Here is a 72,089-nt window from a genome sequence, read left to right as displayed (position 1 = left end):
GTAGCAAGCAAAGGAGCCATTGAGCATTCAATTGAAGCAATAAAGAAAACAAAAAGCTAAAAATTCTAAAATTGCTAAACTAAGTTTTAAAATTTGGAGTTGAAGTGTTAAAGGACCTTTGTGAGAATTTCTTTACTCAATCCCTTAGTTAAATCGTCGGCCCACGTGAAGGCTTATTTTTAATTGTCTTGCATCATTGTTGTTAAAGCATGGGAGTATGAATTAAGTGTTTGTGGAAGAAGTCTAATTGCATTGTTGTGAAGGCATAGTGTTTGTCATTCTTTGTGTTTGTTGTGTTTTGCATTGTGCATGCATGGACGTCGTTCATTGAGACTAACTCTTGTCCCTCTTGATTTGCATCTTGAATCTATCGTTAGAAATCATAGGGGAAGAGGAAGTTCAAATAGAGCCAATCTTTCAATGGATGACCATAATGATAATCATGTTGATGACATTGGTCACATAGACCAACAACGTATTCTTCATCCCAATGCGCACAATGAGAACATACAAGTACCATTAGGCATGCCTAGGCCATTCATTCACCAACCACCACAACAACAAGGCCAAGTTCCATATGGAATGCCAAGGACAATGTAGGCTCCACAACCTCCCATCAACAATCAAGGAATTCAAAACTAAGTTTTTTTTTAAAAATAATAATAATAATTCAAAAATATTCTATTTTAATTAATTTTTAATTATTAGTGTTTATTCAATTTAATTTAAAAATAAAAAAATAAAAAATAAATAAATAACTTTGAAGAGAGTTCATCAAAGTTCGATCGATCACAGTTAAGTTCGATCTATTAAACTCTGTTGGGAATGTTTTTAAAAATAGAACTGAGGGTTTGCAAAATCGATTACAAAGATCGATCTAACTCACCCTCATCCTCAAAACCTTAACCTCTCTTCGTCGCCGTCACTGTCCAACCACTTCACCATCTCCAGCGAAGCTTTCCGGCGAGCATCTAAGCATCAATCTTTCTCTCCCTTCTCGGATACATCTCCACTCTTCCACATCTCCACTTCTCTCATTGTTTGAGGTAAGATTCGAGAATGTCCCTCATGATTTAAGCTTCAATCTTGTGCATACATGCTTTATATGTTGAATACATGCTATATACATGACAAAATCCTCTATTGTTGAAGCTTGAAGCATTTGTATATATATGTATATATATGTGTATATATTTTTGATGATTTGATTTGATTTGGGAGTATGAGCCTCGATTTGTGATGGGATTGGATGATTTGTTGTGTTGATAGGCCCACGAACACGTTCGTGTGGGCCCCATGCTTCCAAGGTCACAGATCTATGACCTTTGAGTTTTCCTTGTCTCACAGTTTGATCGATAGAACTAGTATCTCCGATCGATCTTAAGAGATCGATCGAACTCATGTCTCCGATCGATCGAAGTAGTGAGATCGATCTCACTTACTTTCGATCGATCCAACTTTTGTGATCGATCTCACTTCTTTTTATGATCGATCGAACTTCACAGATCTCACACACACACTTTATTCATCATATCTTATGTAAATGCTATCTCATATATGCCCAATGCCTGTGATATTCCACATTGGATGCATTTCATACTTACATTGTTTAGCATGTTTCATATTCTACCACTTGTATAGATTTATGTCATATTTGTTTTATCTATCTTATTTGACATACATGATTCTATTTTGTGCTTTAAAATTTCTTCTTCTGGCACTAACTCCCATTGTAAGTTTTTCTTTTTCTTTTTGAAGGCCATGGTAAAGAGGAAGACCGTTGCCAACAGGCAACACGAGCTTAACCGACACACTAGGCCAGGAAATAGAGGAGCCAGCAGAGCCCTTTTATGCACAGCGGGAGCTAGCACAAGCTACCCCACCTCAGTCACCATCTCATGAGCCTGAGGATGACCACATACCATCCACTTCTACGGCTCATCCTGCTTTCACTTTATCACCATCTCCACCGCAGGCTGGAGTTGAGCATTCACATATACCACCTCAGCCAGCTCAGCCAGCTCATCTGGGGCGTGATAGGCCCACGCCTCGATATGCGCACATGACACTCGGCCATGAGTCCGAGTTTAACACGACCTTCTTCTCTCGATCGATGCTGACCCGATCCGCCTACCAGGATATTATTCAGAGGGGCCTAGCCGCTATTCTTGCCCCCGTTACAAAGCTAGTCTACCCTCGGCTGGTTTGGTTATTCTACCAGAACCTCCGACCATCGCCGCGTACCACAGCCGAGATGGTCACTTCTATCGATGGCCATCCGATCACTATTACAGTGGACACTTTAGCCCGCTCTTGCCGCTGTCCACACAGATGTCCTCCAGAGCTTCAGGACACATATCCGAGGTTATTCAGGCGGATATGCCGACATGGCAGTTTTCCTCACAGGTCACCATGCCAGTGGCGAGACCTTCGCCACCCGGACATTCCTTCCTGATGACCTATGGTTTACTGATTCCGTTCTTTACCGGGACATATTCATGGCGGGGCACAAGATTCAGAGAAGGGGCGATTATCTGACAGCCCTCTACTCTTTCTACACCGGGCACTGGGTGTCCATTCCCTCGCTCATCTAGAGCGTGATGAGGAAGCTATATGACGAGTATATCAGCAAGGAGACACCCGGACGGGCTAAGTCTCTTCCTTTCAGCCACCTCATCACCCAGATCCTCATCGACCAGTGCTACCCCATCCATCCTCGGGAGCACCCCGAGAGAGGTTCCTGCCACTACCTCAAGAAGAACTGGAACAAGACCTACCGCTCCCTTATTACCAGGCTTCAGGACCACGCGGTACTGGCTGCAGTGGAGTTGGAGTTGGAGGAGGCACAGGCCCAGGCCCAGGCACAGGCAGAGGCAACAGCAGCACATCCCGCAGCGGACGACGTACCAGTCGATCAAGCAGCCGAGCACTTAGACATAGACTTAGAGCGCCCTGCAGACGATGCAGAGCAGGACTCTCCAGCCCGGTCGCCCATTCATGAGCAAGAGCAGACTCAGGAGCTTTCTTCTGATTCATCTATGCCTGAGACTCCATATATGACCCCCGGCTTCGGAGTACGTCTGCAGACGCTTGAGGATGCTGTTGTTTCCATCTGAGCTGACCTCACAGCCCACAGAGCTGATTTTACTGCCTTCCGCACGGATGTCGCTACCATGTTCAGAGATTTATCCAGAGACATCCGTGGAACCAGACCTGCCCGTCCTACCTCATCCTCCTGAGCTCCCAGTATTTTCTATCTTATGATCCCCCTCTCCTTTTGATACTTTACTATTATCACTGTATTATTTTTACAGCCGGTCTGTCGGCTTTAATAGTTTTGTTGTACCTGCACTTTATCCGTTTTATAGATATCTATTTTTGTTATGGATGTCATATGATTGTATTCTCATATCTGTATGTTTGACTTCATCATGTGCATCACAATGACTTCAGTGAGAGAGTGCTACCCAATTTCCAGGACCACCCTTATACCTCTCTCTTTCCTTTATCTGTTTATCCCATTTACATTTGCATGTCCACTGTGCACTGATTATCCCATTTTGTTATCTGATAAGTTTATCCAAGTGCCAATTTGCAGGACTACAGTTCATCCCAAGTTTGGGGGGGCAATGCCACCCACTTCAGATACTTCAGTCCCGATCATTCTTGCTTAGTTGCACTGGTATACTCTTTCTTTTATTCTCTTTGCACATTGAGGACATTGTGCCATTTAAGTTTGGGGGGACTGGTACTTTACAGTGTTAATTTTAAATTCAAAATTTTGAGCATGACTTGTGTATTTGAGGGATATTTCTATGATTGGTCCATATCTAGCTATGATTTTGATCTTTTGAGGACTATATTGCTTAAAATTTAAAAATTGCTTGAATTGAGAGTCTAATGCTCCTTGTATGCCTTATGAATGCCATTTAGGAGTAAATTTTTCAAAAAATTGATATCATGCTTGCACTTATGGTCCACATCGTCTTGATTTTGTGATTGTTTTGAGATTCACTCTAGTCTTCTACACTAGCACCGGTGTACACTAGCATTCATTTGTGGGGTACATGCTTTATTAATTATTGAATTGGTTATATCCCAATTGAGCTAGTAGTGCATTGAAAGCTTTCATTCTTGATAAAGGTGGATAATAACCCCTTTTCACTAAGTAGGCGGGATTCTAACCTTATCAAGCACTGAACTTCTCGCGCTAAAAGGTGGAGGGCCCAAACTCTAGGTTAATAATTGAACTTGCTTCCACAAAAAAAAAAAAAAAAAAAAAAAAAAAAAAAAAGAAAAAAAAAGAAGAAGAGCAAAAGCAATAAAAAAGTGAGGACTTCTCCCAAAAGGTGAGAAGTGGGAAATGATTAGATGATTGTTGTCTTAATTTGTAGCCTAGTTGATTTGAGCTTGTAAGTCCGTAGGGGTATTTGAATGCCTAATAGCCTAAAGGCGTCTGGTTTGGGAGTCATTGACCTAACGCACGACCTGATGAATCGCTAGAAAGCTTAATATATCAACACATTGCACTATACTTCTATCTTTGATCCTCAATAAAATAAAAAAAAATAATAAAATAAAAAAATCGAGTGCAAAGAATAAGCGCACCTAGATGAATAAAGTTTTAATAAAAGGTCCACTTTTTATCTTGATGATCGGTACTAGATTTGTGTGCTAGTTTGAGGGTAAGGATGTGATTAATTCTTTAGTTGGCTTAGATAACAACACATTTGATGCCGGTTCACTCAAAAGGAATCTAGAGTTGTTTTGATTTGCATGATCATTTTTTTGATGTGCAGAAGACCATACTTGCTTGCTTGATGTTGAGATTTTGGAAGATTGCTTAGAAAGGGTTGAAAAATTGCATACTTGAGGTAGTTTTCTCCCAATGCTTGTTTGCAATATTGGTGCCTCTTTTAAAAGAATGAGCTTAATGTTTGTGGGTACCATTTCTGGAAACCCTCACGAGACTTCACTCGTCCACTAAGGGCAACCTAGGGGTTTAAAAGGATTGTTGCATGTGCTAAGTGTAATCGTGTTCCCTACGAAAGTGGCGTTATCCATTTATTGTTTTCTAGTTTATACTTGTATAGTTGTTTATTTCATTCATTTACTTTCTAGTTCATTGCTAGGGACTAGCAATATTTAAGTTTGGGGGTGTGATGAGCACTGAAAGTGCATATTTAAACCCCATAAGCTTAGGCATTCTGGTACCTTAATCTATCTTACTTTACCGTTTTAGATTGATTTTGTATTATTACTTTTTTCAGGCACTTATCTCAAAAATAAGCTAACTTAGCTAAATAAGAGCTTAATTGAAGCAATTCTGGGATTAAACAAAGAAATGAGCGAAGTAAAGAAAGAAGGAAGCAAATAAAGCCAAAGGTGACAAGCAGCAAAGTTCGATCGATCCAAGTTCAATGTTCGATCGATCGAACAATGATCGATCTCAGCACTTCAAGATAGATCCAAGCCTTGACACAAAAGCATAAAGTTTCCAAAAGTTCGATCGATCCAACACCATCCTTCGATCGATCGAACACTTTTGTCCTTATTCAATGATTGATCCTATCCACAGCTGTACCACCCACTAACCACTTTTGTCCTTTTCCCATAAATATCTCCCATAAATATCTCGGATTTGTCTTTTTCCAAAAAGGTCAGCCAGTTGGATCGATCCAGCCAAAGTTCGATCAATCTTACTTACTTTCGATGGATCCAAGTTCAAGGTTCGATCGATCGAACTTCCTCCAATGCGAAAAAGTTAAAATTCTATCTCATTGAAAGTTGTCCTTTATCCAATCATTAGGGAATATTGTGTGCAAGACCCCAGCTCATTTTAGGTGTCATTTTGACCTACCTATATAAGGATAAGGATTGTTTTTTACCAGGAGAGCCAACATTATTTCATATCATCTCTTGAAGAGCAAGCTTGGAGGAGGAGGAGGCTAGAGATACCATTGGAGTTCTTCATCAACAAGGAGCTGATTTCAATCACGGAATTAGCCCTTGAAGGTTGGAGCATCATCACCATGAGTGGCTAGACATCCTCTTGGGGCTAGAGTTAGCCCCAAGCATGCTTTCTATATCTTAATCTTATGTATTATTGAGGGATTAGTGTTGTAATTGATGTTTTGACACTTTAATATATATAGATCTTGTTTATTCAATGATTTATGTTGTTTAATGCTTCCAATTGATCATTTCATTCTATCCATATGTCTATGTATGCTAGAATAGATGTTCATGTGCTTGTCTCTAGATTTTGTGTTATTGATGCATGTCTATGTGTATTGATGCTATAGATTTGGAGATTGTCAAAACATAGTGCTTAAAAGAGTGCTTTTATGATTCTCTTGATGGTTCATGCTTATCTCTTGATGGATTGTGCCTCTCCTCTAGTTTATTTTTATGCTAGTAGAGTAGATGTAGTGTAGTTGTAGTGTAGTGTTAAATGGGAGGACAATCTATGCTTGTTGTTTGATGATCCAAGCTTTTGAATGCAATTAGCATATATCTCTATCCTTGTGTTATATTTGGATTGTGAGTTTAATGAAAGGATTAATGACTTGTTTTGGTTTATTGTGCCTTTCACATATTGTTTAGACAATATATGCTTCATTGCTTAAATATATTGTGCCTTTCACATGATGTTTAGACAATACATGCTTAACTAGTCATCCTTGCTTGTTGAATCAACCAAACACACATACGCCAATATTGCAACACACCATTTGCCCTTATTAATCACTTGTAAATGACATAGAAATGCATTGCTTGGTGGTGATCACTAAACCCCAAGATCTCTCTCTCTTAGTCTTAATTGTATTCTTTTGCTATCACTTAGTTTAATTTAGTTGCTCTTTAATCAACCAACCAACCAATTATTTGATCACTCGACCTACTAACCCTAATAACAATTCCACGACATTACTCGATCCTCACAGTCCCTTGGGACGATCCCTACTCACTCTTGCTACTTTAGTAGTAGTGTTGGTAGTGGTTTTATAAATTTAAACTTGACCCAAAAGGCTTTTCTTGAACCGCACATTCACTACATCAATTTGGCGTATAGGAACGGCCATATTAGCGCGTCAGTAGGCGGATCGGGTCAGCATTAATCTAGAGAAGAAGGCCGTGTCGAATACTGACTCATAGTTGATCGTCATATGCGCATATCGAGGCATGGGCCTATCACGCTCCAGATGAGCTGGCTGAGCAAGCTAAGCTGGTATAGGTGAATGCTTAGCTCCAGTCTGCGGTAGGGATGGTGATACAGTGAATGCAGGATGAACCACAGAGGTGGATGGTATATGGTCATCCTCAGCCTCATGAGATGGTGACTGAGGTAGGGTAGCCTGTGTTGGCTCCTCCCGTGCATAAGAAGGCTCTGCTGGCTCCTCTGTCCGTGGTCTAATGTGTCGGTGGGGCCTGTGTTGCCTGTTAGCAACGGTCTTCCTCTTAACCATGGCCTGCAAAAAGAAAAAGAAAAACTTGCAATGGGAGTTAGTACCAGAATAAGAAATTTTAAGCACGATATAGAAACATGAATGTCAAGTAAAATAGACAAAACAAATATGACATGAATCTATGCAAGTGGCAGGATATGAAACATCCTAAATAATGTAAGTATGAAATGCATCTAATGTGGAGTATCATAAGCATTGGGCATATATGAGATAGCATGAACATAAGATATGATGAATGAAGTGTGTGAGAGATCTGTGAAGTTCGATCGATCATAAAAAGGAGTGAGATCAATCACAAAAGTTGGATCGATCGAAAATAAGTAAGATCGATCTCACAACTTCGATTGATTGGAGACAGGAGTTCGATCGATCTCTCAAGATCGATCTGAGATACAAGTTCGATCGATCGAACTGTGCGACAATGAAAACTCAAAGGTCACATATCTGTGACTTTGGAAGCACGGGGCCCACACAAACGTGTTCGTGGGCCCATCAACAAATCAAATCATCCAATCCCATCACCCAATCATGGCCCATACTCCCAAATTGAATAAAAAATATATACACATATATACACATATATATATAGACATAGATGCTTCAAGCTTCAACAATGGAGGATTTTGTCATGTATATAGCATGTATTCAATATATAAAGCATGTATGCACAAAAGTGAAGCTTAAATCATGAGGGACATTCTTGGATCTTACTTCAAACGATGAGAGAAGTGGAGATGTGGAAGAGTGAAGATGAATCCGAGAAGGGAGAGTGAGATTGATGCTTAGATGCTCGCCGGAAAGTTCACCGGAGGTGGGAGAGGTGATGGTAATGATGCACAGTGACGGCGACGAGAGAAGGGGGTTAGGGTTTGCAGAGAGCGTGAGATTAATCTAAGGTATCGATCTAGAAAACCCTCGATTCTATTTTTAAAAACATTCCCGACAGAGTTTGATCAATCGAACTTTAACTGAGATCGATCGAACTTTGATGAACTCTCTTCAAAGTATTTTTGGATTTTTGAAATTTTTGAAAAATACAAAACTAAAATTAAAAATTGGAATTAAAATTAAAAAAATTGCAAAATAAAATAAAATAGAATAAAATATTTTTTTTTGGTTTTTTTTTTTAATTGAATAAACGATAATAATTAAAAACTAATTAAAATATTTTTGAAATTTTGAAAACTTTTTGAAAAATAATATAAAATAAAATGAAATGAAAATAAAATAAAAGTGAAAATATTTTTGGATTTTTAAAATTTGAAAAGTCAAAACAAAATCAAAATAATGAAATAGAGAACTGAGATCGATCGAAACAAGAGTTTGATCGATTAGATAGAGAGAAAAAATATGCAGGTTTTTGGCTCAAAAAATTGGCTAAGTGTTGGAACTTGAAGATCGATTGAACTTGGAAGTTGGATCGATCGAAGGACTTCTTGATCGATCTTGGAATGTTGTGATCAATGAGACAAAGAGGTGAAGTATGCAGGTTTATGCAGGCTCAAAATTTTTCTAAGTGTTGAATCATGAGATCGATCGAACTTGGAAGTTGGATCGATCGAAGGTCTCTTGATCGATCTAAGAGTTAGTTCAAACGATGTGACAGAGAGGTGATTTGGATACAGGTTTCTGCAGGTCTAAAAATTTTCTAAATGTTGGATGCAGAGTGGAGTTCGATCGATTGAACTTAGGTTTGAGATCGATCGAACTATGCAAAATGCTCAATAATGACATGAAAGCTCATGCAATCCTCACCAAAGTTCCTTTCAATGCATATGAACCAAAAACAAGTATCTAGACTTCGCAAGAAATGAGATTTAAAATAGAAATAGGGGAGGAATAGGGTTTTGACACCCTACGAAATGTCTTTGCTAGTCTTTAACGTCTCTAGCAAGACATTGGGCTCTTTTAGCCCGGATCAAAGATCTTATAATGCATCCCCTCCTTGTTGGGGTGATAGATGCTTTGAACTTCATCCGACAAAAGGTTCTTTAAGGAACTTGTTGGATTAATCTCAAGAGAAACTTTTGTTCCTTTATCTATGTAATCACAACTTTTGGGCTTCCATGCCCTTTTAAAGCAAGAATTTGAAAAAAGATTTTGAGAATGCAAGGTTGAAGATGATCCTTTTGAAGTTTTGGTTTTATACAAAAGCTCATTTCCTTGACATTGAAGATCATGACATTTATCTACAACATTAACCTTTCCTTCATATTTTTCAAATGAATTGGGCGTGGGATTAAAGATATTCAACTTTACCTTCATGTGGCCAAATGAGATCTTCATTATCCCTGTCCTACAATTGATTTTGGGATTGGCAGTTGCCAAGAAGGGATGGCCAAGGATAACGGGAATTTGGTTCTTAGGATTGGGGACCGGTTCTTTGTCTATGACAACGAAATCAACGGAAAAGAAGAATTTGTCAATGTTAATCAAGACATCCTCGATTATACCCCTAGGCTTCTTAATGGATCGGTAGGCAAGTTGCAAAACTACCGACGTCAGTTTCAATTCAGCTAGGCCCAATTTGACATAAACTAAGTATGGAAGAAGGTTAACACTTGCTCCTAAGTCAAGAAGCGCCCGATTAATGATATGATCACCAATAATGCATGATGTAGTGGGTGAACCGAGGTCCTTAAACTTTGGAAGAGTGTTATGTTGCAAAATTGAGCTTACTTGCTCGGTCAAAACCATTTTTTTTGGTGTTTGGCTCTTGTTCTTCCGCTTTTGGGTGCACAAGTCTTTCGAGAATTTGGCATAAGCTGGAATTTGCTTGATTGCATCCAATAGTGGAAGATTAACTTTCACTTGCCAAAACATTTCCATAATTTCATTGGTTTTTGCCTTTTGCTTATCTTTTGAAATGGATCCTTTTAAGGCATCCGGAAATGGAACCTTTGGTTCAAACACTTTTTCAAAATTTTCTTTTGAACTCTCTTCAACACAAGAAGTTTTTAAATCATTTTGTTCCAAATCATTTTTCAGCAAAACCTTTTCAACATCATTTTTCAAAATTTCTTTTTCAAACACATTTTTCAAAACTTTTTCATTCACAAGATCATGTATATGCAATGAAGGAGGAATGGGATGTGAAACGGGACGGGTGACAACTTGAGGTTGCACCGGTTTACTCTCTTCATTGGACATTCAAACTTGATTGTCCACAATCCTACCATTCCGCAAGGTAGTTACCCCATTAACATGTTCAATGGTGTGGCCTTCCGATGAGGAATAGGTTTCCATAACACATTGTTGCTTAGGTGGGGCATTTATAGGCATCTTTCCCTTCTCTTTTATATTGAGAGTGCTTGCTATTTTCCCTACTTGGGTTTCTAGCTTCGCAATAGATTGAAAGTGAGAATGCAGCAATTGAGTATTAGCCTCTAAAGTGCCCAAAGCATTCAAAACTTTTTCTTCAAAGGCGGGACTTCTTGTATTACCTTAGGAATAAGATTGGTTGGGAAAATGAGAATTAGCAAATTGATTCCCTTGTGATTGATAAGGTCTATAACCTTGGGATCCTTGGTTTTGAAGTGGAGGTGGAATGTACTTCCCTTGAAAACCGCCTTGGGAAGGGTTTGAGCCCTCTCCTTGGTTTTTCCAAGAGAAATTCGGATGATTCCTCCAACTTGGATTATAGTGAATACCATAAGGATTGTTCCCTTGGTTCACAAAAGCTGCATTGACTAGTTCATTAGGTTCATTTTGCACTTGTCCGAGAGGACAATGAGAAGTAGAATGAAGAACACTAGAACAAGTCATACATGTTTCATTTAATGCACGATGAGAATGGTTAGGGAAGGAAGATACTTGGTTCGCCGAGTTTTGGTTGATCAAAAATTGATCAAACCTTCGAGATAAAGACTTCATTTCGGCGGCTATTTCATTTGAATGGTCGACTTGATGTAAGCCAACACTCTTCCTACCATGTGAATTTCTACTATTCTTGGATGATAGTTGTAATACCCCTAGTTTTAAAAAAGATAAAATGGGAATTTAATTTTGATTTTTATATAAATTATGTAACTTGATTAATTGATTATTTGTGAATATGTAAATTAATTGGTTAATTTTAAATTGTATCTATTTTACTTTATTTGTCTGTGTTACTTTAATTATTTAATTGTGATTTAATTTAATTAATTAAAAGTGGGTTAAATGATGTGTGTTTTATTATGAATTATTTGGTATATATTTTGTATGGTTGTGTATATAGTTTAGGATTAGGGTTTTCTTTTATGGAGATCAATTAGCCGACTTGTAAATTTAGTTGAAATTAAAAGTAGGTTAATTCAAGGCCTATAAATAGAACAAGTATATGTCTTCTAGGGTTGGCAAAACCCTATGCACGTAATAGTTTCTGAGAAGGAAAACAGAGGTGGTTTTGAGAGGAAAAACAGAAAGATACAGGGAGAAACAGAGAGAGATAGGAGAGGAAGGCTAATGTTTGGGTTAAACCAAGGTTGGACCAAGGAAGAGGAACGAGTGGTTGTTCGTTGGTGAAGTTTAGAGCAACAAAGGTGGAACAGCAGTCTAGGACGTTGACGGAAAATTCAGAGACAATGATTTGGAGTTTCAAAGCTGAAACTCAAGGCAAGTCTCTATTTTACTCTTTCCCTTAAATCTGTGTTCTGTGCATGCCTAGCTAGACTCCAGGGGTTTAATGAATGCTAAAATTGTGTAATTATGCATGCTTAGTTGGACTGAAATAGAGGGTGTGTGACTTTGTTTTCATATTTCTGTTTTGAATTATTCTAAAAATTCTTAATGCACAATTGATGTTTAGGTTTAATCTTTGCATGTTAAAACATCTAAAATAGTTTAGTATAGACGTGTGGGACTTAGGTTGAAGCTTAGAGGCTTTAACTATGGAGTTTTAGGGTTTACAGAGGCTGAACAGACGAAGAAGATGACTTCAGCACCAACTCAGCCGACTAAGTTGGAACTCAGCTGACTAAGTTAGCAACTCAGCCGACTAAGTTGGCAACTCAGCCAGTTAAGTTGGACCGCGACCTGGATTTTGGTTTTTATTGCCCAGAATTAGTTCTAAACCTATTTTAATTAATCTAAATGGGTTTAATGGACTTAGAAAGATCCCAAAATGCATCTTATATCTACATATGCTAAGAGGGTGGATGGTTTGGAAATTAAATAACTTATATGTTATTTAGATCGGATGGAAGGGTAAATCTAATTGCTCAGCAGTTACATTTTAACTATTTTAAATCATTGTTTGGGTTGAATAGGGTATTTCTACTTCGTTTAAACTGTTTTAAATGTTGTATAGGAGTGGCATAGACCTGTATAATTATAAGGAAACATTAATTCATAATTGGACTAAGGAATAGGGCAAGGTGAACCTATGGGAAAAGCAATAGATTGTGCACTGTTTTATTAATGAATTTATTCACTGGAACTTGGAGGTTACTTTAGGTATGATTTAAATTGTTAATCATATTTAGACAAAGTTTTAAGTATAGTGGATCACCTGAATTTAACTATGCTTGGTTTGAAATAAATGGATATTTGTTTGCTATTTAATTGTATCAATTTCTAGATAGTTTAGAGAGTGTAAATGCTTAGGTTTGTTTTAGTAGTTTACATTATTGGAATATGATTTTTAGGCCTTATAATGAATGCCTAATGTTGATATATATGTGTATTAACTTATATTGATGCATATTTTGGGAAATGGTTGTTAAATACATAGTGCTATTTTATTAACTATGTTATTTGGAGGATTGTATGCACCAGTATGGGAAGATGGCATACTAGGGACGGATTAGTTCAAATACTAAGTCCTACCAATTTGGAAATAAGTTGGATTAACACTCAAAGTTAAATCCTTCTTATATATGTGTATATGCACCAGTATAGGACGGTGGCATATTAGGGACGACTTAGTTTAAAACACTAAGACCTACCTATTCTAGGGACGGATTAGTTCAAACACTAAGTCCTACCTATAGTGAAATAAGATGGATTAACTACAAAAGTTAAGTCCTACTTATATCTATGTGTCAGGTCAATAAACCTTTTGAATGACACACCTTGAACGGACTTTATATATTTATGTTATGGTGCCACGGTATGAGCTTGAGTCTTAGGATCATGGTTAGGGTACGTATATTGCCTAGGATGGATAACTGGACAGTAGTTGCTGTTCATTGGTAAGTCTAGGTATACACGACCACATTATGTGCGATTTGCATGGTACCTCCACTCAGGCTGAGACAGACCTATTGGACTAGTGAGCATCCTATAGTGTGTACTTATACATATATGGACTACTCTAGCTATTGTTGAGCTATCTAGGATGTATCTGCGTATCGCATTTTTGTATGGATCGTAGTAGGATAGGACTTGCATGTGGGCTTGACCCACTCTTTTATTTTTCAGGTGCTCGTCAGTTCCAGGGTTAGAGCTTGATCGTGTTGATGCAGATACAGACACTCATTCTTTTGACTGCTTAGGCTTTCCTTTCTTATTTTAGTTTTAGATATCAGTTATGTAATTTATTTTCACTTGGGATTATTAGGGGTCCATTGGATAGATTCCCGAGTTGTACGGATTTGAAGGATTTAAATGATATTAATTTATTATTTAAAGTTTGAGGATTTTTATTTTAGTTTTCTTTCAGCGTATTATTATTTTATTCTTAATTCAGTTTTTATTCCTACTTGTTTACATATTGATTGTTTGGTATCTCTCGAATCTGTACTCAGACTTGATCACCCGTGGCTCTAGAATCGAGGGTTATCACAGTTGGTATCAGAGCACTCCAGGTTCTAGTGTCCTTAGGAGTGTCTTTCGTTATAGGGCTTCCGTGTTGCGTCTCTTAAAACTTAGAGCCATGTTAGGATTCGTTGTACTCTTTTACGGTTCGTTAGGAGGAGTAGCTGATGTCAATTATATTTCATAATTATGGAATGGTTGACACTAGGAGCAGGATGGGGTCCAAGGCAACAGTGATACAGACCCAAAGGAGTAAAGGAGTACATTATCGAGTTCTTTGTCAGAAGCAGAACTTAGGATCGAAGGTTTAGTTTCGGTTGGCGTTACTTTTAGAAGTATAAGCCAAGGAAGGATTTAGGAGTGTGTTTTAGGTCACCGCATGAAGGGACCAACACGATTTCAGTTGTTCTCATAAAGGAGACAAACGAGGAATAGGAATCCGAAGAGGATTCTAGTGGAGAAGTTTTCAACATACCCAAGAAAGGGGGTATTGAATTTTGAAAAAAAAAAAAAAAAATCAAGGATCATACGAGAGTGATCTTGTTCGCTAATAGTATAGTGAACGATACTTATAGAAGTGGAGTGGATCGACCTGCATATAGCTAACCTTTCGGATTACCTTTAGAAAGGGTAGATAAAGTGAACTCTTCAGGAGTTTAAGATCAGATGGAGTTCCTATCTGAACGCAACAATGATTTTATATCACGTTCCGGGGAGTATGGGGATTAGGTTGTGACGTTCTAAGTTGCTTTATAAAGTTACATTAGACAGTTTGCATTCCGCGTATAAGGAGGATGAAGGTTAAGCCTTTGGAATTTGCTGAGGTAAATGGATTTTGGTTTTGAGCTATGGTTTGAGCTTATGTTTCGAGGTTGGATGATTACCTCTGGAACTGGAAAAGGAGATTTGTGAACCAATCAGGTACAGTTGATTTCCAAAAGGAATTTTCTTTTGTGGGAGGAATGAAGTTTTATGTAGAATTATACTGTGTTTTTATTATGTGTTTCATTTTCAAAACGGTTTGGTTAATTATCGTTTTGGGGGAATAGCATTGATTACGCTAAGATTTTGGGCCTGTGGTCATAGGATTTGATAAGTATGAGCCAATTTAATGAACCTAGACATGCGTAGTTATAGTACATTTTTAGGATGGGATAAGTAAACTGGCAATTCGAGTCAAATGATATAGATTCATTTGATAAACTGTAACGACACGATGATTTATCGGAGGAACTGACTTTGCTGAACACTTTCTCGGGAATTTTAAAAAGGTATTCCTAAGTCAGCAAGAGGATTTTGTACTGGTTTAAGTACTTATTTGAACGACACCCACTGAGGGGATTAACTATTCATCAGTCTATCCTTAATCAAGAATTTGACTCATGAGGGCATGTCGTTAGGAGTAGTTGCCGAAGTTGCATATCAAAAGGGAAACAAGTCTCTTCATTTGCATAAATAATATGAAATTTTTTTTTTTAGGTCACAGTTCGCAACAAATAGTTGTTGCTCAGAAATTGTTGACTCTTTGGAGAATGAAAAGATTCTATATGCATTTGAAGTTAGATAGGATGTCTAATAGACATTTGCTTGTGTTAGAAAAGTAGGATGTCAAAGACTTGAAGGTGAGGCCGAACATCTAATTATGGAAGTTGGTGTTATTAGACTAACGATACTATCGTTAGATGAATTGGAAGGATGATGTAAGGACTGATTTTCGCAACTCTTAGTTCTTTATTGATCCTGGAGGAAACATGATCCTTCACAAAGGGAAGCAGATGTTTGGAAGGTAGGCAGGAGGAGGGACATAGTGATTTTGTCTCAAAGTCTGATATCTAGTAAATAATCTAGATGGATCGTCAGAGATCATTCGATCATTGCAGCCACTTCTCATACTAGAGCGGGACTGACAGAGAAGTTCCATGGATCTAGATGAGAGATTGCTGATTCTACACAAGGGTCAGGATTGTGGTTAGGATATTATTTGACTGATAAAATTAAATCAGTTTCATTTTGTCTATTTTGGAACTGGTAAGATATTAGTTCCTATGAATAACATGGATAACGAGACGGCTTAACTGGATAGATGTGGTAATTCACACTTTGCATTAATTTTTGTCTGGTGGAAGTAGTAGGGAGGACGATGATCTTATCCACTGATATAGTAATTGAACCTGCGGTGGTTATTGCACAATCCGTTGTGTTTTAGCATGTAGAAATAACAACACCTGCTATTACCAGGGAAATGGAAGCAGTCAATGTGAAATATTTGAGCTGACCCCATAGGAGGTATTACCTTACTCAGATGAGTTTAGGATACTAAAGGGGGATTGGTAGTTGTCTTCTGGATTCCAGGAAGGTCGGAGTGACTGACATGTAAGATTCCTAAATTTTACGGTGCAGTCCAATGGTTAGTAGTTGCAGCATGACATATTTGGTTCATTTTGGTGAGCCGGTACGGATAGAGACATGTACATCATTGTCTCTAAGTGTATCACCTGTTAGCACGGTAGGAAATTTATGCTTTGATAGTATTGGAGGTTTTAGCCACTTTTTATCTCAAAATGGGAGTAGGACTACTCAGGAGGGGATGGTTGGTAGAAATTACCGCCATTGGTTGGGAGTTTTATATAGATTAAGGGGGTGGATAAAACACGTTTGCTTGTGGACACTAATTCTAGTAGTGTTTACTTTGGCATATGGTATCAGTTCTATATTGCACTGATAATGGAGTTATAGAATGTGGTTATTTCTTGTGGTAGATAACTGGTGCTATGTCAAAAGAGTTTTTGAAGATGTTGGAGCAACAACTATGCTTTGCATCTCTAGATGGGAAATTTGGTCAAAATATTATATTTGATCATGGCGGATATGCTTAGGATATATATCCTGGGTTTGCATGGGTAATTGAAAGTGTTATGTCACTTTCCAGTTACTTCCTGGGCTATTGATGGCACAAGGAGGGTGGTGCGACAACGTTTGGGGTTTTTGGCTATTATGTAGTGCGAATCTCTCACTCGTTGGTCTGGCATAGAAGCGAGGTTATATAATAAGACCTTACCTTTATTTAAGGATGCATCGGGGATAAATACTCTCTTTTGGTATAGATTGCGCGCGGGTTGGAGGCGGCAGTCGGATTTTGTAGATAGTTGAGCTCGTATATAGGAGTTTTCTATCAGGAAATGGTTATTTGAGAGGATTTCTGTATAGGAAGCAATGGGTTTTGGAGCAAGGTTAGGGTTACGTATTGCGCTGACTTTTCATGGATTTTACTTATCGATTTAGGCAGTCATCTATTGCTTAGCGTTACCAATTAGCTAGCGTTGGATGCATAAGAATTTTATGCGTCTGTTCTACGGAACTTGGAGGAATAGAGATTGTTACCCTTCACTACATATTGGGTAAGATTGGATCATTAATAGATACAACCTAGGCGTTGTACATATATGCCATTTCTTATCTATAGAAACTTAGTATATTTTTGGATATGTTGGAATTTGGTGGAGCTAATCTAAAGAGGTTGTGCCACACGAAAACGGAAATGAATTTTGCAAAGCCATTAGTTCAGAGTTTCGTGAATTCCGAGGACGGAATTCCTTTTTAGGGGGGAAGAATGTAATACCCCTAGTTTTAAAAAGGATAAAATGGGAATTTAATTTAAAATGGATAAAATAGGAATTTAATTTTGATTTTTATGTAAATTATGTGACTTGATTAATTGATTATTTGTGACTATGTAAATTAATTGGTTAATTTTAAACTGTATCTATTTTACATTATTTGTCTGTGTTACTTTAATTATTTAATTGTGATTTAATTTAATTAATTAAAAGTGGGTTAAATGATGTGTGTTTTATTATGACTTATTTGGTATATATTTTGTTTGGTTGTGTATATAGTTTAAGATTAGGCTTTTTTTTTATGGAGATCAATTAGCCGACTTGTAAATTTAGTTGAAATTAAAAGTAGGTTAATTCAAGGCCTATAAATAGAACAAGTATACGTCTTCTAGGGTTGGCAAAACCCTATGCACGTAATAGTTTCTGAGAAGGAAAACAGAGGTGGTTTTGAGAGGAAAAATAGAGAGATACAGGGAGAAACAGAGAGAGATAGGAGAGGAAGGCTAGTGTTTGGGTTAGACCAAGGTTGGACCAAGGAAGAGAAATGAGTGGTTGTTCATTGGTGAAGTCAAAAGCAACAAAGGTGGAACAGCAGTCTAGGACGTTGACGGAAAATTCAAAGACGGTGATTTGGAGTTTCAAAGCTGAAACTCAAGGCAAGTCTCTGTTCTACTCTTTCCCTTAAATCTTTGTCTGTGCATGCCTAGCTAGACTCCAGGGGTTCAATGAATGCTAAAATTGTGTAATTATGAATGCTTAGTTGGACTGAAACAGAGGGTGTGTGACTTTGTTTTCATATTCTATTTTGAATGATTCTGAAAATTCTTAATGCACAATTGATGTTTAGGTTTAATCTTTGCATGTTAAAACATCTAAAATAGTTTAGTATGGACGTGTGGGACTTAGGTTGAAGCTTAGAGGTTTTAACTATGGAGTTTTAGGGTTTACAGAGGCTGAACAGACGAAGAAGATGACTTCAGCACCAACTCAGCCGACTAAGTTGGAACTCAGCCGACTAAGTTGGACCGCGACCTGGATTTTGGTTTTTATTGCCCAGAATTAGTTCTAAACCTATTTTAATTAATCTAAATGGGTTTAATGGACTTAGGAAGATCCCAAAATGCATCTTATATCTACATATGCTAAGAGGGTGGATGGTTTAGAAATTAAATAACTTATATGTTGTTTAGATCGGATAGATGGGTAAATCTAATTGCTCAGTAGTTACGTTTTAACTATTTTAAATCATTGTTTGGGTTGAACAGGATATTTCTACTTCATTTAAACTGTTTTAAATGTTGTATAGGAGTGGCATAGACCTGTATAATTATGAGGAAACATTAATTCATAATTGGACTAAGGAATAGGGCAAGGTGAACCTATAGGAAAAGCAATGGATTGTGCACTATTTTATTAATGAATTTATTCACTGGAACTTGGAGGTTACTTTAGGTATGATTTAATACTGTTAATCATATTTAGACAAAGTTTTAAGTATAGTGGATCACTTGAATTTAACTATGCTTGGTTTGAAATAAATGAATATTTGTTTGCTATTTAACTGTATCAATTTCTGGATGGTTTGGAGAATGTAAATGCTTAGGTTTGTTTTAGCAATTTACATTATTGGAATATGATTTTTAGGCCTTATAATGAATGCCTAATGTTGATATATATGTGTTAACTTATATTAATGCATATTTTGGGGAATGGTTATTGAATACATAGTGCTGTTTTATTAACTATGTTGTTTGGAGGATTGTATGCACCAGTATGGGACGGTGGCATACTAGGGACGGATTAGTTTAAATACTAAGTCCTACCTATTTGGAAATAAGTTGGATTAACACTAAAAGTTAAGTACTTCTTATATATGTGTATATGCACCGGTATGGGATGGTGGCATATTAGGGACGACTTAGTTCAAAACACTAAGACCTACCTATTCTAGGGACGGATTAGTTCAAACACTAAGTCCTACCTATAGTGAAATAAGATGGATTAACTATAAAAGTTAAGTCCTACTTATATCTATGTGTCAGGTCAATAAACCTTTTGAATGACACACCTTGAACGGATTTTATATATTTATGTTATGGTGCCATGGTATGAGCTTGAGTCTCAAGATCATGGTTAGGGTGCGTATTATACCTAGGATGGATAACTGGACAGTAGTTGCTGTTCCTTGATAGGTCTAGGTACACATAACCACATTATGTGCGATTTGCATGGTACCTCCATTTAGGCTGAGACAGACCTATTGGACTAGTGAGCGTCCTATAGTGTGTACTTATACATATATGGACTACTCTAGCTATTGTTGAGCTATCTAGGATGTATCTGCGTATCGGATTTCTGTATGGATCGTAGTAGGATTGGACTTGCATGTAGGCCTGACCCACTCTTTCATTTTTCAGGTGCTTGTCAGTTCCAAGGTTAGAGCTTGATCGTGTTGATGCAGATACAGACACTCATTCTTCCGACTGCTTAGGCTTTCCTTTCTAATTTTAGTTTTAGATATCAATTATGTAATTTATTTTCACTTGGGATTATTAGCGGTCCACTGGATAGATTCCCGAGTTGTACGGATTTGAAGGATTTAAATGATATTAATTTATTATTTAAAGTTTGAGGATTTTTATTTTAGTTTTTTTTCAGCGTATTATTATTTTATTCTTAATTCAATTTTTATTCTTGCTTGTTTACATATTGATTGTTTGGTATCCCTCGGATCTGTGCTCGGACTTGATCACCCGTGGCTCTAGAATTGAGGGGTATCACAATAGTGTTTTATGTAAAGAATTTGCACTCATGCTCTTATAAAGACGCCATACGTCATCCTCATGCCTATTAATATATGAGCCACCCTTGGAAGCATCAACCATACCCTTATAGTTGTCCGGTAAGCTCTCAAATAAATATTGAACTAATTGCCATTTGGGCATGTCATGATGTGGACACTTCCTAAGTAATTCATTGAAGCGTTTCCATGTATCATGAAACGTTTCTTCATCCCCATGTGAAAATTCTCGAATTGAGGTTCTTATGGCATTGGTCTTAAAAACCAGATAGTACTTCTTCAAGAACTCTTGTTGCATTTCTGCCCAAGAAGTGATTGAAAAAGGCCTAAGATTGTTAAACCAATACTTTGCCTTGTCTTTTAAGGTGAATGGAAAAAGTTTGAGTCTTAAAACCTCTTCTGGCATGTCTGTATATTTTACGGTGGAGCATAATTCAAAAAACTCATCCAAATGCTTGTAAGGTTCTTCACTTGGAAGTCCATGATAGTTAGGAAGTATTTGAATGGTTTGTGGATTAATTTCATAATGATGTGCTCTAAATGGAGGCAATTGGATGCATGTAGGTGCATTATACTCATTAGGCACATCATGATCTCTTAAAACAAGAGGTGGATTAGCTATTTGAGGTGCAACATGAACACCTTGGTTTTGAATTCCTTGATTGATGATGGGAGGTTGTGGAGCATACATTGGCCTTGGCATTCCATATGGAACTTGGCCTTATTGTTGTGGTGGTTGGTGAATGAATGGCCTAGGCATGCATAATGGTACTTGTAGGTTCTCATTGTGCACATTGGGATGAAGGATACCTAGTTGGTCTATGTGACCAAGGTCCTCAACATGATTATCATTACGGTCATCCATTGGCAGATTGGCTCTATTTGAAATTCCTCTTCCCTTAGGATTTCTAACGATAGATTCAAGATGCAAATCAAGAGGGACAAGAGTTGGTCTCAATGAACGACGTCCATGCATGCACAATGCAAAACACAAAGAAACACAAAGAATGACAAACACTATGCCTTCACAACAATGCAATTAGACTTCTTCCACAAACATTTAATTCATACCCCATGCTTGAACAATAATGATGCAAAGAACAATTAAAAACAAGCCTCCACGTGGGCTGACGATTTAACTAAGGGATTGAGTAAAGAAAGTCTCGCAAAGGTCCTTTAGCACTTCAACTCCAAATTTAAAGCTTAGCTTGGCAAATTTTTAGAATTTTAGCCTTTTACTTTCTTTGCTTGCTTAGCTTGAATGCTCCTTTGCTTGCTTCCTCTCCAACAATGCACCTAGTTAAGTAAGAACAACACAATAAGTAACCAAAAAAATAATAATAATAAAGTAAAGACACGATCAAAAGAGTACTAATCCTAATCAATTCCACAAATCCGACGTTACCAAATCAAATCAATCAAATCCCCAGCAACGGCGCCAAAAACTAGTGCGGGTGTGCTGCCCACCACATCAAGCTTGAGAGTGTGTGGATTTTAAGGCGAGGGCCAAGAGTTTTACATTTATAGAAGCCACTACTACCTTTCACTATAAATATAATGAGAGCGAGTAGGGATTGTGATACCCCCGGATTTTCAGATGCGGGTTGGCCAGGCCCACGCCCGATAACCCTAGGATATCAAATCAATTAGCAATTTAACGAACACAGAATACAATATAGGAAACAGGAATAAATAAAATTTTGCTGAAAAGAACTAAAATGAAAATCCTTTAATGGAAAAAACCTCCGAATAAACTTTATATGCAAGAACTAGTTTGAATACACCAACTTCTCCTTTACTTCTAATACAACTCGGGAATCCATCTCGTGGACCCCTACTAAAAATATTCCAATACTGAACATGAACAACTGTAAAGAAAACCAACTATCATAATGAGAAGAAAATACTCCTACGTCGTCAGTGGAGTGAATAACTGTATTTGCTCAGCACGATCAAGCTCTAAGCCTGGAACTGACGAACACCTGTAAAAATAAGAGTGGGTCAGGCCCACATGCAAGTTCCATCCTAACTGCAATCCAGACAGTGACCCGATACGCAGATACACCCTAGATATCTCAGCAATAGCTATCTAGTCCATACATATATAAATATCCACACTAAGGGACATTCATTGGACTATGTAGGGGGTCTCAACCTGAATAGAAGGCAACATGCAAAAACACACCCAAAGGTGGGCATGAGTACCTAGACCTAACAGGGTACACCTCAACATACTATAACCAGCTACGCATCCACTGCATATACGCACCCTAACCAACGAGTCTGAGACTCAAGCTCATCTCGTGGTACCATAATCATATATTTAAAATCCGTCCAAACCAGAGTATGTCATTCAATTTCTTTGTTGATCTGACATAAGACGTATAATCAGTTAACCACTCAACTTATTCAGTTGATATGAGTTAACTCCAAACAACAGTAAATCCAAATGGTCACTCAACTTACTCAGTTGATCTGACTTAAACAAAATTAGAATTCAATATTTTACAATCCTTTCCTTTAATCCAATAGGTTAGGTTTATGCGTTTTGAGATAAACCATCCCTAGTATGACACCGTCCCATACCGGTGCATACAATCCTCCATGTCTATGTAATTGACAGAATATATATTAATCCAGCAATTAAAATCCAAAATCATGTAAAAATTACAGACTATGATAAATAGTACAGCAATTTAATATCCAAAATCAAAATCCAAATAATTGCAGAAACGTATTTAAAGTTTCAGCAATTTAAATCCAAGAGTTAACCCATGTATTGTTTAACAGTTTATCAACTAGCATCCAGAGCATGAATAGATCAGTTTTAGTAAATCAACAACTCTATCGTGTAATTTAAAAAATTTTAAAATCACAATATTGTCCAAGAATTTGCTAAAATTAATTCTAAATTACTTCTAGCAATTCAGTTCCTTTTATCCGTCAAAAGCAAGCTAGGTTGCATACTTGTATACTGTTTTATTGTTCTTGCACCGAGCCATAAACTATGCTATGAGTCCAATTTGTTAATTAAAAGACTTCCTTATGCATCTAAAATTTAATTTAGAATCATGTTATAACACCCCAAATTGTCAAATTAAAATTAGACAATTTATTTCCTTCCAACCGTTAACCGTAGGCAAACTTGTTAATTAGCGCACTTTTAATTCTATTAAAACAAAGGGGTATTTTATGCAATTCAAGACCTTGATTACATGTTAAAATAATGTTTTAAAAACCCCATTAAAGTTTTAAAAATGTTTAGAAACCCCAAGTGCCCAAAAAGTAGCTTAAAAAGTCACAATACGCATGAAATTGGGTAGAGCCTGCTCTTGGAAAATTAGAGCAGGCTCTAATCAGCCTAGAGCCGGCTTAGAGGAGTTTAGAGCCTGCTCTTGTTGAGGTAGAGCCTGCTCTACTCTTTCTAGAGCTGGCTCTACTCATGGGAAAGCTGAATTCCTCCCCCTCTGAGAGCTTCAGTCCGTTTCTGCTTCATTTCAGTCTGTTTGCTCTGTCTCTAGACCATTCCTACCACTCTGTTGATTTCTAAAACTCATCTTAAGAGTCTTATAACACCCTAGTAACATTCGCATGCTTCGTTTACAGAAGTTGAAATCAAATTAAAACTAAATTTGTTACCGAAACAAAACATGCTTTAGGAACAAAACTGAAACTATTTTGCAATATCAATTCCATTCCAATCCCCTCTGTTCCTCTTCACTACTAAACTTAGGAGTCTTATCTAATCCTAGTAGTATCCCAATCATTCGTTTACAGTTGTTGAAAGAAAATACAGTAACTAAAATTCCAATAGAATTTACATGCTTTAAGAAAACAAAACTAAACAAACTTGCACGAATTGTAACAGATTTAATTTCAACAACGAACAGCCATCAATATAGCATATATTAACCATGTAAATTCTAGTTCCTGATTAATTAAACCCTAGAGACTATCTAGGTGCACAGAACACAAGCCAAAGGGAAGGAGGAAGAAAAGAACTTGTCTTTCGGTTTCGGTTTGAAACCTTTCAACGTCGTCTTCTTCCTAGACTTTCCGGCGATCGTGATCGCCATCAAGGATTCCTCTACTCCGGTTCTAACCCTCAAACAGCCCTCAAGCTTCCTCCTTAGTCCAGACTACAATCTTTGGCTCAAACCCTACCTTCCTCTCCTTCAGTTTTTCCCTTAAACTCTTTGTTTCACTCTCTGTATTTTCACTATTCGTGAATAAGGTTTGTGCTTACAACCCTAAGCAGACCCTTATTATTTTATTTATAGGCTTAGGAAAAGATATTAACCCTAATTCTACTTTAATCGTAGAGACGGAAATCAACAATTCTTTATATCTCTAAGGCGGCTTAATTAAACAAGGCGGCTTTATTCAAACGTGACAGTAAAGAGACAAAACCCTAATAATTTAACCTATTTAATTAAATAAAATAAAAAAAACAATTAACCAATTAATTAAAACCACAATTAAATTACATAAAATAATTAACCAACAAAACAATTCAAAAACAACCTAAATGACAATTAAATTAATTAAAGACTAAATAATTAAATCAAATAAAGAACGAATAAATAATTTAATCAATTAAACCTAAACACATAAAACACTTAAAATAAATAGTAAAATCTCAATTATATCCTTTTTAATTTTAGGGGTATTACAGGGATCGTCTCAAGGGATTTGTGAGGATCGAACAAGGTCGTGGAATTGTTATTAGGGCTAGTAGGTCGAGTGATCAAACAATTGGTTAGTTGGTTGATTAGAGAGCAACTAAATTAAACTAAGTGATAACAAAGAATGCAATTAAGAGTAAGTAATAGAGAGAGAGAGAGAGAGATCTTGGGGTTTAGAGATCACCACCAAGCAATGCATTTTTATACCATTGAAAAGTGATTAATGAGGGCAAATGGTGTGTTGCAATATTGGTGTGTGTGTGTTTAGTTGTTTCAACAAGAAAGGATGACCAGTTAAGCATGTATTGTCTAAACATCATGTGAAAGGCACAATATATTTAAGCAATGAAGCATATATTGTCTAAACAATATATGAAAGGCATAATAGATCAAAACAAGTCATTAATCCTTTCATTAAGCTCACAATCCAAATACAACACAAAGATAGAGACATATGCTACTTGCATTCAAAAGCTTGGATCATCAAACAACAAGTATAGATTGTCCTCCCATTTAACACTACACTATAACTACACTACATCTACACTACTAGCATGAAAATAAACTAGGGGAGAGACACAATCCATCAAGGGATAAGTATGAACCATCAAGAGAATCATAAGAGCATTCCTTTAAGTACTATGTTTTGACAATCTCTAAATCTATAGCATCAATACACACAGACATGCATCAATAACACAAAATCTAGAAACAAGCACATGAACATCTATTCTAGCATACATAGAGATATGGATAGAATGAAATGATCAATTGGAAGCATTAAACCACATAAATCATTGAATAAACAAGATCTATATATATCAAAGTGTCAAAACATTAATTACAACACTAATCCATCAATAATACACAAGACTAAGATATAGAAAACATGTTTGGGGCCAACTCTAGCCCCAAGAGGATGTCTAGCCACTCACGGTGATGTTGCTCCAACTCTCAAGGGCTAACTCCATGGTTGAAATCTGCTCCTTGTTGATGAAGAACTCCAATGGTGTCTCTAGCCTCCTCTTCCTCTATGCTTCCTCTCCAAGAGATGATATAAAAATGATAGTGGCTCTTGAATTCTCTCCCCTTTGTAAAAAACAATCCTTATCATTATACAGGTAGGTCAAAATGACACCCTGATCGGTTGATCAACTAAACATCAACCTTCGCAATAGCACGAATCATTGTAAAATAGGGCTATTGGTCGGGTAAGTTGAACCACTGGGACTGCGCTAGTCTATGGCAACCTAAGAGTCTAGAATTGTTCTTAGAATGATAAGGGGTAATAAGGGTTTGTTTGATTGGTTTGTCACTAAGCTAGTAATTGAAGTGCATAAAACAATAAATTGCAAGGAAATTAAAGGAGTGAGATACAAGTAGAAAATACTAGGGAGGTGAATCCACACTACACCCTAAGTACATGCTAGATTACGGCTAAACTGGGGAAGTACAATGTATAAAATGGTCACGGAATATATAGCAACACTAGATTACCATATACCCTTAGAGAAATTCATTAAATCATTAAACAAGAATAATCCCTCAAAAATTAATACATTTGAGCTACCTAAACTAAAGTGTAGCCTTCAACATACTCACTCAAACAAGAACTATCAAGTTTGTAATCAAATGATGAAGCACATGAAAGTAAGAATCAAGCATAGTCCATCAAAGGAGGTACCTAAGCAATGGAATATCAAGTTTCAAAATTAACATGCCTTGAAAACCATTCATAGTTAATATCTTCATTGTCACTATGAAAATAAAAGCAATAAGACTAATGTAAGAATCATCAAGACAAGCTAAATAACTCACATCAATCATTTAAACATGAATGTTCATTACAAGAAGTAATAAGCTCTTAAACTATGAAAAGACCAAAGTTTATACATTATAATCCCCAAAATAGAACCTAATCTAGAACATAAACAAAAGGGGAGGCTTCATCACCTCCCTAGATGAGGTTTAGTTACCCATGAGTGAGCTAGGAGAAGGAAGAAGCTTGCCCTTTTCCTCCATTTTCGAGCTCCCTTCCTTTTGCTCCAAGAACCCTCTTCTTCTTGCTCTCTTCTCTCTCCTCTATCTTGCTAAAGATGATCCTCCTTAATGTGTGGCCCTTGGGTAGCTTTTTATGCTCCAACAACACCCTCTCTCCTCCAAGGAACACCTCCAACCACTTCATAAAGAAGAGAGATGGCATTGAGGAAACCAATGTGCAAGTGGGATGAAATGAGCCATTTCCGAAGGGCATTCTGCCTGATTTTCGAGCACTCGCTTGGTGATCTCGAGCACTCTAACTTAGTGCAATGTGCAACATGCTCCTCTTGCTCAGCGCTGACCTATTTTGGTAAAACTGCTATAACTTTGTGCCCCGAACTCCGAATGATGATCTGTTTGAAGATTTGGAGAGCTGATTCAGTGCTTTAAAAACTTCATGTTTTGATGAAGACCCAATTCTCAAGTCTGGTTGGTCGAAAATGGGGAGAAAGGCAGTACATCAGTGCTGCCAGGCAGTTCTGCGCACCTCTGTTATGAAGATCATAACTCTCTGCTCCAAACTCCAAATGATGAACCACTTGAAGATTTGGAAAGCTGATTTAGAGATCTAAATCTTTCATGTTATGATGGAAGTCTAGTTCTTGAGTTTGCTAGGTCGAAAATGGCGACAAAAGTCAGGATCACCGCTGCCAGAAAATCAGAAATGGCATCCTTTTTGTTCAAAATTCCACAAGGCCTCATTTTTGCTTCCTTTTTGCACTTCAACCTGAAAATGCATAAAAACATGCAAATGGAGTTAATCTACATAAAATAATTAATAACTGGACTTTGTTAATGTAATTTAGGGCGCTTGAATATACAATATTCGGCGCTTATCACACCCCCAAACTTACATTTTGCTAGTCCCTTAGCAAAACTACAATGAAAAACATAATGAAAAGACAACCATGGGCATGCTACTACAAAAATATCATCCATGGTAAAATGAGATAGATACATAGCTCAAATACAACTTGAAACAGACAAAAACTGGAGATGGGGTCATTGGGAAAACTACCTTGCATATATGAAGCATTGATACAAAAAATGGGAAAAACCATTTCAACATGCATGCATCAACATCGTAGTCCATATAAATAATTCAATTGTCATCTCTTAAATGGAAATAACTCAAACTCCAGTGAAAGTGAATTGGATTCTCACATGCGGCTTTTACTTTCTTGTCCAATTCCAAGGCACAAGTTTTCAAATCAATGAATTCCCTTTTACATGAAGTCCCTAAGGCATGATTTTATTTTCAAGACAACTTTTGTTGCTTGTTAACAATTTATTTCAACACATAAGCGAAACATAGAATGGTTGTGCAATGCTAAAGTCCCTTAAGCTTTCTAACCAACCTATGTAGCAAGCGTTAGGCCAACAACTCCCAAACTAGACGGCTTTAGGGTGTTAAGTGTAGAGACACTCCAAAGGACTTAATAGCTCAAGTTGGAAAGGCTACGAACTTCAGCTAACCATGTTTATTACAATTTTTTTTGAATGACCGTGTAATGTTTAAGTCCTTTAAGCTTTCTAACCAACCCTTGTAGCAAGCGTTAGGCCAACAACTCCCAAACCAGACGGCTTTAGGTGTTAAGTGTAAAGACACTCCAAAGGGCTTAATAGCTCGAGTTGGAAAGGCTACGAACGTTAACTGGTCATTTTTCAATTTTTTTTTTTTTTAATGACATAAATCATGCCAAAGATATTCATCTATCAGGTCCATCAAATCAAATTAACTAGGCCAAGGTCAAGGTTAATCAGCTGCATGCCTCACAGTTAAGTTTCCAATGTGCATCTGTGCATTGTGAAGCTTATAAGAGTGTAAATCCAGCAAGAATCTAATTGAAACATTTATACAGACTAGTTTGAATCTACATGATCATTTCAACTCAAATTTTTCTTTATTTTCAAAAATTTCAATTGCTTCTATACACAAGGTATTAAACATATGTTTCATCTCCGACAAGTGTCAAGTTATACTATCATTGCTTAGCAAAAATTATGGAACCAAAAATATGCCAAGAATGCTTTGATGCACCCCCAAACTTAAACGACACAGTGTCCTCAATGTGGGACATGGATGCAAGTTAGAAACAAAAAGGACAAAGAGTATAAAAGGAACAACAATACCCAGGGGGAGGGAACGGCATTTTGAGACAAAAACCCCCAAACTTGAACTGGACTGCGCAACCTGGAGAGCAACATGAAGAACCAAAAGAAACAACCACAAACAGCATTAATAGCACAAGCATAAAGACAGAAAAAGAATGTAGCGAAAGTTAACAGATCATAAAGAATTTGCATTGCAAAAAGAGTTTACATGATAACAAAAAGAGCTGTACAGGGATCATGTCGACCAGAGCAACCTATACATAGCAAATTCTTACGGTTTAAAAGGAAAACAAAATATACAAGAGAAATAGTTACAGATGAAACAAAAAGAGAAGGTCCACACTCGCAACAAGCGACTGTCCAGAAGGTAAACGGGCGAGGATGGAATGGAGGAGAGATTGAGTCTTACGCCGTTCAGCGGAAGCCAAACGACGGTCCTCAGCAGCGACACGGCGGTCTTCAGCAGCAAGACGACGATCTTCTTCAGCACGTGAAGAAGTCTCACACAGAGTCTGAGTGCACGCGGACAAAGAATGCTCAAAACGAGCTAGTCGCTCATGGCAATGGAAGCCCGGATGAAAGCCTGGTCCTGGTGAGAGTCGACCGGAGGCTCTACCCTTGCAGCGGCTGCGGCGGTGGAAACCGCCTCAGAAGGAGGAGGAGGTGGAGCGTGGATGAACAGGGGGGCAGGAGGCGGAGGGGTACTAGAATGGCTCAGAACATTGATCCACCGGCGCTGGGTAAAAATTTTAATTTTGTCGCCTTTTGGTTCATGGGGAGGAACAACGAAACCCTTGTGCTGAAGGAGCCGAGTGATGAAAAACGGCAAAGGCAATTTCCGATTTTCAACTCGCGGAGCCCGTGTATTATGAGCATCATGCCAAAACTTCATAAATGTGGACCAAATGAGCTCTGGGATGGAGAACCATTGGCCTTGGTCCATGGCATATAAGGCTTGCAGAAAGAGGCCCCGACGCTCGGTGCTATGCACCAAAGGGCAGACATTGTGCTTGAAGACAGTGTCAATGAACCATAGGCGTTCCGGAAGATTGGTTTTGCGGATAAAAGACCGGGGCCGAGTAGGATCGTCAATAGTGCAAATGGCAGCGGCAATCTGCGCCACAGTTAATGTATCCAGCTCCTCATATAAAGGGAGATTCTCACGATTGACAATGTCATCGGGGCACTCAATGGGGCAACCAGAAACCTAAATGATGTCGGTCATAGTGAAAGCATAGGTGGTGCCATCAATGGATGTAGTGAGAGAAATGGGTGGCTCTTCAAGGCATTGGAGATTCTGGTAGAAGAGGCGCACTACACGGGGGTAGGCAACCCTGGCAAGGGGTGCGCAAATGTGTTGCAGATGCCGGTTAGTCAATTCGGCTACAGCCCACGAAGTTGTGGGTAGAATGTCAAAGGCATCCGTGAGCGGAAATGAGAGTTCGTAGTTGAGTTGTTTGCGATCCCAAGGATCACGTGGTCGCTCACGAGTGACAGCACGGGCACCTGAAGAGGGTCGAGGAGGGCAAGAAGGACCGGCACGAGATATTTAAAGAGGTGGACTTGGTTGAGGAATTTTAGCGAACACCTGGCGTGCACCACAAAAAGGAGAAGGTGAAAATGAGTGGGGAGGAGGAGGAAACCCAAAATTTTTGACAAAGAAACAAGCCCTATTATCAACAAATCAACAACAAAGCACCAACAGAACCAAACTCCAACATTACAAGCCCATCCTCCTTGTAAAACACCATGAATGAACAAAGGAAAAGAAAAACTAAGGAAGAGGACACAAACCTGAATTTCAGGGTATCCGAGAGCAAGAAGGAAGGCAGGAAGAGGGAGGTGAGAGGATGGGTGCTTGTGAGAGAGAGAGAAGGAGGTTGGGTGCCGGGAGGGGGAAGGTGGGTTTGTATGGTGGATGAGAGAGAATTGGTTTGGTGGTGCAGAGAGGAGATGATGTTGGTTAGGGTGGGAAGGTTGGTTATGCATGTGGAGGTTGAAGGTTGTGGATGGAGGAGTGCCGAGAGGGTGAAGGGTGTTGGATTTGGCATGCATGCATGGTGTTGTGCATGCTGGTGGTTTTGAATTTGGTTGTGAGTGGGAGAGAGAGAAAAGTTGGTGTGGTGTGTGAGAGGTTCGAGCAGGAGGGTGGTGAAGTTAGAGAGAGAGGTGAAAAGTGGTTGGCAATGTGGGTTGAGTTGATGGTGAAGGAGATGGAGTGGAGGTGGGTAGTGTTGCAGCCGAGAGAGGGTGATGAGAATGAGGTGTTGGTGTGGCTTCGGGGTTTAAAAGAGAGAAAGTGAGAGCTTGGTTCGAGCACTCGAAGTCCCACTTCGAGTGCTCGAAATTTTGGCAGAGAGTTGGGGGCCGAGGGTGAGAGGGGCTTGAGCACTCGGTGGTGAGTGAGAGAGCTTGAGTGATGGGCTAGGGTGTGGGCATGAGGAGTTCGAGCACTCGAAGCTTGGTCTTCGAGTGCTCGAAATTTGAGCAGTGGGTTGCAGGGAAGGGTGAGGATGCCGAGAGAAGTTGGGTGTGAGTTGGTTGAGGTGCATGGCATGGTGAGGGTTGATGGAGGTTGAGGGGTGATGAGGTGAGATGTGGTTGGCATGCATGCATGTGATGTGCATGCATGATGTCGAGAGGAGATGAGGAAGGTTGTGTGAGTTGGTAGGAGGGTGGTGAGCTTGGGGGTGGGATGGTGAGGGAGTTGGGTTTGGCATGCATGCATGGGCGTGCATGCATGCATGCAGGAGGGTTTAGGTTGGTTATGGAGTGGCTGAGTGATGAGGTTGGTTGTGAGGTTGATTTGGTTTTGTTGGGTTTGGATGGTTCAGGCAAGATGCCGAGAGGGTGATGTTTGTGGTAGCCGAGATTGGTTTGGGGTGGCACCTGCATGGTTGCATGCATGCATGGTGTGGAGGGAAGTTGGTTTGTGACTCGGTTGGATGCATGGTGATTCATGCATTGTGGTTGCTTGGGTTAAGAGAGAGAGAGGAAGAAAGTTGGGTGGTGAGAGTGAAGGAGGTGGAGTTCGAGCACTCTAGAGAGGCTTGGCGAGTGCTCGAACTGAGAGCAGTGAGGTTGTTGTTTGATGCAAGCAATGTCGAGCACTCTAAATGGGCACTTAGAGTGCTCGAAATGAAGCCAGAGAGGTCGAGGAAAAAGGCAAGGAAGCTCGAGCACTCCAAATTGGAGTTGGAGTGCTCGAAAGTGGGTCAGTAGGCTCAAAATGGTGTGGTTTAAAAGAAGTTGTGAGCTTGAGCAATCGGGGCTTGGGTAGGAGGATGAAGCTGGTTCTTGAAACCATTGAATCATGGAGGGACAGTGAGCATGCCAGTGAGCAAATGACTACAATGGCATGCCATGCAACATTGAGTCCGATGCATGCAAGGGGTTAAGGCATGCAAGAATTTATACATGGAATTTGCATGCATGCAAGAAGGCAGTGCATGCACTGAGAACTGAATGCAGGCAACAGGATGCATGAGTGCAATGCATGCAAGAAAACTGTGAACTGTAACCTTAAAAATTGGCATTAGTATTATTAGTATTAACAACAATAATAATAATAGTAAGTTGGCGGAAAATAATAAGTAATATTATTATTATTATTATTATTATATATATATATATATATATATATATATATATTTTTTTTTTTTTGAAAATTTTCATGTCAGTCCTAAATTCAAGCCGTGCATGGAAAATTTGAAACTTGGCACATTGTTCCAATCCAATGCATGGATGGATAATTTGTCAAACTTTGCAACATCTTGCTAATGCATTGATCAAATTGGAAAAAAAATTTCAAACTTTGCACTTCCCACAATGCATGGATGAGTTTAAGAACATTTCAACAATGCATTGAAGATGAGAGGTTATGCATGTGAGGGCCATGTCGGGAGTCCGAGAAAATTGCCTGATAAAGCCGGAAACTTCCGGGAATGAAAACAAGAGTTGAGAAGGTCTAAGAAGCCAGTCTTAAAAATGTGGAACACAACTTAAGATAGTTCCAGAGAAAGTTAAATTTTGGCATTTCTACCCCGTTTCCCAGAAAATTGGCGAGGCACGAGCAATTTCAAGGAGAAGGACGCTTGGAAATTGAAAGAATTGCTTCCCTTGCTTTGCTAAATTTACTATCGATAGCTAGAGCAGGCACTAATCCTCATAAATTGGATCCGTCAAGAGGACTTCCTCAACTTTTCTGGTTAGAATTGTGCCGTCAATGCAAGGCTTAAGCCTTTGGCCATTTACCTTGAAGAGTGATCCACTTGCCGGATCATGAAGTTCGATTGCTCCATGAGGAAAGACGGTAGTGACAATGTATGGACCATCCCATCTTGACCGGAGTTTACCGGGAAAGAGTTTCAAGCGGGAATTGAAGAGCCAGACCTTTTGTCCCGGGGCAAAAGACTTTTTGACGATATGTTTGTCATGAAAAGCTTTAGTCTTTGCCTTGTAAATTTTGGCGCTTTCATACGCGTCATTACGCAATTCCTCAAGTTCATTTAATTGCAACGCACGATTAGAGCCGGCTTGTTTGAGATCAAAATTGAACCTTTTTATGGCCCAATAAGCACGGTGCTCTAATTCTACCGGGAGATGACATACTTTGCCAAAGACAAGTCGATATGGTGACATGCCAATGGGTGTCTTATAAGCTGTCCGGTAAGCCCAAAGTGCATCGTTTAGCCTTAATGACCAATCTTTGCGGTCCGGTCTAACCGTTTTTTCTAAAATGTGCTTAATCTCCCGGTTAGAAATCTCTACTTGACCACTCGTTTGAGGGTGGTAAGGTGTAGCAACCTTATGAATGACTGAATACTTAGCAAGGACGGATTTGAGATAACGATTTCGGAAATGAGATCCGCCATCACTAATGATTGCTCGGGGCGTACCAAAACGGCTAAAGATGTGAGATTGAATGAAATGGATCACGACTTTATGATCATCGGTTTTGGTAGCCGCGGCTTCAACCCATTTAGACACATAATCCACCGCTACAAGGATGTACTCATAGCCATAAGAAGATGGAAATGGTCCCATGAAGTCAATCCCCCACACATCAAAAATTTCAACAATTAAAATGTTGGTGAGGGGCATCATGTCTCTTCGGGACATGGATCCAAGTTTTTGACATCGTTCACACGATTTACAAAAATTGTATGCATCCCGGAACAAGGTAGGCCAAAAGAATCCGCTTTGAAGGATTTTGTTAGCGGTCTTTTTGGCACTGAAATGGCCTCCACAAGCAAGAGTATGGCAAAAATTTAAAATGCTTGTAGCCTCGGTTTCAGGAATACATCGCCGGATGATTTGGTCCGGGCAATACTTGAATAGTTCCGGATCTTCCCAAAAGAAATGCTTGACTTGGGAGAAAAAACGGTCCCTCTCTTGTTTGGACCACTGAGCTGGAATTTTGCCAACCGCAAGATAATTGACAATATCCGCAAACCATGGAAGAGTAGAATGTGAAACTTAAAGAAGTTGCTCATCCGGAAAGGAATCATGGATGGCTGCAAATTCTGAAGATTTCTCAATAAGTAAGCGAGAGAGATGATCGGCGACAACATTGTCGGTCCCTTTTTTGTCCCGGATGTCAATGTCAAACTCTTGAAGTAATAGGATCCATCGAATTAAGCGGGGTTTTGTCTCTTTTTTTGCTAACAAATGCCTAAGAGCGGCATGATCTGAAAAGACGATGACCTTGGAGCCAAGAAGATAGGAGCGAAATTTATCCAAGGCGTACACCACAGCTAGCAATTCTTTTTCAGTGGTGGTGTAGTTCAATTGGGCATCGCAGAGAGTTTTGCTAGCATAATAAATGACATGCGGAAGTTTATCCACACGTTGGCCCAAAACCGCCCCTAATGCATAGTCGGATGCATCACACATGATCTCAAAGGGAAGAGACCAATTAGGGGGTTTCATGATCGGGGCAGAGGAGAGGAGAATGCGAAGTTTGATGAAAGCTTCCATGCAAGCGTCATCAAAATTGAACGGAACATCCTTGGCTAAGAGATTACACAAGGGCCGTGAGATTTTGCTAAAATCCTTGATGAAGCGAAGATAGAATCCAGCATGGCCAAGAAAAGAACGGATTTGACGGACGGAATTCGGAGGAGGAAGATTAGAGATTAACTCAACTTTGGCCTTGTCTACCTCGATTCCCCGCTTAGAAATGACATGTCCTAAAACAATGCCTTCTTGGACCATAAAGTGGCTTTTCTCCCAACTTAGAATGAGATTCGTCTCTTTGCATCTTTGGAGCACAAGAGATAAATTTTTGAGACACGAGTCAAAAGAGGAGCCAAATACGGAAAAGTCATCCATGAAAACTTCCAAGAACCTTTCAACCATATCGGAGAATATGGACATCATGCACCTTTGGAACGTTGCCGGTGCATTGCATAGACCAAAATGCATGCGTCGATAGGCAAAAGTACTAAAGGGACATGTGAATGTTGTTTTCTCTTGATCTTGGGGGGCGATGGCCACTTGGTTATAGCCGGAATAACCATCAAGAAAACAATAGAAGTTTTGGCCGGCTAACCTTTCTAGGATTTGATCAATAAATGGGAGTGGGAAATGATCCTTCCTAGTTGATGAGTTGAGTTTACGATAGTCAATGCACACACGCCACCCGGTGGTGGTTCGTTGTGGCACGAGCTCGCCTACTGAATTTTCAACAACGGTGAGCCCGGATTTCTTGGGGACAACTTGTGTGGGGCTCACCCACTTGCTATCAGAGATAGGATAGATGATTCCTGCATCTAGCAATTTGATCACCTCTTTCATGACCACTTCCTTCATGTTTGGATTTAACCGGCGCTGGACCTCTCTAGTAGGCTTTGCATCATCCTCCATATGAATGCGGTGCATACAAATGGAGGGGTCAATTCCTTTCAAATCCGCCACTGTCCAACCAATAGCTTCTTTATGCTCTTGGAGCACCGCTAAAAGGTTGGTCTCTTGGTCTTTTTGAAGGTCCGAGGCAATAATGACCAGAAGGGTTTGCTTTGGACCAAGGAACACATACTTGAGATGGGCCGGGAGCGGCTTAAGCTCAAGTTGTGGCGGAGATAACAATGATGGGACCGGAGGAGTGGTGGAAAGTTGGGGAAGTGGTTCTTTTGGAATTTTCCAAGGAGGTACATCCATGATAGCATTAATATCAAACAAGGAATTGACTTCTTGAATGGCTTGATCAACATCAAAGTTTGAGAAGTCAAAATGGGACATGCAAGTTTCAAGGGGATCTTTGCTTAGGATGGAGGGGAGAGATTCTTCGACCACTTCATCAATGACATCCACAAGAAAACAATCATCCTCATTGGAGGGATGTTGAGTTGCATGAAAGATGTGGAGTTTGACTTGCATGTTTCCAAAAGCAATGTCCATCACCCTGGTTCGGCAATTAATTGATGCATTAGCCGTAGCTAAAAATGGCCTACCAAGGATCACGGGAATATGCTTTTTTGGGTCATGGACTGGTTCCGTATCAAGAACCACAAAATCTACCGAGAAGTAGAATTTGTCCACTTTGATGATAACGTCCTCAAGAATACCTCGTGGATGCTTGACTGATCTATCGGCAAGTTGCAAAACCACGGAAGTCGGCTTAAGATCTCCTAAACCAAGTTGTAGGTAGACCGAGTATGGAATTAAATTCACACTAGCTCCTAAGTCAAGGAGGGCCCTCCCGATTTTGCTGTCACCAATGACGCACGAGATTGTGGGGGCACCCGGATCCTTATACTTCGGGGGAGTGCTGTGCTGAATGATAGCACTAACATTTTCAGTCAACCTCACTTTTTTTGGCAAATGATTTTTAGAAGTGCGCTTTTGAGTGCACAAATCTTTGAGAAATTTTGCATAGGGAGGGATTTGCTTGATAGCATCCAACAGGGGCAAGTTAATCTTCACTTGCTTGAAAACTTCCCACATGTCTTGAATTTTACAATTCTTGTTCCCAAAATGTGTCGACTCTTGAAGACGTTGAGGAAACGGAGCTTTTGGCTCATAAGTAGTTTCCACATTTGGGGAGACATGTGTGGGATTTCCGTGAATGGTATTGGGACAAGAATTTGGATTAGAAGAGCTTGAATTTGGATTTTTCAACGGAGAAACTTCCTCACTTTTGTCTCCATCGACCTTGTTGTCCACCACTCTACCACTCCGAAGGGTGGTGATAGCTTGAACTTGTTCATGAGTCGGCCCACTCGGATGAGGGGTTTCGTCAATCACATGCATTCCTCTAGGATTTTCAAAAGGTTGAGAGGGAAGCTTGCCCTTGTCCTTTTGAAGCAATTGATTCACCGAGTTAGCTATTTGGCCCACTTGATTTTCGAGATTAGCTATGGATTGAGTATGAGAGTGAACCATTTGGAGAGTAGGCTGCAAGGATGTCAAGAGTTGCTTGTTGGCATCCATTATTTGCTTATTTAATGATTCCATCATTTGCTTGTTTGCAGCTACTATCTCGTCAGTTGGACACACAGGAGGTTGATTGGAGACATTTGGATTGTAAGGAGGACAGTAGCTTGAAGAGGCTTGGAACGGTCTACCTTGATATTGAGAAGAGGGCTGATTTTGCCGCCCTTGGTTTTGGAATTGGGAATTCTGTGGGGCTTGTTGCCGCCACGAGAAATTCGGATGATCTCGCCAACCCGGATTGTAGGTGTTGGAATATGGATTGTTCCCGGGCAGCGAGAATATGGCATTAGCTTGCTCTTGGTTGGGACTAGGAAATTGCTCCGGTGTGGGGCAATCTTCCGAGAGATGGAATGGACTAGTACATGAAGCACAAACTGAACTTGCCGAATTTTAAGACAATGAAGGAGGAAGATGTGGTGCCATCAATTGGTAGAATTTATGAGCGATGGCATCCACTTGAGATGATTCCTCCCTTATTGACTTTGGTTGATAAGGGTTGGTGTTGTTTGGAGTGGTTGCGGTCGGAGCCCTACGAGAATTGTGTTGAAGTGAATTTTCACTCAAATTCTCAAGTAAGGTCCAAGCCTCATCCGCATTCTTGGACATGAACATCCCACCACAAGAAGAATCAACCATGAATCTATGGGTTTCGGTCAAGCCAGCATAGAAAGCTTGCACTAATTGCCATTTTGGGATCAAATGATGAGGACACTTCCGAAGAAGATCTTGTAACCTTTCCCAAGTCTCGTGGAGTTGTTCTCCATCAACTTGAGAAAAGCTTAGAATGGAACGCCTCATTTGGTTGGTTTTACTCACCGGATAATACTTCTTAAGAAATTCTTGTTGCAATTGAGCCCAAGAAGTAATAGAGTTGGGAGCGAGGGAGTTCAACCAATATTTTGCCCTATCCTTTAGGGAGAATGGGAAAAGATGGAGATGAAGTGCATTATTCGGAAAACCTCTCAACCGGATGGTCGAACAGATTTCAAGGAACTCATCAAGATGCTTATATGGATCTTCATTATCAAAGCCATGAAATGATGGAAGCATTTGAATGGTACTAGACTTGATCTCATATTGAGCTGCATCGATGTTTGGCATCACTATGCAAGATGGAAAAGCATAGGTGGTAGGGATGAAATGATCTCTAAGAGTCATTGGCTCGATATTAGGAATTTCAGCCCTTTCATTCCCCGGATTTCCTACGTTATCCCCCATTATATTGAATTCAGTTCCAAGGTCCCTTATAAGAGTGGGTTCCCTAAGGTTCCGTCTAAGAGTTCTTTCAAGAGAGTTAATATCAATGGGAGAATCGATTGTGGGTAAGGAAAGTGACCTACGACCGAACATCAACAACAAAGCATATACTCAACAAAGCAATTCATCAACCACAACTCCACATACGATGTTCCCTTTCTCCTCAATTATCAAGACAGAAAATGTAAATGGCCACGATAAGGACCGATGCTTGAACACAAAATATAAACAAGTTAAGAGCCTCGACAAGGGCTTCACAACTAAATTAAACACATACACAATATTCACAATGCGAAACTAGAAGTCAAGAGACTTACCTGGGGTCCTCTAGACTTACAATTTGCTAGCAATCCCACGGCGAGCTCCGAGTCCCTAGAATCTTACAACACAAAGATGATCAAAACACACAAGGAATATTCACAAGACATAATATTCACAATCAAACTAAAATTAACCCTAAACTTTGGTTGCTAAACTGTTTGCAGTCCCCGGCAACGGCGCCAAAAATTGATCGGTTGATCAACTAAACATCAACCTTCGCAATAGCACGAATCATTGTAAAATAGGGCTATTGGTCGGGTAAGTCGAACCACTGGGACTGCGCTAGTCTATGGCAACCTAAGAGTCTAGAATTGTTCTTAGAATGATAAGGGGTAATAAGGGTTTGTTTGATTGGTTTGTCACTAAGCTAGTGATTGAAGTGCATAAAACAATAAATTGCAAGGAAATTAAAGGAGTGAGATACAAGTAGAAAATACTAGGGAGGTGAATCCACACTACACCCTAAGTACATGCTAGATTACGGCTAAACTGGGGAAGTACAATGTATAAAATGGTCACGGAATATATAGCAACACTAGATTACCATATACCCTTAGAGAAGTTCATTAAATCATTAAACAAGAATAATCCCTCAAAAATTAATACATTTGAGCTACCTAAACTAAAGTGTAGCCTTCAACATACTCACTCAAGCAAGAACTATCAAGTTTGTAATCAAATGATGAAGCACATGAAAGTAAGAATCAAGCATAGTCCATCAAATGAGGTACCTAAGCAATGGAATATCAAGTTTCAAAATTAACATGCCTTGAAAACCATTCATAGTTAATATCTTCATTGTCACTATGAAAATAAAAGCAATAAGACTAATGTAAGAATCATCAAGACAAGCTAAATAACTCACATCAATCATTTAAACATGAATGTTCATTACAAGAAGTAATAAGCTCTTAAACTATGAAAAGACCAAAGTTTATACATTATAATCCCCAAAATAGAACCTAATCTAGAACATAAACAAAAGGGGAGGCTTCATCACCTCCTTAGATGAGGTTTAGTTACCCATGAGTGAGCTAGGAGAAGGAAGAAGCTTGCCCTTTTCCTCCATTTTCGAGCTCCCTTCCTTTTGCTCCAAGAACCCTCTTCTTCTTGCTCTCTTCTCTCTCCTCTATCTTGCTAAAGATGATCCTCCTTAATGTGTGGCCCTTGGGTAGCTTTTTATGCTCCAACAACACCCTCTCTCCTCCAAGGAACACCTCCAACCACTTCATAAAGAAGAGAGATGGCATTGAGGAAACCAATGTGCAAGTGGGCTGAAATGAGCCATTTCCGAAGGGCATTCTGCCTGATTTTCGAGCACTCGCTTGGTGATCTCGAGCACTCTAACTTAGTGCAATGTGCAACATGCTCCTCTTGCTCAGCGCTGACCTATTTTGGTAAAACTGCTATAACTTTGTGCCCCGAACTCCGAATGATGATCTGTTTGAAGATTTGGAGAGCTGATTCAGTGCTTTAAAAACTTCATGTTTTGATGAAGACCCAATTCTCAAGTATGGTTGATCGAAAATGGGGAGAAAGGCAGTACATCAGTGCTGCCAGGCAGTTCTGCGCACCTCTGTTATGAAGATCATAACTCTCTGCTCCGAACTCCGAATGATGAACCACTTGAAGATTTGGAAAGCTGATTCAGAGATCTAAATCTTTCATGTTATGATGGAAGTCTAGTTCTTGAGTTTGCTAGGTCGAAAATGGCGACAAAAGTCAGAATCACCGCTGCCAGAAAATTAGAAATGGCATCCTTTTTGTTCAAAATTCCACAAGGCCTCATTTTTGCTTCCTTTTTGCACTTCAACCTGAAAATGCATAAAAACATGCAAATGAAGTTAATCTACATAAAATAATTAATAACTGGACTTTGTTAATGTAATTTAGGGCGCTTGAATATACAATATTCGGCGCTTATCACACCCAAAATGAGTTAGGGTCGTGCACACAATATTCCCTAATGATTGGATAAATGACAACTTTGAATGAGATGGAAATTTTACTTTTTCGCACTGGAGGAAGTTCGATCGATCGAACCTTGGATTTGGATCGATCGTACTGGCTGAGATCTATCGAACTTAGGCTGGATCAATCCAACTAGTTGAGCTTTTTAGGAAAAGACAAATCCGAGATATTTTGGGTGATATTTATGGGAAAAGGACAAAAGTGGTTAGTGGGTGGTACAACTGTGGATAGGATCAATCATTTGAATAAGAACAAAAGTGTTCGATCGATCGAAGGGTGGTGTTGGATCGATCGAACTTTTGGACTTTATGCTTTTAGGCCAAGGCTTGGATCTATCTTGAAGTGCTGAGATCGATCATTGTTTGATCGATCGAACCTTAAAGTTAGATCGATCGAACTTTGCTACTTCCCACCTTTGGCTTCATTTGCTTTCTTCTTTCTCCACTTTGCTCATTTCTTTGTTTAATCCCAGAATTGCTTCAATTAAGCTCTTATTTGGCTGAGTTAGCTTATTTTCAGGATAAGTGTCTGAAAATGGAAATAATACGAAATCAATCTAAAACGGTAAAGTAAGATAGATAAAGGTACTAGAATGCCTAAGCTTAAGGGATTTAAATACGCACTTTTCAGCGCTCATCATTAGGGTATTTCCATGCGAACACATTATATGTTAGGGGTGTAACCAAACGACATTGTTTTATATAGGGGTAAAATTATCTTTCACTATTTTCGTTATAACCAATTGGCCGGAGATGTCACATTGAGGGTTAATTGCAAAAATTTAATAGTTCAAGTGGGCAAATTGTAGTTCAAGGGGGTTAATTACAAATGGCCAATACTTCAAGGGATTTTTTTGCACTTTACCCTAAAATGTATGTTATTCATGTCATATATTAATGTTACATATTAAATACTAATAAAAATTATATTTTTAATATATAATTATATTATATTATATATTAGTGTAAATTATTTTTTATTTAACAGAAAAATATTTTTAAAATATAATATATTATATAATAGTGTAAATTATTTTTTGGAACAAAAAAAATGATTTATTTTCTATCTTATATAATATTATTAAATTATTTTGCAACATATATAATATATTATTATATACCATATCTATATTATATTATAGTTATATTACTTAATATTTTTTATTTATTATAATATAATATATGTTAAATATATTATAGATTTTATAATAAATGTATAGATGATTCATATGCATGCACTTATATACATAACTGGTTAGTGTTTTTGTCCTTATATATCTTATTTTGTACTTATGCATTGGGTATTATTACGGTTTGTAATTTTAAATTAAATATTATATTTTTATTATCTTGTATTGAGTATTTTTAATATTTGTTAAATAATTGAATTGCATACAATATTTAAGGTTTTTTTGTACTAATGAAAAATAAAAATAAAAAAATATTATGTACATCTATAACAAATATGTATTATTAAATATTGTTATTGTTTTTTGCTTTCAAAATTGTGACAACAACAAGTGTTAATAAACCCTATTTTTATTTTTTATTATTACATAAGAAAACAGAATTATGTTTATATTTTTTTAAAATTGTAAAAATAAAAAACCAAAACGTTACCCCAGTACGTATTGTATTCAACCTTCGATTCAACAAAAACAACAAACACAAATATATAACTATAATCACAGAAAATCCACAAGTCATGGGCCAGTATTTGGTAGAGCCCTTTCCTCCACGTTAATAAGTTCCTAATCATGGGCCAGTGTACTGTTTGTTGGGGTCCAAGATAAAGTTCACGGGTGCATTAAGATTTGTATCTATTTTTTGTGCACGTTGATTTGTTCTAGCTAGTCGTGCATGGTTGGTGGAGCTGAAGACAAGTCCACGTGAAGACTTGTCCACAGTGTAACATTGGCATTATATCAAGAATACCTACCTAAAGAGAAAAAGAACAGTGCAAATATAAAGCTTATTAATTACAATTATATGAGAAAAAGCAAACAAAGTTTTAGCTAATCTCCTAATGAGGCTTTCAATTCGAGAAATTGTCAACACATTGGATAGTCCACAGTGGATAACAAAGAAAACAAATTTGCCCTGTAAATTAAACTATTTACACCAAAATTTTAGTGGAGTTAAAATTCCCAACACCCCGATTATCACCACAAAAAAAAAGAAAAAAGAAAAACAACAACCTTATGCGAGTTTATATTTAATTATTTGGACACATAAGAAAATCCATATACAACAGATCACTAGGCAACAAGTTCACAATTAATAGGTGCTTAAGGCACTCGGATTCAAAGAAGCAAAAGCAAGGAGTTCTTCATCACATTCGAAAGCTGCCATGTCCTGTTCTTCCAAAGTAATCCAAGCTTCAACACCACCCTCTTTTGCATCTGCCAAATGAAAAGTGTTCTTGGCCTTGCTTTTAGAAAAACCAACCCATATAGGCTCTCCCCACCCAAAATTCATTTGCCCAAATGGGTACCTGCACAAGCTGCTACACTTGAACACATCCATACTCTCACTCCTGTTCAGCACCTTGCTGACATCTTTGAGGACATCACATATTAAAGAGTAACACTGGTTTGGTGTGATAGTTTTTGCATACTTATCGATAAACTGTGCCATTCCTTTCTTCATTGCATCCACCAGTGCACCCAAGTCTTTCTCGTTCTCGTCTTTAGCCATTATCGAAAAAAACCAAGAGAAGTTTCCGGCTGAATTTTCTGGTAGAGGCGGGGAGAGCCTAGGCCGCAAATTCACCGGCTGGAGTAAAATCGACAGCCTTGACGAACCCGAGGTCGCCCTACGTGCAGCCATGGCTCGTTTGAAGATTAGATTGGACACGACCTCAACCCGAGTGGGCTTTGGCACTCCTGAATTGACCACCGTTGCCTTGAGCTCAGCGATCTTCGAGGCACTGAACACGTACCTCCTGGTGACACAATTTCCTAACTCTAGTTTAGTGTCTGGCAATAACGGTGGGTCATTGGGCGGGGAGATGATTGCTGAAATGAACTCCGGAAACGCCTTTTCACCCGATTGACGGGTGAGGGCCGCCCAGTCACTGATGAAGGAGCTCACGGTGGCCCCATCGGCGATCTTGTGCAGAAAGCACGTGGAGATCGCCATACCTCCACACGCGAAAAAGGTGAGTTGAAGTACCACTAGACTAGCCTTGTATGACTCGTTGTATAGTATACCTTGGGGATAAAAAAGATCTAGCGTCTCAGGCTCAGGCTTTTTGAGGATATCGGAGAGCTTGCATTCGATTTGGGCTTCATAGAAATCGACCCCTTCGTCATTACATTCAATGGAGGCTCCATTTGCAAGCCTTCCGGCAAAAGGGTAGTATCTGGTTAGGGTTTGAGAGAGGGAGGTCTTGAGCTTACAAGACTTTTCATTGATATTGCATGGGCTATCATAGGCTTCATTAGGGTAGAAGAGAAGCATAGGGAGATAGATATGTGGAGAGAGCTGATCCAACAATGAGAGGTTGTGAGTCTTGAGGTGAGTAGGAGTTGGGGAGGAAGGTTTGATGGTTTCTTTCTTGATTATCTCAGGCTGCTGCATGGTCGCCATCTTAGTAACCTGTGATTCTATCTATGTATGTATCTATATCTACATATCTAGATATTTGTATATATATATATATATCATTGTATGGATGTGTATATATAAGGTCACAATAAAGCAAGGTGGGTGTGAATTTTAATTGTTAACTTAAACAGATGAGACAACATAGTTTGAATTTTATTCCTGAAAATGCCATCACAAGAAGCTTGGAAAGGAACGTCAATATTCGTACCGCAGATTATAAAATCCTGTCTGGAAATAATTATTCCTCAAAGGAATTCTTACTCAATATCTCATACTGTATGTATTACCCTCGTGAGCCAACAGTGATGATGACATGATAAAAAATGAATACTTTTAACATATAAATATTTCAAAAATATATCCACCACATATACTCTTAAAATTATTGTTAGAGGTGTTTTAAATTATATATGCATTCTTTAATATTATCACATCAATACAAATAAAATAAAATAAAATAATTCAAAAAAGGGTTCCCTAAATTACGATTTTTACTTAGAGAGTTTGATATGGTGCCAAGAGTTATGACGTAATGAAAATTTTACACCTTCCAAAATAGAAGATTGTAGTGTTCAAGATCTCATAAAGATGAAAAATTCTAAAATATCCAAGGCTATTTTGACAAGTGATGCTCCTTTCGGGGATGGAGTCAGTGTATTTCTGAAGGCACGCGTCCCTTGGTTCTAATTTTTTTTTATTTCAAAGTTCTCTCATTTTTATTTTTATTTTTCTTATACTACTTAGGCATATTATGCTGTAAATTTTTTCTTTTTTATTGTTTGCCTCTTGATTTGAAGAATCTATGTGTCATGTACATTTATTTATTTATTCATTCTTTACACGATTCATGAATTGGATTCATAACTCCTTCCAATCAAAGCTCCCTATTTTCTTTGGTAAACAAAGAGGAGGAGAGTTTCAACATAAATGAGAAGCTTTGATAGGGAGACATACAACTTGTCAAAATATTTCGAAGAATTGTAGAATTTTTTTACAAGGACAGTGTAGGTAAAAGAAGAAAAAAGTTGAAAAAGAAAATAAAAAATAAATTGTCCATATGCTAGATAATATGTGGATTCATATCGTCGACAAGTCAACAGGAGTATAAAATTGATGATTTTGAGGATTTAATCTGCTCTAAATGTCAACAAAAGCATTTAAAATATATTGATGATTTCGAGGTTTTAATCTGCTCTAAATTCATCGAAAAAATGGTGGCATGCTTCGAGCCAGTACTTCTCCATTGTGGATATGGATCTGTCTTGACTCTTGTCATCATTGATTTGTAATTTTGTATCAATGCCGGCGCTGTGGTTAAAAATTAATTGGGAATATTATAAACACTTAGGTTTAGTTTGTAAAATATTTTTTATAAAATATATATATTTTTTTGGTGTTTGATTGTCCTAAATATTTTATAAAAATATATATATATATATTAAAATTTAACAAAAAAATAACTTACATATCAATTTTCGACATGTTATTTTACATGTTCCGTTAATGAACTAGTAATTGACTTCTACCTGGACCTTTACTAAACACTCAAAAAATAAAAAAAATAAAAAATATTTTACCTAAAAAATATATATATATTTTTAGGAAAAAAAATTTACTGCCAAAATAAATTGAGCCTTAATATTTATGGAATATTGAGGAATATAGCATGGGATCCCAGAAAAACATTACCCATTAATTTCTTTCTCATAGTAAGCTCGCTGCCTCATATTGAATGTGTGACATTATCACAAACCAAATAATCATCGCAGCATTATCACACCATTATATGATATTACATCACTAAGTCACATCATGAATAAAGTTTGATGTATGTTCGTGATATTTTTCCTGGAAAAGGATTATTTTAGTGCAAAAAAGTTCTAGATGACAATTTCGCAATCTTTTTTAGTGGGTGTCATTTTTACGTTTCGAGCATACTTTTGCTCTCACATTTTGTACGTGCCTTGTTAATATTTTTGATTTAATTTTACTACTTTTGTGCTCTGCTCCCCCTACTCAATCACTAGGGTTTGAAAATACACATTTTGCTTCTAAAAATAGTAATATAGTATGGAGGTCAATTTGGTTATTTAATCATCACTTACGGTTTCAAATGTGCACTGTCATATCAGAACCTTGGCAAAGAAAATTCGCTAGCGTAGAGGTTCGCCAGTCCCCTTCTGTGTGCTTCATGTGGGTTGAGGGTTTCTTGGCACCTCGTGCACTGCCAGTGGAGGCGCCCAGCCTTAAGGTAAAAACTTGGTCCTGGTGACGACCGATGTGGTTGCCTAAGGTCTTACATAAATAATGTTCAATAAAAAACTTTTTTAAAAAAAAAAAAAAAAAGTAAAACAAAAAAGTAAAAATAAAACACTCGTTATAGATTAAGATTAATACAAAGACTCCATACAAATTTAATTAATTTGACTGTTAATTAATTTACTGGCTTTTTTTTTCTAGTGATAAAATAGATTGAATTCATTGTATATATTTTGTCCAATTTTTTGATTGAATTGAACTACAAGTAATTATTCGATACACTTCTACTTAAATTATCTCTCTTTTCCCGCATCCTATTTTGTTTTTCTATAATTCTTCTAACTTGTTATTATATATTTTATTTCGTAATCGTAACTCATTTTTATTGTTTTATATATTTTATTGCTTAGACTTAATTACTATTATTTATATTAATATACTAAAAAATATATATTTTTATGGCCATAGCCCTCAATATATATCGAAACGTGACTTGGTTTGCTAACTAGGTTTTGAAACAGTGATCAAACTGAGTCATGACTCAGAAGCAATTGAACAACAGTTTAAATAACATAAATAAAATTTTAATTAATTTACTGTTGGAACAGTATCTATATATATATATATATCATTCAATTATTTGACAACAACGTTAGATCTACCAAACCGCATGGCTATTTATTAAACAACACCTACAAAGACTAATATATATATATATATATATATATATATATATATATATATATATATATGGTTTGAGAATTGGAAGTGATGCTCCTTTGGTATGTTTCCTAATGAAATATTGACTTTTTCAAGTAGTCGATATAGTTTTCAATAATAATAAAAATAATTATAATTATTATTATTGAAACAAGATTTGAATTGAAGTTTTTGATCATAAGAGAATATTTTTCATATACAAGGCTGCAATCGTTGTTAATTATCTTATTCTCGATCCCGTTAATAAAAGAATCTCCTCTTTGCCTAAAAAATATATATATATTTTTAAGAAAAAAAATTTACGGCCAAAATAAACTAAGCCTTAATATTTATGGAATATTGAGGAATATAGCATGGGATCCCAGAAAAACATTTACCCATTAATTCTTTCTCATAGTAAGCTCGCTGCCTCATATTGAATGTGTGACATTATCACAAACCTAATAATCATCACAGCATTATCACACCATTATATGATATTACATCACTAAGTCACATCATGAATAAAGTTTGATGAATGTTCATGATATTTTTACTGGAAAAGGACTATGTTAGTGTAAAAAAGCTCAAGTCTTATTGACAGCTTTGCAATCTTTTTTAATGGATGTCGCTCTCACGTTGCGCACTTAATTAATATTTTTGATTTAATTTTAGTACTTTCGTGTTCCCGCTCCCTCCGCTCAATCATTAGGGGTTTGAAAATACACATTTTGCTTCTAAAAGTAATAATATAGTATGGAGGTCAATTTGGTTATTTAATCATCACTTAAGGTTTTAAAAGTGCACTCGGAACCTTGGCAAAGAAAATTCGCTAGCCTAGCGGAACCGGTTGCCAAGAACACTCGACATAAGGGGTTCGCCAATCCCATTCTGTGTGCTTCATGAGGGTTGAGGGCTTCTTGGCACCTCGTGCACTGCCAGTGGAGGCGCCCAGCCTCAAGGTAAAAACTTGGCTCTGGTGACGATTGATGTGGTTGCCTAAGGTCTTACGTAAATAATGCTCAATAAATTTTTTTTTTTTTAAATAAAACAAAAAAAAAAAAGAAAATAAAACACTCGTTATAGATTAAGATTAATACAAAGACTCCATACAAATTTAATTAATTTGACTGTTAATTAATTTACTGGTTTTTTTTTTTCTAGTGATAAAATAGATTGAATTCATTGTATATATTTTGTCCAATTTTTTGATTGAATTGAACTACAAGTAATTGTTCGATACACTTATACTTAAATTATCTCTCTTTTCCCGCATCCTATTTTGTTTTTCTATAATTCTTCTAACTTGTTATTATATATTTTATTTTGTAATCGTAACTCATTTTTATTGTTTTATATATTTTATTGCTTAGACTTAATTAATATTATTTATATTAATATACTAAAAAATATATATATTTATGGCCTTAGCCCTCAATATGTATTGAACCGTGACTAGGTTTGCTAACTAGGTTTTGAAGAGCAAATTGAGTCATGACTCAGAAGCAATTGATCAACAGTTTAAATAAAATAAATAAAATATTAATTAATTTACCGTTGGGATAGTGTGTGTGTATATATATATATATATATATCATTCAATTATTTGACAACAACATTAGATCTACCAAACCGCATGTTTATTTATTAAACACGTACAAAGACTAATATCTATATATATAAATCTATGGTTTGAGAATTGAAAGTGAAACCGCATGTCTATTTATTAAACAACACGTACAAAGACTAATATATATATATATATATATATATATATATATATATATATATATATATGGTTTGAGAATTGAAAGTGATGCTCCTTGGTATGGTCATGTTTCCTAATGAAATATAGACTTTTTCAAGCAGTTGATATATTTTTCATTACATGATGGTTCATATATTATATCCAACAACCCCCACCGTCGGGGTAGATATATGCATTTTCATGTGACCATAGTTCTTGAATGTACAAGGTCAATGAAAAGAATTATATATATATATATATATATATATAAAATTTTCAATTAGCTGATTTTTTAAGTGATGATTCTTTGTGCTTGGCTTATGCTCAGATTGATAGAGTTTGGCTGAGTAAATTAAGTTTACCTTACGTTTAAATAATAATAATAATTGAAACAAGATTTGAATCGAAGATTTTGATCATAAGAGAATATTTTTCATATACAAGGCTGCAATCGTTGTTAATATCTTATTCTCGATCCTGTTAATAAAAGAATCCTCTCTTTGCACAGCTGTGCATTTTAAATTGAGAAAGCAACAAATTAAAATTTGAAACAACTTAATGCAATAGTAGTCATGCAACAAATTACATGAATACGCAACGGCTTTGCTTCAAAAATGCTACACTTCTACATATAGGTGTTGCATTCTCAATATAACCGCTTCGTTTCCTCAATGTAATGGTATTATATTTCCGATATAAATATATAACAAAATATCAAATAACATTTTGTACAAAAGAAGATCCGTGTTCATGTAACGAGGACATGGATTTAATTGATGGTCTTTACAAATTCTCCTCACACGTACTATTGTTTTTTATGCATCTAGAGATAAGGATTTTGAGCATAGCTTCCTTTACAAATTTTAAAACAAGTAAATTATTGGCTTTGTCCTATCACTGATATTGAGCAATTTTTGGATATCAAATGGACTTTGAGTAGATTGAGAGCAAGGTTAGAACTTCATTCTATTATTTTTAGTTTTTGAGAATAAAATTTTGTTTAGAAAACTTTAGAATCTATTTCTTTTTCATGTTTGGGCTTGATAATCCATAACCAGAGCCTCATTAGGCCCAAATATTTTAAGATATCCCAAATTCGTAATAAAACCAACAATCCAGTCTGATACCTATTGTGTTAATTTTAACCCAGTAAGTCTTTGGGTTGGTCCAGCAAGTATGCTCAAAGTCATATGGATTGGAGTTCGGCCCGTTTTGTAGAAGGAAATGGATTAGATAGAATCAAACTGCTGATTAATAGCCATATTTCACCATACCAAACTCTATTATTATATTTGAGGTGTGTGAGTTTCCGAAAGGATGGTGAGGGTTCAAGTCCCCAATGTATGAGTTCTTCATCTCCCTTCCATGTGTCCTGTTCCGTGTCTTGTATATTTACATTGTCTATGCAACAATTTACATCACTTATGCAACAACTTTATATCGCTTATGCAATAACTACGTCACATCGTTATTTTATAGTGTTGCATTTCCTCGTGTATTTGTTGCACTATAATGTAGTATGTTACACTAACAATACAACATCAAGCACGGGATCCACTCCACAGAATGGGATTCGAATTCCAAACTGAATCACACGAGGATTTTAGATTTCATGTTTCAATTGAAGAAAGTGGATGGACAAAAAGAATAACGTTTAATGCCTCTGCTTCCCTTTTCTCCTTCCAAATAACTGAAGTTGTCACCATTTCCTTTCCTTCACACAATCAAATCAAAGGAAGGAAGAAAGAATATCTTCCTTTCCTTTTTCCATTTTCTTATTACTTCCATTTATTTTTCTTTCCCTCCAACCAAATAGATATAGAAGAGCCAAATGGACGCTAAAATTGAGAGGAGTCAATCCATGTTTATAAGGAGCTTGACATGGGTAAAAGAAAGTTAAAATAGACCACCAAAAGGCAATGTAGCCCAATGGGGTTATCTCTCCACCACTACTCTCAATCTGAGTTTGCTACGGAGTTCCGGACAAAACACCTCTAAGATACAACAAAAGATGGAAAATTTCTCGAACAGTTCCCTCGTTTATAATTTTGACTGTAGAGAGAGAGAGAGGAGAGTAGAGAACCGTGTTGAACTAATGAATCTGGAAACAAATCATTGGTTGTAAGGTACTAATATCTATTTGAGGACATGCTATACAGGTTGTATGATCATTCAACTAAAATTAGCTAGTGGATCAATGGCAAAGTTACGAAGAATTCAAGTATTTTTTGATGTTGGTATTTATATTTGAGCCCATATTATGTTTGAGATGGCTGATATTTGTTTGGAATAATTCATAACATATCAGATATTTTTAGTCAAAATGCATATCACCAAATTAATGATATTGTGTGTTTTGATATTATACGGGAGGGACTAAAGCAAATTTTTGAATTTCCTAAAACAAATTTCGTTACCAAACATAGTTCCAATTTATATCTAAATACAACAAAACGATTGTTTTGATATTAACCAAAAATATAACACATAAAAAACATTGCATGCCAAACGGACCTTAATTAGAAGCTCAAATCTAAAACTTAGTAGGAAGCTCATTTGATTGGTCCCTTGTGCACTTAGAAATTGATAGAGAATGAAATTGAACCTAGGCTCAAGTGAACTTAGAAAGATTTAAATATCAAGTTTAGGCCAAATCAATCAACCACTTAATGAGCACCAATCGACTCATGTTGTCTAGAAAGCTTTTGAATGGGAAGCTCAATTAATCAATCGACTTGCACTGTCATATCAGTCGACTTAAACATTTCAAAAAGTTTTGGCCATTACTTGTGTATATGGATCAACGTCTAACCAAACCAGTCGACTGCTTTCAATGAATTTCAAATTCTTTGTCCTTTTACGCATTTAAGGCCACAAGGGTTATATTTTTTATTGGGACTTAAATATAGCACTGTACCAATTTTTATGAGAATGAGAAATCATTGGAACATATTATTGATCATCATTCATTAATAGTCATAAATTCATCTTAAATTGAGCTTTCAACTTGATTATTTAATCTTAACTCTAAATTTGTGAACTTACTTACACTTGGACACATGTATTTTTGAAGAGAGATCATTATTGTAGATACTCAAATTTCATTTATTGTGAGTAATTAAGGCTTGTTGACAATTGAAAAGTAAGTGAAAGGAATTTTACTTGGCAAAAAAAAGCTTGAGATAGTTTGTAAAAGTTTGCTCTTCAACAGCAAGAAGAGCATATAAAAGTTTGTTCTTAACCTGTAAGAAGAGTCTAAATACTGAATTTGAAGAATTCTCAAGAGAACACCGTAGGGCGAGAACGTAGGCGGGAGTGCCGAAGCAAAATTTGTATTTTCTCTATCTCTTAAACTCCAATATATTATTGTTCATGTATACTTGCACTTGAATTATATTTACAATTTTTTGTTTGTACAGGATAGCAATAATCAAAAAAAAAAAAAAAAAAACTTTCATTATTTGCCATTAGATCTAATTCACCCTTCCCTTGGGTTAATATTTGGGTTACATACAATTTTCAAAAGTCATGTGAAAAGTTGTAATATTTTGAAAAGTTGTTATAATGCTAAGACTCAAATCATTTACATTCATATAAGAGAGCACAAATTGATAGCAATGTATTAAGTCAAGCACTTAAAATTTGATACCATTGCTAAATTGCAACAGGGTTCATGATGTGAAATATTATAATCAACATTGTAGCCTTTTGTTGAATCAAGGACACTCGACCTTTTTCATCACCCACGAGGAAACAAATTTAAATTAATGACAGATATATTAATTAATTGAGATCCTAATATAAAATGCTGCTAATTTCCAAGGAAAAACAAAACTTACATTCAACAAAAAAAAGTTCAAAAAATATTAAACAATTTGGTCATTGATTGAACCTAATTTCTTTTATTAACTAATGAATTACAAAAGAAAACACTAATGTGTGATAGTCATGGCAATGTCAAGATATCGTTATTAATTAATTGGGTATGGAGTAGAATACACATTGTAAGCTTTTTGTTGGGTTCATTTTCAATTTTTGTGGGACTGACCTACTTTGAAATTAGTAATGGAAGGTTCATTTTTGCATCATTATCAAACAAGATGACATATGTAATTTAGAAAAGAACATTATTTATTCAATTATACCAAAGTCCTATTGGTTCCTTTGTCCTCTTTTTCTTGATGAGGTTTGATTGGGTTTTTACAATTATTTCATTCGTTTGGAGTATGATGTAATTGAACAACGAGCCTTGTAGCCAAAACCAAGGGAGGTGATTTGGCTTATAAGCACAAAACTAAGGGAGGTAAAGAGTTAAAAGCCTTCCCTAGTTGTTTATATTTCAATATTATTTAATTAAGAGTGTTTATATGCAATTTGGATATTATATGAAAGAATAAATTATTATTTAAGATGATATTTTAAATGAGAGACTTCACTTTTGACTCAACAACACTCAACACTTAAAATTCTCAATTTACAACTAGTATTTAAAAAACTTCTACACTTCAAATTTTGTTAATAAAATTTTTCGTCCTTAATTTTTCAATTTATCAAACGGCACCATAAATCTACGGTCATGAACACGTGTGTGCCAAATTAAGTTTGGTAAGAAGTCTACATAATAAAACCAAACACAACGTTCTATTCCAAACAATGACGATCCGAGGAATTTTTTTTGAGCAGGGATGTGGTTGAGGAATAAAAAACATTTGAAGATAATTTTTTAAAATAAAATAATAAATATAAAATTTTAATTTTAATTTTTTGTGGCTTATCTCACTCAGATTCTTTGATCTTTTAACCATGTATGTGCTTTCTAGATGACCATGGATGAGGGATGGAAAGAAACAAGAAAGTCGATTTACTTTACTTTCTTTTGGATTTAAAACATAAGAATATATATAGTGGGTATTTTTAAAAATTGAGTGGGAATATCAAAGTATTTGAAAGAAAATCATCGGTAGAGAGTGAAAAATAGATTATTATCTTTTGGATCCAAAAAATTAGTGGGGGCAAGAATGTGAAGTGTGGTATTTTTATCAATTGAAAGGGGAGATTTTTAAAAATTTTACAAATTAAGAGGGGATATTTTCAAAATTTTAACAAAAAATATAAGTAATAATGCAAATAGGATAAAATCCAGTGGGGGCATCCGCCCCATGCCCCCACTGGTCCTTAACTAGGTTTGTGCCTGATTCCAAACACAATATTCTTATGTTTCATTTGGGAGAAAAGAATGAAGGAAGATGAGTGAAGGGAAAACAGGAAGGAAGAAACAAATTTCCTCCGTTTAGTAGAAAGGATACAAGGAGAGAAGAGAAAATATGATGGATGATCGAGTCATCCTTCTTCCTTCACGTTACTTCGAATCCTTTTGTCACTAGACACTCTGAACCAGTTCCAAGAGTAGCTACCGATTCATGAGGCTGCTGCAGATTAGGTAATTAGTTTCCTATTTTATCTAAACTTCATACTTGGTATAGATTTCTTTCCAAAAGACCTATGCACGAAATTTACTTCTTTTCTATGAATATTTAGGTTTTTGAATGTCTACATAAACCTTGTTTTATATCTAGGTTGATACGGCTTTTGTATTAAAACTTCTGATTCTTTAAAAGCCTATTTGAAAGATATTATGCAGAAAATCAAATCTGATTATTTTGTTTTTATTTCTTGAACACACACATAAACACGAGTGATTTTAGGGTGTTGTTCAATTCCTGATCGTGTTTAAAGTCTATTGAATATTGCATCTAAAACGATCAGAAGAACAGATTATTTATTCTACATCAAATTCAGATCTTGAAGAAAATGGGTGAAGTGATCACACTTTGAAAAGGTTAAAGTATTTGAGGAGTGTTGTTTAATCTACTAGCAAAGATCAAGTGTAATCCTGGAGTCAAGAGCTGTTGGATGGGACTTCGTAAAGCCAGAGGATTGTCAGCAATTGGTTTTTGGTAGAACAATAGGTGTGAGCTCGATTCAAAGTCCATTGTACTTCGTTTCAAACATAGTGGATTGTTTTACTCTGGACTGCATAGTCTACAAGGTTTTTCCCACAACAATTAGTCTATTCTACCAATTGGGTTTCCTCGCTAAAAAACCTAGTGTCATATCTCAAACTTTATTTACTTTACTTGTTTTTATTTTGCATGTTATTGTTTAATTATTTGCCAAATTAAGTAAAGGTAATTAAAATAGAAAAACACTGATTTAATCTTTTCTATAAGAAAAACTTAAAACTTTCCATAGTATCTTCCGCTGCACAAACTCACACATCTTATAGACGTACTCTCTTACTAAACCGTTGCCATCATATTTGGTTAACATAAACTTTGTCATATAATAGTACTGTAGTTGTTTCTAGGTGCCTTTGAAATTTTCTTTGATTAGATCAAAAACCTCATTGGCAGTATCAAATACTAGAACACCACCCCAAATAATCGTACTCCCTTATTAAACCATTGCCATCATATCTGGTTGACATAAACTGTGACAGGTAATAGTATTGTAGTTACTTCTAGGTGCCTTTGAAATTTTTTTGATTAGATCAAGAACCTCATTGGCATTATGAAATACTAGAACACCACCCCAAATAATCTAACCAATAGAAGCATAAATTAACTTGATGGCAATAGTATTACCTTTAGTCCACTTAAATTGCAACAATTTTTCTACCTAAGAAGACTCTGCAATGGGCATATAAGGTTTATCCTTACACAACATAAACTCACAGTCCAAGAACCCAATTTAATATCTAAATTTGTCTTTTAGGCAATAATTTGAACTATTCAACGGTTCAATCCCTATCAGTTAAATTGCAGAAGCGTTTGTAACCTCAATACATGTTATATTAAGTAACACCACATAAACGACATATAAAACAATATGTGATATGTATACAGATAATCACTTTAATTCGTGCTTGGGGTTTAAAGCAGAATATCTTGGAGTTTTTTACTATGTGCAAAAACCTTCCACCCTACGGGAATAGATAAAATGTCATCTAAAATTCACATTTTGGCAAAATTTGAGATGCCACTTTATCCCCCAATTAAACATGCAATGAAAACACACATATACCTAATTGATTATGCTTGAATTATTGCTAAACACTTCGACTACCTTTTGTCAATAAGGTTATCCACTTCTAATCTAAGCACTCTTAGTTATTCTATTCATTTATCCCACACTAAGACACTGATCACCTTTTGGTAGAACTAATGCTCCAATGTAGGTAAGTGCACTGTGAGACTTCAATAATACCAATGTCTTAAAATTTCAATAATAATAACCTCGATGAGCGTGTCACCTTTTGACAGACATTACTCACTTTAGCTATCACTTTACCAGTCCTCCTAAACCCTAAAGAAGGACCTAAACTGCAAAAATTTCATTTTGTTTAGATTCATTTTATTTATTTAGTGCACACAAACCAAACCCAAAATTTTTGAAATACTTTATTTCACTGTAACATAAATGGCTTTAATATAAATACAGTAAAGCCTCCTCATATACATCAAGAAACTACAATGAACAATATAATAACATGCACATAAACCAAGATTTAAAAATCTCAATTCTTTCTATACTTTAATTACAATTTAAAATAATTGATTCTTTAAATCAATTACTGCTCGCTTATGGTACGCAAGGTTTTTCTCAGATTGAAGGTCACTTGAACATGTAATAAAAGTCAAGAACAATTTATGTTCTTTAACATTTATTTGTTATTGTGCATGCTTTAGTTCATAGATTGAATATTATATTAACAATATATTAATTAAATATTCAATCAAACTTCAGACTTGAAGTCTCCTCAATCAGGTGGTTCACCTATATATACAATTATGTATATAATATACTGGCCAAAGCAATCACTTCTTAAATTTTTAATCATACAAGGAATTTGAGTATACAAACTCATCCTTTTGGTCTATATTCGATTCTAAAGGTTCACTAAAAAATTCTCCAAAATCAACAAAGGACCAATGTCAAATAATAAAATATTAATTTATGTAGTCAAAACAACTGTATACATGTACAATTGCACATACACATAGGTGTATAATGCTTTGCATAATGATATTCAGAGCGCGATACATCTGGAAAAGAATTCAACATTTCAATCAAGAAATAAACACATAGGACTTCGTTATCAAATCATCAAATCGTTGTTGTAAAATGGGGTGTTAACACTTGAGAAGATACTTGGCACCGAGAATCCGGCCAACATGTTGGTCAAGATAGTGACTGTGGAAAAGTGTGCAGCTTCAAACAATCTTCTACCTCGAATTCAGAGATGAATGCACCGACATGTATCAAAAGTTGATGAAGTGGATTTGCTCGTGTTCCAGCCTCAAATTAGGAGATTGTTGATGTTGTGTAGGCTCACGGATTTCATTCTGGAGAAATGGAACCGGTTCCATTTGAGTTAGAACCTATTGTACTTATGTTGTGGAGCCTAAGTTGCATTCTGGAAAAGTGGAACCGATTGCACTTGAGAAAAATAGTCACAACGTGATTCCAAGAAATAGAACTGGTTGCCCTTGAAGTAGATACAGTTCGATGTTGCTATCATATGCGAAAATTAGTCTCCTTATCTATTTTAAACTCTCCAAAGGCTAAAACTTATAGTGCAGATTTTACTACTATATATATATTCAATTTTGTACCAATCCTAGAGTGTGAGAATAAGTGAGAGACTATTGTGCCTACACAAGAGAGAGAGATTAAGAGAATTTTTTTTATTATAATCCTTCATCTCTTTCATACTAAAATTGTTCGGTGTGCTCTATGGATGTAACCCTAGTTTTGAGTAAATAATGTATATCTTGTGTTCTTGTGTGATTGTCTATTTTTCTTCATGATTGCTTTGTTTTTGTTTTACTCCTCGGACATTGTTGTTTAGAATTTCCACCATAACAAATTTTATCCCGGCTCAGGATGAATATTGGCATTAGTGTTTAACTTAAGTCAAACGATAAGTGATGCTTCAAGTGAGGGACAAGTGAGTCAAGTACCTGCCCTTGGGAGGAGAACAACAGCTCAAAAAGGCTATTAATACCCCGTATTTGATTGATCTAAAATTAAGTTTTTTGCCAAGTAACTTTAAGTAGTGTGGTTGAATTCCATAAACTAAACTGAATTGACATTGTAATAATAATAATAATAATAAAAAAAGGATGTCCATTGAAGTATTGGTTCTCTTAAAACAAATGCAAGCTAGGAAAAAAATGGCGCAAAACCTGTATTTGGGTGCATATTGATGTTAATTAAGGAGAGTGATGAACTCAAAAAAATTTAGTTAAAAATTTAAGAATCAAAAGTGTTGATTAAATATTCTATCTTAAGGAAATGATACTATAGGAAAAAATTGACAAAATAAAAGAGGCATTCCTCCATATGTACATGTATAAGCAGTGGGATAAATCCTCGATCAGAAAAACATACAAAAATAGAGCTTTGTGTACAACAAATTTTCTTACCAATAACATTTTTTCGGAAGTTAAAAGAATGTGATGTAAATGGAAGCAATAAATTTGTTCACAAGGAACGAGTTACTTTGAATTCACAAAGTATGGTGTGTTGAATCCACAAAACAAGAGATATATTCATAAAGAATTCTGAAATATTATTGATAAAAAAATTATATTTTGTTCTTACAATACCTGAATATTTATAATAGATAAAACCTAACACTAGAAGGAAACTAAAATCTAATCCTACAAGGAGACTAATCCAAGAAATAAGCATAAAAATAAATTCTCTCTAAAAAACATCCAAAAAAGTAGAATAAGAAACCTAATTAAAAAAATATACTAAATCTAAAATTTTAGAGCAATCCGAGTTCGTTAAGGTCTTGAACAAAAATCCAGAAATAATTAGCAAGCCTTATATACGATGATAAAACGCGATTTTGGAGCCCTAAACGAATGTTTTCAACCAACACTAACATGAGCCTCAAAGTGTCGTTTCCACCCAAAAATCATTATTGGTTTGTCGAAAACGGACTTGTTCAACTGTTCAAAATTTCGTCCTACATCAATCCCCTCTACTTTAAAAAAAACTTGTCCTCGAGTTTGGCTGTAAATAACATGAAGTCTCACCTACCAAAAAATCATATTGTTCAGTGCAATGAGAACCTCCAAAGCACGACACCAAAGTATTTTCATTGGCACCTTCCGAAATAAATAATTCTTCAGTTACAATCTGCTCAAATAATGATACAAGCCTGAATTCTTTCATACCATCTTGGATATCTGATTTGGAAAAATTATTAACCTGCTGATCATCAATTAATTCTTGCTGCTCAATTTCAACATTGAACTCCTTGTCACCATTTTCTTCTTTTGTTGTGCTGAAGCTCTTTTCTGCATCTACCAGCTCGTGCAAAGGAATTAATGTTTTCACATTTCTGACTTCATCTTTTTCAACTACAATAGGTGAAGCAACATAATTTTTCTCTCTATCAACCTCAATAATATCAGTCATTGCCTCAACAAAATTATTATTATCCTTGGTGTCACTATCTTTTTTGTGAATCTTCTTTGTAGACTTTTTTATTGACGGACTCTCTTTCCAAAATTTCTTAATATTTTTGATGTGATCCTTCCCTCCTTCGATAAAACTGTATTTGTTTCCACCAAGTTGAAGCCCAACCTTTAAGTTGTAAGTCAACAAGCGGAACTTGCTTATTTTCAGGTATATCAAAAAATTCAAAAAATTCTTCAACTTCTTCAATCCAGTCCAAGACATTTTCAATAATAAAACTTCTATTGAAAGTAAGTAGATCAAGTTTTACCTGAAATTCACGATTTTTGCGTTTACCTCAATCACTGAATATAAACTCCTCATCATCGGAAGAATCATCGAAATAATCCGCATAGGCTGGAGGTGTAACGACTCGAACCCAAGGTCTTCTAAGGGCATTAAAGTCCTATCCAATATCACTGCATAATTTATATACGTCATCCCAAGACTCATAGTACATCATATCTCTAGCATCACAGAAGACTCACAAATGCAAGTGGATAAGGCTACATCGGCCGTCACTTCCTTTCCAAGACCTAAAAAATATAAAAATATAATGGGGTGAGCACAACCACTCAGTAGGAGGTGTCTAAGATACATCTCTTAATGACCCCGTGAATCTACACAAAGTATAGAATAAAGATATACGGGATCATGCCATAGAGAAAACACGATAACCACAACAACAACAATAATGCAGGTCATCCAACCATATGAATACAATACATGCTAATGTAATGCAATTATATGCCAATGTTGTTTCCCATTTCCGAAACATTTCCGTTTCACTATTCCAAATAGTTAATGCAACCCGACCCATTGCAACTTCATGGGGTCACGAGAGAAGGATTGTCTAGCTATCCCCGACCACATGGTAACTCCAAGGCATTGTTTCGGACCTAGGTAGCTCAACCACACTAGGCTCTCTCCCTAGTTCCCTCTGGGCCACATTAACGTCGTGAACCACTAGGCAACTCCTAGGTGCCAGAATTTTCCTAAACCATTTCAAAATATTTTCCCAAAACCAATTTCTTTGTTTTTGAAAATAACTTTTCCCTTTCTTTCCCAATGAAATGCATGAATGCTTCATGCTTTTTCATGCCAAATCAATAACAAAATTTCATACTTGTTTCTAATTCTCAACGACATACATATATAACATGCTTAAGATAGTTAATTCAATAACACCATGTAAAGTAAGTTCGATCCTTAAGACAATTTAAACACATAAAGTATACTACAACATAGAATTAACATGCTTGTTCACATCATCTCAATTAAACATATATTTTCAGCCAAATAGTCAAATAAATCACATTAACACATAAAGCCATCAATACCATAGGCAAGATAATAAAACAAGCATACTTAGAATCAAATTAAAGAGAGAAAATTCACCAAAATCAAAGAAGATATGCATTAGAACACCCCTACCACAATTAGAAGAGCAAATCCACTAAAACCCCCAAATACGAAAATCACCAAAGTGGTTCAAACGGACTTTGTTTCAATCAATACAAAGCCCTCGTTGTGCCCGTCGACTTTGCCTTTAGTGGTAAAGTCAAATTATTAATGATATAATGTAGATCTATGCTTGAATTTGTAAAAAAATAATAATAAAAAAAAAAGAGCATTGCAAGAGATAAACAAAAAAGCTAAAGCCAGGTAATGACTTTTGAGTCATTATAATAAATCATTATAATGGTGGGTCCCACTAGATATAAAATATCTCCTTTATTATTATTATTATTATTATTATTATTATATACACACTAATCACTTTACCACCACATAAATAATCATACAACCAAGTAAATATGCAAAAAAAAAATTAATGTATTAAATGTAATAAACTCGTAACATAGTCCCCGTACCCAACAATATCGGTGCCCGGCACACAAAACGAGACAAAATAAAAATAACCTCGAAAAAAATGAGAAAAATCCCAGAAAATGAAAAATTAAAAAAATCATGATCATTACAGGAGGCCTACGTGGATAAACATGAACATAACCCATATTCAGTTGGCTGCAAGACACATCATCAGCGCGAACTCGAACTGAACCACGAACCTAGTTGCCACCAATTCCAAAACCAGTTGCTACGAATCGATCTTGAGTATGCATGGCTGCCCAATGGTCATTCACTCTGTAATCATCATCGGCAAAGTGGGTACTATCAAAATGAGCAATCGTCATCAGCCCAGGGTAAATCAAGGCTCTTATACTAACGTAAGCAGAAGAGATAAATTTATTCATAAAGAACGAATTACTTTGAATCTACAAAGTAGGATGTTTTGAATCCACAAAACAAAAGATAAATTCATAAAGAAATCTTAAATATTATTGATAAAACAGTTATATTTTGCTCCTACAAGGAAACTAATCCTAGAAATAAGCATAAAAATAAATTCTCTCTAAAAAAATTCGAAAAAAGAAAATAAGAAACCTAATAAAAAAAAAAAATACTAAATGTAAAATTTTAGAGCAATCCGAGTTCGTTATGGCATTGAACAAAAATTCTGAAATAATTAGCGGGCCACGTATAAGATGATAAACGTTATTTCGGAGCCCTAAACGAAACTTTTCAGCCAAAAATTAGCATGGCCTACAAGTATAATGTAATGATTTTGAATTTTATCATTTTCTAATTTCTTAAATTTTCTGATTTTTGGGGGTATTTTCGTCTTTTCTTGTTTTTCGTGCCGGACATCGTGGGGTGTGCCAGAAGTGTCTGAGAGTTGGTTTGGACATTTTCTTGAGATTAGGACTCTTGGAAATGCACCGGTTGCCACTTCGACATTTTTTTTGTTTTCAGGCCAGAATGTTCTGGGTGGGACCCACTGCCGTAATTATTGTGCACGGGAGTTATGTCACGGGTTCATTACATTTCATGCATAATCATTTTTGTATATAATTGTGTTGTGGTGAATGGAATTATGTGTGGTTGGAATTATTTTATATATATATAGGAAAGAAAAAGATGGGATTTTTGGTGGGGCCCACATGTAGTCCTTTTAATGGCTTTAAAGCAATTTAGTTTGCATTTTTTTTCAACCTCACAATTCTCTCTCTCGGCTAGCTCTCTCTCCCTCTTAACTTTCCCTTTTTCTTTTTCTTTCTATAATTTCAAACCTTGATTTCTCTCCAACCGTTGGGAGTTTGGTTGTGCTGTTTGCAGCAAAACGAAGAGCTCTTCAAGATCTACAATTTGATCGGAGCCAATCTCCATCTGGCCATCATTTTAGGATTTTAAAATTCTAGGCTTTGAGGTGAAATTGGGGCTTTTTGAGGAATTGCACTCTAATTGAGGTAGGGGTCTTCGTAATACCCAAGTTTTGGTTTCAATTGAGTAAATTTCTTTTTCCTTTGGTAAGTCTTTAAAATTATTAAATTTAGTATGAAATTTAGGGTTTAATAATGCCTTTAAGATGATAAATTATGCTATTGTGTATATGATTATGTGTCAAGCATGTTTATGGATAAATTTGTACATATTTTACCTTGGTTGATGATGTTCTTATTGTATGAGGTTTCCAAATCTTGCCATGGTTTTTCCCTAATTATTATAATATGCAATGATGATGTTGTTCTTGCTATAGTAATAAATTCATGATGTTGAGAATGAATGGCTATGCATGGCATATCATGGCATCAAGAGAGGTTTGGAAATGATTTGAAAAAGAAAAATTTTCTCTATTTTGAAAGTGAAATGTTTTTTTTTTAAATGAATCGGATTTCACGAGTCCGGGGCTAGCTTGACCTAGAGGGAGCGCTGCCCAGCTTCGGGCGTGAAAAAGTTGATACTATACCATTTAAAGGTTGCCAGGCATTGCCAGAATTGGAACCGAGGATAGTCATCAACCTCGACTCGGTAAATTCCACTAGTGAGTTTTTTTTCAAAGTTATGGGTTAGGCCAATTCAGACTGAGTTAGAAACAGGGTGCATTTACATTTCATTAACATGCACGACACTAATAGAAGTTGTGTTATATGCTAGAAATATTCTTTGTTTATTGTAGTGTTCCATATACTCCAATGCATGATCCATTCATCTCTTATCCCCTATGTGTTATGTGACTCAAGGGAGTCCAAAACTAACGTCTTAGGTGACTTCTACTGGGCTTTATGCTCACCCCTTAACTCAACATTTTCAGGTTTGGGAAAAGAAGTGGCGAATGACAATCCACCACCAGTTTAACAAAGTTGACGGACTTGGACTCTTTTGTGCTTGATTTGTATTTTACCCTTTTATTGTAAATAGTATTAGGGATCATTTTGTATCTTCCACATGGTTGGAAATGGTCTTGAGACCATTCTCTTGTATTTTGCGGTCTCATTATGATTTTAACATCCATGTAAGGCCTTAAGGCCATTTTTTTTTAATATATATATTTTTTAATGTATGACGGATTTGCTTAATTTTAATGATGTATCAAACTCATGTATGGCCTTATTCGATTTTAGTACCACTTAGTAGTGTTATTATCATCATTATATGAAATATTTGGGATAGGTTTGGGCTTTGAGTAAGGTCACCAAGGGACCAAAGCAGTGCCAAAGTGAACAAGATCATAATTTTAGGCTGTTTGGGGCATTTTTGAGATTCTGGGCATCTTGAACCGGTTCAGCCCCATTGAACCAGTTCAGCCCCATTGAACCGGTTCAAGGGGGGATCTTTGGTTTGAGAATGGGCCCACTGCCCATCTTGAACCGGTTCAGCCCCACTGAACCGGTTCAAGTCCCCCAGTGCACTATGTTGCCTTCTTCAGTTGTCAGCTTGGAATGTTTGACTTCAGACGGTCATAACTTCTTTATTCCGAACCCAAATAGGGTCATTCTTGAGTCTATTTTCAATAATTTTGAGTTATATTTCCAATGGGACCAACCTCATCCTAAAATTCCATCCATGCTGAGAGTTATGATTGTTTTCGTGGGATAGTGTCGGAATTCCCTTTGAACCGGGTAAGGGTATTTTTGGGAATTCATATCCGATTACCGTAAAACCTCACCGCGTATCATAGAATGATTAGAATAATTGTTTTAGACTTTATTTGACTAGTTTGAGATCTTATTATCCTCTCACATTGTAAAATAACCTTTTTACCCCTAGTGTGTCCTCGGGTTTGGTTAAGGACCCGGTTAGCGATCCGAAGTCGTTACATATAAGCTAGTGGGTTTTTCTCAATGCATCATTTCCCAAAACACATTATTAGTTTGTCGAAAATGGACTTGTAGTTGAATTATTTGTCGAACTGTTCAGAATTTTGTCCTACAATAGAATGTTAACCCCCATCTACTCTAAAAATTGAAGTTGTTAAATACTTAAATCTTTTAATACGTCCCCTAACATGTGACCTTCTTTTTGTCCAACACATGCTTTAATTTTAATTATTAGAATATAATAAGGTTCAAACACAGAACATTGCCTTATCCCTCGTCTCGATCTCTCAACTTTCCCTTTGAGAATGAGAAATTATACCATCTACACTAGTGGCCCCGTGGTTCAACCAATAACATGAGAGACATGTTTTTTTGTGAGTTACGCAAGGCGAAATGGTTGTGGAATAAGAATATGAATAAACAACCTAGATGGGAGTGAATATGTTTAACTTACCCTTTTGTTCAATTTTTGCTTATTTTTAATTTCACCAAAATAAAACTAACATTCAACCCACAAAATGAAAATAAAGTGCAAGTAAAGTAAATAAAGTTTAAAATATGACACTAGGGATTTTTAGCATGGAAACCCTTATTGGAAGAAATCCGACCAACCGGGAAGAAAACCACGGAGACTTTTATAGTCTCAAGTGAAACGATTCACTATTTTCGAAGCAAAGTATAACAGACTTTGACTCAGGCTCACACCTATTTCGCTCTACCAAAAATCAAATGTTGAATGCCACCCCCCCCCCCCCCCCCCCCCACACCCCCCCCCCCCCCCCCCCCCCCGCCCCCCCACCCCCCGCGTCCAAATGCTCTAGACTTCAAGCTTACTCCCTTGATCCCTGTAAAAGTATTGCTCGTAGATACAAATGCTCTGACCCCTGCGTAGTATGATCACTTCCTTTTTTTCTTCAAATCTTGAATTGATGAACGCAAAATCGAAACCCTACTTTGTTATTTAGAATATCTATGAATCTTCAATTGCTGGGACTCTGATCAGAAAAAGAACATCAATCTAAATTACTCTCGTGTTTAAGTGTGTGATCTCTAAAATATAAACTTAGATTTCTCTGTATATCTTTCTTAAAAAGCTCCAACAATTGTGTGAAAAAAAAATATCTATATTTTTCCCAATTGAAGCATTCAAAAGTTACCAAAACTGAAATCTCCCACGTATCAGCAAAATGCAACTAGTTTGACTTTGGCATAATTAAAAAATTGGATTCCAAGCAAGTGAACCCAGTTCTACTTTAAGGGCAACCGGTTCCACTTTAGCAGACTTGAAAAAATACAGAGAAAATCCATTTGGTAAACTGCAACCTGTTCCACTTAAAGTGCAACTATTGAACTTTTCCAGACTTATTTTTCACTAAAAATTCATTTATTCTAAATCTTACCACACCAAACATGAAAAATAAAGTGTCCTCACTCAAATACCTGTTCCAAATGATGTTCTAACTGGATCCAAGTTGTTAAACGCTAATTGACTCTAGAAGGGGGGTGAATAGAGTCAATGGCCAATTTTTAATTTGCAACTTTAACTACTAAACAACAATTATGCAAAAATCAATTAAAGTATATAAAAAATTCAAAGCTTAAATGTAAAAGAGATAAAGAGAAGAGATTGCAAACAATGACTTGGAGATTTTAGTGAGGTTCGGAAACTACTACTCCTCAGCTCAAGATCCCTCTTGAGACTTTCCAATCCACTAGAGCTTCTCCTTAATGGTGGAGAGCAAACATTCACATGACCTAGGCTTCTTTTGGGTCACACCATCCCTTACAAGTTTGTAACAAAGTTTGTAATTGAAATACAAGATTGAATCTCTCTCAAGATAGATTTACAAGTGTAAGCTCACAACTATAGTAAATATATGAATGAAAGGAAGCTCAAATCTCTAAGATGATATGAAAGAACAAGAGATCATATGAAATGAATGATCAAATAATGGCCTTGAATGCTCTTGAATACTCTTCAAATTGCTCTCAATAGCTGTATCAAATAACACAAGTAACAACCCCTATTTATAATGAGAAAAGGTCAATATAGTTGTTGGAGGTTAATATAGCTGTTGTAGATGAGGTGTGCATAGTCCAAGTTCGCAGGTAGCCGTTTAATTCAAAGTTGACTCTATATCGGTCGGCTGGTGGAGTATCATCGGTCGGCCGAAAGTCTTTTGTCAGCCAGCTGATCCCTAATCATCGGTCGGCCGAAGTGATGGTTGAGAGACTTCAACTCTCTATTTACCATGAACGCTTCTTGTCAGTCGGTTGATGAACCAATTCGGTCGGCTGATGAATTTATCCTGAAATATTTTCATTGTGAAACCCTTATCGGTCGATTGAACCCTCACATTCGGTCGGCCGAAACGTCTCTTTTGAGAACTCAACTCACTGTTTTGTTTGTCGGCCGGCTGCTACATAATGAACACTTTCATCAGTCGGCTGATGGACCTTTGAATGTAAACCTCCATCCTCCTTCTCTGTTTCTAGGCTTTCAAAGTTATATGGACAATATATGATGCCATTTAATTCAAGATATGAGGAATGAATGATCCTAGGATGAGCTTCATGAAATTCATATACCACTTTGACATTAAAATCTAAAAGCCTCACCAATCCTATCTACCCCATATTAATCGCCGGTCTTAATCACTTTTGATCTTTGTGTTTCATCCTTGAGGCTTTGGGATTGAATGGCTTGTCTTCTTTTATCTTTGGAATACATAGTATGTATCTTGCTTGGCTTTAGCTTTCCTTGTTTTCTACTTAATTCATTTTTGGACTTCAACTAGCGAACCTGTTACATATCCTTAAGGCAAATATTAGTCCTTAAAACATCATTAATGTTTTGTGATCGTCAAAATTAATCTTAGGGTTAACACAAATATATGTGCACTTGTTGTTTTGCGTCTGACATTGAGACTCAAAGTAAAACAAAAATTACAACTCTTTCAGACACGTTTTGACACCAAAATTTATATCTCACATTTTTTTTCATATATTTTTTTCCCAGTACAGAAAGAACAATATGCTTTTGCTATTTTGAGAAGGCTTTGGTAGGAATGTGCACAAATGATTTTAAAAGGTAGATCAAATACTGCTAAACTATTGCTTTGGTGACAAGTGATTTTAGACTATCCTTTAGATTCAATTGACACTCCAACGCAGAAGGGATGATGTAAATTAAACCGTCGTTGTTGCATGAAACGGATAATGTAGAATGGTAAAATAAAATTTATATTGGCTGCTTTTGTGACTCTACAACATGCTACAACGCGTAGGTTATTGGGCCATAATAAATAATAAATTTTCATTGGTTAGGCTGAAGCACATAATAGGTCACTTTTCAAAATTTAAAGTTGCAAGATCCCAATTTGAATAAAAGTTGATTTTATATTAAAAGATAACTTAATTTGTGTAAAAACTCAAATTATAAAATTTCTATCATTTGAGGGCCTAAAAGTTAAATAACTCAATTTTCAAACGTTTGGGTTGTTTCTTTCCTTGTTTTTTAAACCTATATATATATATATATATATATATATATATATATATATATATATCTTGGTCTTGTTGCAATTTGCAAACAGTACGTCGGGATCATAGTTTTGGTGCACCTGAGGAATAGGACTGGATCCCGCTCAAATTCAGGGATTCGGGCCTTAAAGTTAAATAACTCAATTTTCAAATGTTTGGGTTATTTCTTTCCTTTGTTTTTTAACCTATATATATATATATGTATATATGTCTATCTATCTTGGTCTTGTTGCAATTTGCAAACAGTATATCGGGATCGTTGTGTTGGTGCACCTGAGGAATAGGATCGGATTCGGCTCAAATTCATCGATCGGGTTTCATTATTTATATATATATAATCGATTATGTTGATGTCGGACCTCTTAAAACAAACACATACAATTTTTAGTCCTACATGCAGCAGAACAATTACCGACACCAATACCATTATTTATATACACAACACTCATCCATATAAAATTGACCAATGTCCCACCTGACCTAAATTCTCCACTTTCCAATCCTTACATGAGTAGCATGACAACTTGCTTACGCTTAGAATTCTCATTTACAAATTGGAACATAAAGGTGTTTAGCTTTATGACTTTTGTCTTTTACATACTAGTGAGGATAGTAGTGGCCCATATGACATTATAATTCGCTCATCAATTTGGAACTTGAGGTGAAAATTTAAGGTATTGCAGCAAAACCTCTCATCAATGTGAAAAAAGTGTGCCCAAAATCATCAATCATTGACAAAAAAGAAAGAAAGAAAAGAATTTGAAATTTTTGATAAATCAAAATTTAAATATCATTGTATGTACATTAGTGCTGTGACCTAACTGAAATGATAGAACTTTTAGGAAGATGTTCCTGCCTTCATTACAGTGGCTAGCTAAAAAAAACGGTCCATGTCCACCATTAGAAGATGAATCATTTGTTTACAAAATATAATCACAAAAGTTTCTCTTTTATGGTTTGTATCTCTACCCAGAAATAAGCTTTGATTTGCTTATCAAACATAAGCATGCGCAATATATCTTAATGCGCTTAATCCACTATCTCGTGTTACACATGAAATGACAAGGTTAAACGTACATAGACCTCTAAATGAATCAAGTTCGAACTTAAAATATGTTTGATCTGGTTCAAATCTTATAATATTAATTCTTGATCTGATCTAATTCGATGGATCATTTGTAAATGAATTAATACTTCGTGATTTGATATCAGATATCCAATCCGTTAAAGGTGTGATTTTTTATAAAAATAATACTAAAAGAGACTGGCAAACAATGAGAGGGGGAGTGAGAGAGAGAGGACAAATAACATATGGACAACAAAAGAATATTAGATTTTTCATTCTTAGTTAATGAAAGAACACTTAAGAATAACAAAAAAACAGATGGAGAAAGGCAGAAGAGAAAATAAAGATGATATTTTTTTATAATATGTAAATATTATATATATATGAATAGCATATTATATATCATACTATATTATAGCAAAACCGATAATTTGTTTAACTAACTGTTGTATCTTAAACGTTAACTTGTTATTGAATTAAATGGTCAAATCCATACTCGACCTGTTGAATGAGATTGAAATCATATCGGATCAAAATCAAATCTACTGAATTAAAATTCAACTTCTCCGATGGGATTCGGATCGAATCTGGAGCAAATTATTCTAATATGCATAGCCTTCCCATTAGCCAACCGTATCTAAAAACCCAAGACTAATGAAGGAGAGACAATCCTAGATAAATTTGTGGTCCCAAATTAACCCAAAAAGATGATAGAATTGTATGAGTTAGGCTTCTATTCATAGTGGCTCATACCCCATTTCTAACCAGAAAATATCATATCTTAATGATTTTACTCATTTACAGTCTTATCATTATTACATATATGACCATGTACAGAATGAATCTGATCATATAAGGTCAATATATTGATAAGTGAATTCAAATGTTAATATAGCTTATGGCCAAAACATAGGAATGACATAACTAGCGCGTCAGTAACAGTAAAAACTGTTTTTGGTAGCACTATTTTGCTTTGAAAATTTGTACCCTTAGTTGGGGCACCAAAAATAAAGAACCAATGATTTTCTTCAAGTGTGCTTGTAAACATGGACTAGAACAGGTCACTGTCTATAATCTACATCAATATATATATGCATCAAGTTTGAAACATCAAATCATCGATATGGATATTCAAATAGGCTAATTTCTCCACATCCAACCATACGCAATGCAGGTGTTTACAGCAAATTATTAATGGGATCTGACTAGCTCGTTAATCTGGACTTTGGACTTAATATTAAATTATATATGAAACACTAGCTAGTTGGAGACATGGCTAGGTGATTAGGAATTTGCTTAATCTAGAAAAATAGATTCGCTTTTGAGCATGTAATACGTATGCATAGTGCATGTAGGCGTAAGAAATCTCTTGATTGGCTGATGGTCACATCACTGTAGATTAGTCTATTGAGCAGTAAATAGGTTTCACACTCAGACAGGATTCGCAAATTCTTTTCTGCGCTGTGTATTAGGGAAGGAGGAGATCACTCCGTATAGAGTGGAATTCATGTTTGTGGATAGTAACGGAGTCATGAATTTTCTTTCGAGCGGCCAACCAATAACAATAATATAATATAAAAGAAATTTAGTTCTTGATCTGATCTAGTTCGATAGATCATTCATAAATGAATTAATACTTCGTAATCTATTTGATATCGTAAATGAGTTTACGCTGTTTGTGAACAGTAAATCACGAATTTACTTTGGAGTGGCCAACCATGAGCAATAATATGATAAAAAAAAAAAGTAAAAATAAATAAAAATAAAAGATAAAAAAATTTGAACCAAAATTAATACATGGGAAAGGAGTGATCTTTTCTAACACGGAAGTATAAAAAATACCAATAATAGAAAAGTAATTGTCCTCACTAAACCCAATGTGGCTCTGCCATTCTCTGTGAGAACCACACCCTAGGTGATCGAGGTGATCTCCATCCTTCACATATGTACAATAGGATGTTGTGAACAAAACTGCATCGTCTCTCTCCACAATCAAATTTGTAGTGTGTTTAAATGACCCTCA

The 72,089-nt window shown here is 36.4% G+C and overlaps 1 protein-coding gene across 1 annotated transcript; it reads right to left on the bottom strand.

Moving 5' to 3' along the window:
• Positions 1 to 43,630: 43,630 nt before the first annotated feature.
• Positions 43,631 to 45,112, bottom strand: LOC132303491 (acyltransferase Pun1-like). Its single transcript, XM_059800767.1, has one exon. It carries the CDS (start codon positions 45,037 to 45,039, stop codon positions 43,726 to 43,728), a length of 1,314 nt encoding a protein of 437 aa, XP_059656750.1. The 5' UTR covers positions 45,040 to 45,112; the 3' UTR covers positions 43,631 to 43,725.
• Between the last annotated feature and the right edge of the window lie 26,977 nt (positions 45,113 to 72,089).

This window comes from Cornus florida, unplaced genomic scaffold, assembly GCF_030987335.1.
Source record: "Cornus florida cultivar Cherokee Brave unplaced genomic scaffold, ASM3098733v1 CherokeeBrave_3.0.0_Hap2_Chr04, whole genome shotgun sequence".
Taxonomy (NCBI): domain Eukaryota; kingdom Viridiplantae; phylum Streptophyta; class Magnoliopsida; order Cornales; family Cornaceae; genus Cornus; species Cornus florida.
Note: the sequence above shows the minus strand (reverse complement) of the source record. Positions and strands in the feature narration are given on the sequence as shown.

What these genes read in the sequence shown, in the direction of transcription:
- LOC132303491 (XM_059800767.1), bottom strand. Translation starts at nt 45,039, where the DNA reads ATGGCGACCATGCAGCAGCCTGAGATAATCAAGAAAGAAACCATCAAA.